At 37.7% G+C, this 60,948-nt stretch overlaps 2 protein-coding genes across 2 annotated transcripts in view; both read right to left on the bottom strand.

The window, feature by feature from the left end:
* Positions 1-12,189: 12,189 nt before the first annotated feature.
* Positions 12,190-45,965, bottom strand: GK5 (glycerol kinase 5). The gene is made up of 16 exons (XM_070945202.1): positions 45,768-45,965; positions 40,881-40,974; positions 40,025-40,100; positions 33,399-33,492; positions 29,753-29,884; positions 28,373-28,448; positions 26,717-26,778; positions 26,560-26,633; positions 25,768-25,828; positions 22,308-22,434; positions 20,943-21,047; positions 19,161-19,255; positions 18,342-18,445; positions 17,021-17,080; positions 15,522-15,655; positions 12,190-14,204 (listed from the first exon to the last, which is right to left on the bottom strand). Exons 1-16 carry the CDS (start codon positions 45,945-45,947, stop codon positions 14,053-14,055), a joined length of 1,626 nt encoding a protein of 541 aa, XP_070801303.1. The 5' UTR covers positions 45,948-45,965; the 3' UTR covers positions 12,190-14,052.
* Positions 45,966-56,366: 10,401 nt separating this feature from the next.
* The window catches only part of LOC139318383 (5'-3' exoribonuclease 1-like), a 46,219-nt gene continuing 41,637 nt past the window's right edge, over positions 56,367-60,948 (bottom strand). The window contains exons 26-32 of the mRNA XM_070945809.1: positions 60,442-60,561; positions 60,125-60,266; positions 59,047-59,225; positions 57,766-57,879; positions 57,535-57,670; positions 56,754-56,911; positions 56,367-56,669 (exon numbers count right to left, since the gene is read on the bottom strand). Coding sequence (XP_070801910.1) covers positions 56,367-56,669; positions 56,754-56,911; positions 57,535-57,670; positions 57,766-57,879; positions 59,047-59,225; positions 60,125-60,266; positions 60,442-60,561 — 1,152 coding nt within the window. The remainder of the gene's footprint in view (positions 56,670-56,753; positions 56,912-57,534; positions 57,671-57,765; positions 57,880-59,046; positions 59,226-60,124; positions 60,267-60,441; positions 60,562-60,948) is intronic.

Below are 60,948 nucleotides of genomic sequence, written 5' to 3'. Positions count from 1 at the left end.
TTCTGATTAACAAGCTCAATTGCTCTTCCCCAACAACTGCTGATTGGAATCAGTCATTCAGGTATGAATGGAACAACTCTGGATCATTGCCTCTACCCTCCTACCACCCCACCTCTGCTACTTTCAAAGTCAGCCCAGAAGGATTATTGTTGATAGCATTAAATGCTGTTGAGAGGTCCAATGGCTGCCTAAAAATTAAAACAAATTCTCTCTCTCTCTTTCTCCCCACACATATGCACACCCACCCACACCCACGCCCAGTGCTTATGCTTGCAATAAATGCTATACATTCACATTAACCATCTAAACGGATATATTGGATTGGGTAAGCACAAAATATCAGCTTTGGAATTTAATCAGTTTAACTGAAATTAAGTGAATCAAAATATTTTCAGTTTAAAAAAGGACTGTAGCAACCATTAGGATGATTTGAATGCAAGCAATCTCAAAGCATTATAAGCTCAAAATACAATATTCGTAAGATTACAGTATATTTTATAAAATCAGGGATTTGTCTAAAACCAACAATATTTAAGTCAAATTAGACTAGTTTAGCATTATCCATTCAAACCAGTAGAACCCTTTCACAGATGAACATAAGGAAAATCCTCTGGATTAAACCAAAGGTCTATTAGAGTAGGACCTAAACTTTCCATGAAATCGAATTCTTCATGGAGGCCCAATGGCTCTTTGTAATATCCCCTTCCCATACAATGCTACTGAATGGTACGTTGCTTCTGATAATAGTGTTTCCTTATGGTCTCAAGTAATTTTTGTTGTAGTTACATATACTAATACTAATTCAGAAAAGGCAGACCAGATCTTTAATATATATGCTCTTCAATCAAATAAAATACACTCCTTAAAAAACCCTTAGTTGAAAAAATGCTCACATCAGTTTTTGCACTATGCCCCTAGACTAGAACCAGTATGTAGAATTTTATACTTTATTATCAGCATTTTAATAAAGATGATATTAGCATTTTAGCATGGCAATCTGTGCCTCCTTTTGAAAATCAGGAAACCATATTTTTCCTTTGAGCCAAAGCCATTTCTTTTGATGTGCAAAACTCGCCTTTGCAGGGATCTTGTATCAGACAATAGGGCTGAAGTCCTCGATTAAAGATGCAAGTGTTAAAATACAAACCTGGGTGGGAAAGGAGATGTAACCTATTTTAAGTGTCTCTCTCTTTTCTCATGTCTAATGAAACAAAGCCTATTGCATATCAACGTCTATTATTGTTGATTTGTTGCTTTCTGATTCATCACAGATATCAAATATTATGTATCATTTGTTTTTTTATACCGAACAAGATAAATTGTCTAATGATGAATGCTAGTTTATTTTTAATTTTTAGAGACTGTTCATTAATGTATACATAGGACAAGTGATTAAAATTAAAATTAGCTGAAATTAGAATTTTTTTTTTAGAATTAGATTTCTTTTTTTTATTATTGGCCAAGTATAATAAGGACATAAGGAATTTGTCTTGGTGCATATATTCTCAGTGTACATAAAAGAACAATTACAGACAGAATGCCCAAAAGACCTGAATGTGTTTGACATAGTTATAAAGATCATTATTTAGGTTAGATAGCTTTATTGATTAGCCTATAGGCCATATCAAAGCACAAGGTTCAAACACATATTACCAATAAAATCCTATACAAACAATTTAAAATAACAGTAGGGTAAAATACAATAGTTATAGGATAAGATACAATATAATTTAATACATAAATATATAAAATAGAATAAAATGACATAAAATTATATTTCAGTGTCACCCTTATAATCTACCCCAATCAGTCCGACGTATGCAGATCTCAACCGAACCATTTTGTTTAAGTACTGTGCTGTGTTAAATGTTATTTTCAGGTTCTGGCCACACATAAAGTAAGTTGTTTTGATATGGAGATCCCAATGGGTCATTTTTTTGGTATATAGACCAAGGTACCTGTCTCTCACCCCTTTATACAAGCAACAATCAAATAGGATGTGAGCCAGGTCTTCTACCTCTGCCGCTCCGCAAATGCAGAGACGCTCATTGTAGGGTATAGAATGGAATCTCCCATATCTGACCATTGTGTCAAGCTGTTCGAATCTCACTCGCGTAAATATCTCCCTAAGATGTTTTGGCAGTTGTAATATAAAGATCTTTATCAGTATTTATTAATAATTGTTAAGAGAAAGCTATTTTGCCTCTGGATATGAAAAGAAATCTGAAGATTGTGTTACTTTTTTTTCTTACTTCTAGGTTTGGCATATACATAGAACATTTCTAATTGACTCTTACTAGAGAAAACTCTCATAATACGTTGTTAATATATTTTACAAGAAAAACATTGAACACTGACATGTATGTGAAAAAGAAAAGGGGAAACATGTATTATACAGATTTTAAGATTAAAAATAAGAATTACACCTTTGGGGCCTTCAACTATTTTATATTTAAATAATTCAAAATACTTCCAAACACAAGAGAGGTTGTGGGAATAACATAATTAAAACTTCTACTGTAAGCCGTCTTGTAGAGAACTTAAAAAGGCATACAGTAGAGTACAAGGAGAAAGAGACAAAGGAAGATACAGACAGCCCCCAGGTTAAGTTTATCTTTAATTCGAATTTGTATCTACAGTAAGTCAGGACCCATATTTACAAGCAGTCTGTCTAGTACTAAAAATGGAATGGTATTCTCCATCTTCCAGTTGACAAACAGCTGAAACTGTGCAGTATTTTTATGAAACATTGAAAGAAGGTTGCATATTCAGCGGTTTTTATGAAGCATAAAAACATTGCATGACTTCAGTGATTCATTGGCTCAAAGAAGAACACCGTACACCATTTTTAGTAGTAGGCAGCCCACTTGTAAGTACAAGTTGTTAAGTCAAACATTTTATAGGACTGCTTGTACCAAGGAAGAAGCAGAAATCTGATCACATGATATATATGTGCTCTAAGATAACCAGGAATGAATCTGAAGAAAACAACTTAAAATACATGCAACTTAAAGGAAAGTTGCCTTATTGTAAGTGTGAACAGGTTGCCAAGCACACCAGATTATGATCATGTGGCTGCAGAGATGGTGGCACAATGTTTTGCAATGGCTGGAAGTGCTTTATCTCCCATAAAATACCCTTTCTGAGGCCATTGTAATTTCAGACATTTATTAAACAAAAGGTCATAAATCGAGGACTACCTATAAAATGGATCATCATTTGACTACATTGCTTGATGACAGTAATCTCAGTGATCCTAGTTGCCATGGTTAACCAAATCCAACCCAATCATTAGGCAAGGACCCACTCCAAACCATACCATTCCTGATTTGGTTCTTCTCAAACCTGCATAAACTGTGACTGCTTCAATTCTCCCCACCCAACTCACTTGCCCCATCTCTGCCCTTTCTGTACCATTGTATTCCATTGTCATGTCTACCATCACTACCCCACCCTCTTTGGTGTGAGTGTCATGTTCTTGCAGCACCAGAGTGCTGGGCTTTGTGCTACTTCCCCCCCCCGCCCCATGGATCTTCCTCCTTTACTCTGCCTTACTCTGTCCTCTGGTGGGCTTGCCAACATCTCAAGCTTCATGAAATGGGGGCTCTGTCAGCATTGGGCTCAATTTATTCCTTGATTCCCTCACTTCCTGCTCTTCCTCCTCCTCCTTTTCCATACTGGGGCTACACTAGAGGCAGAAGGCCATGCGTGCCTGCAAAATAAGTAGAATGTGAATGATAGGGCCTCCAATTCCACTGCTACTATATTGGTGTTGGGTGCATTGAAGTGCTTCTGGGTTGAAAGAATGTGACATCCCTGTTGCTGGGAGGATGCCCAGTTGGGGAGGTCCTTTCATGTCCCCATGAAGTTGCCCACAAAAGCGATACCCATCCATACCCATCACCTACTTTTGAATTGCTGGGTCAGCAGAAGCAGGAGCATGTGATGGGAACTTACCCCATCCCACAGTAGCAACCAGATCTCGAATGTGAGCTGGCCGATCATCAGCCCAGCTGTCAACTTGCAAAGCTTTCAAGCCATGAGCAGGAGGAAGGGAGAACCGAAGTGAATTCCATACATTCTTTCTGACCGCAATAAGAAGGAGGGTGTTAGGTTTCACAGCCGGCCAAAGTGGTTAATTGGAGAATGTGATTTATGACATGGCCAGAGAGGAGGGGAGAGACAGGGTCATAGGGAACGTAAATCTACGTGGCATCAGTTCTAACTGCATCTGAGTATTGTCGGAATGGTGCTCCTAATAAATTACTATATTTCCTTTGAAGTTTGGCTCATGGCTCATGAATTAATTAGGGCATCTTTCGGAAACTTGACACCAGCATCTTAACCTCGAGAACCACTGTGCCTCTTCCAATTTCACAAAGGAAATGATATACTACACTCTACAGGTTTATGTGAATAATCTATTAAAACTCTATATTTAAATAAAAATTCTACATTTTTGTACCTTTATCTGAAGTAAAAAAGACTACAAAAAGAATCCTTACTGCCACCTTGAGAAACACTTTTGCAAGTGTTAAAAGAGCACAATGGGGGAATATCAGTCAAACAATTCAAATATATCTTGAAGCCAAAAGATTATCTTTGACCTAGTGCTCCGGAAACTGCATTCATTTCCCAGAACCACAATACGAATTTTAAAATAAACCCGTTTACTTACCAAAGATGGATTTTTTGAGGGGAATGATACAGGGAAAGTTTTTAAAATTCAAAAACAACTCTTACTGAAACAAAGATTTTAACATCTACTCATTTCAAAGCACTATCTATACCTATAACAATCTACAATTATTATAAATTTTCTTAAGAGACTTTCTCTCTTTTCCCTAATCTCCTTTATAGACAGGCATGAATTGTCCACACATGTGTAAATTAACTACATGTGTGTAAAGTAACCTATTCTTGGCTTCTTTCTCAGCTGTGGATTATGGAGAAAATTCAGCAACTGGAGTTATAGCTATTTCTTAGCCAACTTTTCCTTGAGTTTAGTGTACATTTTTACCCTAAAGTTTATCCTAAATTATGAGGACTGTAAATATGCTAATAAAAACTATAGCTATGATACATTTCCTGTACCAAAGATCTAGTAATAGCAACTTTAAAGCCTAACAGTGTTTTCACTCTCAGCCTCCCACACCAGAGATTTAAAGAAGGCTCATTTTTAGTTTCATTCTAGTATTCTATTGCTGTGCCACTGTGCCAAGTTTAAACCTTGTTTATCTAATTGCAACTGCAGTTATTCAAATCTGTAGTTGAGCACTGAAATTTCATGCTGCTTCCTTCACATCCACATTGTATAATACGATATAGTCCATAATGTTGTATGTTACTAATACTGAGCCGGACTAGAAACTTCATAAAATGGATCATTTGTGCTAAATTTCATTTCATTCATTCATTCATTCATTCATTCATTCATTCATTCATTCATTCATTCATTTATTTATCAAACTTCTATACCGCCCTACTCCCGAAGGACTCAGGGCGGTGAACAGCCAAGATAAAATACAGATAATACAAATATTAAAAATCCCTTAAAATTATTAAATATTTTGGCCGAAACACAGATTAAAACACCCAATTTATACAATCACGAATTAAAAGTTTAAAAGAGGAGAGTTTTAATAGAATAGATTTTAATAGAATAAATCACTGTTTGATGATAGACATCCAACTCTTCATCTCCAATCTATTGTTATTGGTTGCAGATATAAGCACTTTTCATGTGATATTTATCTGTATGCTTGGAACTGAGCATTTTAAGCAATACTAGTATTTTGTTTGCTGATGTCGCGTATCATATTGGCCTACCGGAAGACAAATATGATGCAGAAATGTTGATAGTGTTTTAATGTTATTTTCTTATACTAAAGGCTATAATTATGCAGAACTATATTCTTATTTAAATTTAACTTTTTTTGTGAATAAGATTTTATTTAGACTGAGAAAGCTGTGTTTTCTCTTGAATGCAGAACAGATGCTAGGTTTCATGCCGTTGCTTTTGCTCTACTGCCATCTGCTGTAAAGATAAAGAATACTGATTACAAGATGAATTCTTATAAAGAACTAGTTCAAAATACAGATCAAAATTATCTTGACACTTGTCCCAAAGGTGCTTTTTTCAAGAGGCAACTGGACTTTCTTGTTTTTCTTTGAAGACGTTTCGCTTCTCATCCAAGAATTTCATTTCTCAGAGCTGAAGAAGCTTCTTGGATGAGAAGTGAAACGTCTTCAAAGAAAAACAAGAAAGTCCAGTTGCCTCTTGAAAAAAGCACCTTTGGGACAATCATGACCTGGATGACTGAGAATCTCCATAGATATCTTGACCTTTTTCTTCCATTTTAGTTCAAGGAATGTTCACTTGCAACAAAACTTACTGTATAAAACATAATGCAGATGGAATACTCCCTAATTTCTGATTTGTTCAAATGTAAGAAGCCTGGTTGTATATCATATTTCAGAGTTCCTCCATTGTCTCAGTTAAAAAAGGACTTTTGTATACAAATGCCTTTGGGTTAGTCTTGTCTTCAGGCAAATACAGAAATGTGAGTCCATTGTCTTGGAACAGATTTGCCATAGCTTTTTTCTTAGGGGTAAGAGGAAGTGGTTGGCCAAGGTTACCCAATTGACTTTGTGCCTAAAACAGGACCACAATTCATAATATCTTCATTTCTAGCCCAGTGCCTTTAACCACTTCACCAAACTGGTTCTCAAAATATGGGCAATAGATGAGTACTATTCCCATGGGGTAGGATGAATTGGGAACGGGACTTCTATCTCACTGAGAATAAAATTGTGGAAGTGAAGTTTTTTCATTGAATGTTTTGATTACTACAAGAAATGGGTTTGTGATAATGCAGAGTTCAAAATGAATTGATGCAAAAACAGCAAGTGTCAAGTTTCATCTTAAATAACTGGCAGATAAAGTGGATTGGAATTAGGTGTTGGGCTATATTAGTATTTTGAAGAATGTTGGTTTGAATGCAGCATAATATAGATTATTAGATGATAACTTTAAAATTAAATATCTCCAGATAACCTTTGTAGAAATATTTATTTATTTATTTATTTTTATTTTATTTATTTTATTAAATTTCTATACCGCCCTTCTCCCGAAGGACTCAGGGCGGTGAACAGCCACGAGATAAAACACATAAATACAAAAAATTTAAAATGAATTAAAAACGAATTAAATAATTTGGCTGAATTTAAAATACCCCATAATTTAAAACAAATTAAAATTTACATTTAAAAAATTTACATTTAAAAAGAGGAGAAGATTTAGGCCAGGCCAGCTTGATGGAATAAAAAAGTCTTAAGCGCGCGACGGAAGGTGCACAGATCTGGGATCCTCCGTATCTCCGGGGAGAGCTCATTCCAGATCGTAGGTGCCCCCACAGAGAAGGCCCTCCCCCTAGGGGCCGTCAGTCGACATTGTTTGGCCGACGGCACCCAGAGGAGCCCCTCTCTATGGGAGCATACTGGCCGGTGGGAGGCTATTGGTGGTAGCAAGCGGTCCCGTAGATAACCAGGTCCTAAGCCATGGAGCGCTTTAAAGGTGATAACCAGAACCTTGAAGCACGCTCGTGTTTGAGAGTTCTTGAAATCAGGAAATAAAAAATACAATTCTGCATCACTACGGTGTCCAGAATTGAACTGACAGGAAACAGAGTCCAGACTGCTATGAAATTAATCATGCACTGTATGTAAATGAAAAATTGCCAAAAATGACTCATTTGATTTCAACAAAGGAAGTTACAGAGAATAGTTAAACAGAAACAATTAAAATAAGATTGATAAAAACAGAAATGGTCAAATGTTATTCCAACATCTACAATTATAAATTAAACGTTGAGTTAAAGGCTCTGGATAGGATTGTGCCCATGCGACCTCTCCTAACCCATAGACCTCTTTGTCCAACATGGTATATGGAGAAATTGAGAGGGATGAAATGGATGAAAAGATGCCAAGAGTGCTGCTGGCAGAAGACAAGGGACAAACTCAATCGAACATGGGTAAGACCTGCTATTAAGGTCTAACTCTTGGCGATTTTGGTGGTGAAGAATAAGTACTTCTCCACACTAATTGTGTCTACAGCTGATTACCCAATAAACCTCTTTATGGTGAGCTGTCTTCTCCTGGGGAAGGAGCATAGAGAGATCCACCTGAAGAGGTGAGTTGAGGAATTTGCTGATTTTCTGGAAGACAAAATTGCGCAGCTTCATTCCAAGTTAGATGCCGTGGTTGCTGGTTCAATGAAGGCCCTTGTGACAAGTTCTTACCCAGTTATCTGGGAATGGTTTGACCCTGTTGCTCTTGAGGAAGTGAACAGGATCCTAGGGAGTGTGAGCACAAGCACTGTGGTTTTAGATCCATGCCCTTTTAGCTTGTGAAAGCTTCCTGGGAGACGAAGTCTTCAGAAGCTGGAGGAAAGAGGAGTGGATGCTAAGGCAAAGAAAGACAGTCAAGGGTTTCTTCCATCTTCTTCTCCCCCTCCCTGCCAGGCCATTAGTGAAGGGACTGAGGTAAGACCTTCAGGAGTCCCATAATAGAGGCAAAATAGGAGCCGGTTTTAAGAAATCCTCTTGAACAGCAAGGACCGCATCTTTCTCACCAGTTTTGGGCCAGACCCCCAGCCTTGTCCCTTCCCCTGCCACCCAAATAGCAGCGGTTGCTGTCAAGCTACTTCTCCTTGTCTCTCCCCAGCACAAGTTTGGCAGTGTCTGCGAACAGAATTCCCCCATTGGCCGACATGCTGGAGTGAACTCACAAGCCTATTGGCGCATCTCCTGATGCATTCCCAACCTTCTCATGGGTCACTGGATAGCCAAAAGCTAAGGGGAATACCTGAATTCATCTTCCATATCTATGGGGAGGAAGGGGTCGAAGAGCTGTGTCACCTGTCAATCTATCTTTGCAAAATTATAATTTTTAAAAAGCAGGAAGGAGACCAGAGAGCAAATCTATTAAGAAAAATGTAAAAAAATTACAGGACAGATTTTTAGCCTAAAGCCTAATTTCTTTGTCAACAGAGCCAATAGGCTTATGATGCAGGCTTGCACTACTTTAAAGAGAAAAATCCAAGGAGTTGGCATCATGTTCTGGAAACAAGTTGTTCTTTGCAAGACATATTCATATGAGGCAGAGATGACTAGTAAAAATTCAGTAATAACCAGAGATTCAGCCTTTTCTATGTTTTTTTCAATTAACTCAATTGAGAGGGACTGCACAAAAATTGAAGAAAGAGCTAACTACATTGGCTTTTCATAACTAGGCCAAAATATGGTTGGTTAGTTTGAGGTTCAGCATAGTAACAAAGCCTTTTATAAAGGTCTAATTTGTCTCTTGCTGGAATAACTAAAATGGCAATTGAAAAGGGACAGAAAATCTGAACATACATATGTTTCATAAACTTCCAGATTGTACTTGTATATTTATGAATCAATATAAAATGTAGAGGAGTTTCCAAAATGTTTACTGTACTGATAAAAATTGATTCCATTGAAAGCAGGCTAGTAGAGGATCCGAAACCTAATTGCTCATTACTTTATTGCTAGATACTGTGTACTCTTAACCTGAAAAGGAGGTCAATACAAATAAATGTTTGATTTAAAAATATATCAAATTTCTCTCGATCTCAAGATCTTACACAACCATTATATTTTGTTAGTTTTTCTCTTCTAGTTAAGATTCTCCAGTTAACAGATGCATAGGGGCATCATAGAGCAGGGGTCTCCAACCTTGGCAACTTTAAGACTTGTGGACTTCAACTCCAGCTTTGCTGGCTGAGGAATTCTGGGAATTGAAGTCCACAAGTCTTCAAGTTGCCAAGGTTGGAGACCCCTGTCATAGAGCATACCTGGTTGGGTGGTAGTACTTGTGAGAAATATCTAGGCATCCTGATAAATGATGAGTTAAGTAGGAGCCAGGAGTGTGTTGCAGCTGCCAAAAGAACCCAGACCATCAAATTTTGCTACAACGAAGCGTTAAGATCACCGGAAAGTGATGATTCTGCTCTATGAAGCTATGTTTATTTTTACTTGTCATCTTTTTGTTTTGTTTTGCCTCAGAAGAAAGCAATGGGAGAGTACAGGATGTTACAATTGGAAGCACTATAGACTATATAAAATTCCACGACATGGAACCATTGTAAGATTAAAAATCTTGTGTGGAAACACTCTTGGATGCAAGTCATATATTATAGCTTCCTTTTCAGATATATAATTTCTATTTGATGCAGGTACTTGTCATTCTGTCTAAAGATAGTTTTCTGTGCTCCTTTGTATCATAGAGTTAATCAAAATCTCAGGATTCGTATTCACTAATGAAAGGACACAGAGAACTGTGATCTTATTTACTTTGTTTATAATGTGTACATTAAACAAGATTTATTCTTTACATTGGACTATGCCAAAAGATTGCAATAGGCCACTTATATTCATTCCACTATAGGGAAGTGGAGTACATGGCTTTAGAAACTACCTCCAAAAAGGCAGTTCAGATGTGAAAGTCATGAGAGAAATGCATGTTAAAAAGACTAATTGAGTATTTTCAAGAAAGGGCTTCAAACTTATTTATTTAACCTAGACTTGTTTTATAAATACCTCCCTGAAACATGTTGTTTTTGTTTCTTGGCTATGCTAATTATATGGGACTTGATAGCAATAAACCTTATTAACATCAAGGAAAATATGACAGGCTCAGAATGTATTGGTGTGGCATTGGAAGTTAAGCAAAGTTGCACTTCGTTTAATATTTGGATGGGAGATTTCACAGAAATTCCAAGTCCATGGATGATCTCTAAGGAATTGAAAATTATTGTTATTATTATTATTTTATTATTAATTATTATTAATTATTATTATTATTATTATTATTATTATTATTATTATTATTATTATTATTATTATTTATTAGATTTCTATACCGCCCTACTCCCGAAGGACTCAGGGCGGTGCACAGCCAAACAATAAAAACACATACAATACAAAATTTAAAAATAGAATAAAATCAAATTAAATAATTTTGGCCCCGACAAATTTAAAACCCCAAACTTTTAAAACCAATTTAAAATTGAATATATAAAATACTAAAAGATATTTAAAATTTTAAAAATCTTTTATAAAAGAGGGGGAAAATTAGGCCAGGCCGGCCTGGTGAAATAGTAAGGTCTTTAAGGCGCGGCGGAAGGTGCGCAGATCCGGGATCCTCCGTATCTCTGGGGGGAGCTCGTTCCAGACAGTAGGTGCCCCCACAGAGAAGGCTCTCCCCCTGGGGGCCGCCAGTCGGCATTGTTTGGCTGACGGCACCCGGAGGAGCCCCTCTCTATGGGAGCGTACCGGCCGGTGGGAGGCTATTGGTGGTAGTAGGCGGTCCCGCAAGTACCCGGGTCCTAAGCCATGGAGCGCTTTAAAGGCTTTGAAGCGCACCCGGAAGACCACCGGGAGCCAGTGCAGCTCGCGCAGGAGGGGTGTTCCATGGGAACGCCATGTCGCTCCCATTACCACCCGCGCGGCCGCACTCTGCGCCAGTTGGAGCCTCCGGGTGCTCCTCAAGGGGAGCCCCATGTAGAGAGCGTTGCAATAGTCCAGGCGGGAGGTGACAAGGGCATGAGTGACTGTGCGTAACGAGTCCCGATCCAGAAAGGGACGCAACTGGCGAATCAGGCGAACCTGATGAAAAATCCTCCCGGTCACGGCCGTCAAGTGCTCTTCTAAAGACAGCCGTGAATCCAGGAGGACGCCCAAGTTGCGAGCCCTCTCCGTGGGGGCCAATGATTCATCCCCAATAGTCAGTGATGGCGTCAACTGACTATATCGGGACGTCGGAAACCACAGCCACTCAGTCTTGGATGGGTTGAGCCTGAGCCTGTTCCTCCCCATCCAGATCCGTACGGCCTCCAGGCACCGGGACATCACTTCAAGGCCATCGTTGGGGTGATATACCCCAGAAGAAGCAACCACTTTTCTATTATTGCCTAGAAAATTATATAAGTGTATCCATTAAGTCACCTGAAATTAAGGCTCAGTTTAAGGAAGACATTACTTTTTATTGCAATTAAAGTTAAAAGTTTCATGCAGCAATTCTAGAACTCTTTGAGAATAAAATCCACTGAATTCAGTGGAATTGAATTCTTGAGCTGCACCCAAGTCAGAAGAAAACATAGCAGTGCCTTATTGATAAAATTGGAGACCAGGGGAATTCAGCTCAAAGTAATTAAGCAGAACAATTTTTTCTCATTTAGACCCAATTCCTTTCTGAATTACCATTTTCACAGCATAGGACAGCATTACGCACTGCAAGGGCGTAAAACTATTAGTAAGCAATGATTCATCTTAAATGCCATACTTCAATACATTAAGAATCAGTCTGTTATATTTATAGTTTCAAAATATTTTTGAGACTGGAACTTATATTTACAAATGAGTATTCAATATATACATCTGAAGTAATAGATCACAGTATAAATTAAAGCAGCCTTGATTTAGCACTTTGTAACAGCTAGTTTCAATTTACAAAACATATATTATGAAAATATAAGCACAAAATACAGTTCTTAGGTATATAATAGTGTACAGATTGCTTGAAAAGAGTAGTGATTCAAATTAATCAGTATCTTAATTCAGAACAATACAATGATCTTTATTACAGAAATAAAAATATATTAAATATATATTTTTAGAAATAGTTCTTTCAATTAAATAGCACATGATGAATATTCTATCAGAGGACTGGCCTATATATATTTGGGAGGCGGGGGGCCCTTTAAACCTTTCCGGCTCTTGTGACCAGACATAGATCAATCCTATAATTCACATAGAGTAATCCAGTTGCTATAATCTGTGGTAATGTATAAAATGCAGATGAAATATAATTGACTATCCTAATTATGTTCTGGCTCAAGAAACAGAGGAAGTACTAACATGCAGATTTTCAAAGAAAGCTCCCAGTTACTCCCATTCCTTCTTCTGGCACTTAGGCCTTTGCTACTGTGATATATAGCACCTTAAATCAGAATCTTGCAATAAAATTTCTGCCTAGAAAAAATGCATGGCAGTGACTTTCATACTTAATTGCTGTTGCATATTACTACTTGCAACAAACCTTTGTGTAAATTTTTTTGAGACCAGTCTACAAATGTTTAACTCACCTAACCTCATTTTTTCCTTTGTGTTATCCTTCTGTTAAATTCTGTTTTATCTCTGATGAATATATTGAGTCATCACAGAATAGGCGCGAACACCAGCTATTTTTTGCAGGCTCTGGAGCGCCGGAAAATGGCAAAAAAAAAAGCCCCAAAAACAGGCCGTTTTGGGGCCATTTTCAGGTCGTTTTTGAGGCTATTTTTCTGCTGTTTTCTGGACAAAAAAATGGCCTGAAAACTGCCAAAAACAGGCATGCACATGCCAGCCAGCTGGTCTTCGGGTTTCCGGTGCTCCGGTGTGCACAAAAGCAAGCTGGCCAGCACCCATGCATGTGCTGAAAACCCAAAGATCAGCTGGCTGGTGTATGCATGCGCACCGGCCAGCTGGTCTTTGGGTTTCCAGTGCTCTGGTGTGCACATATGCACGTACATGAATGTGCATTCCGGTTTGGCCACTCAATGCCGAAAAGGTTCGCCATCCCTGACCTATATGGATGCATCTGTGTCTCTTTCATTTGGGGATAGAATGGGAGGAGATCATTCCAATAAATATATTTCTATCAAAAGAAAATGATTTACAGTAGAAAACAGAAGCATGTGGTATGCTCCTATCTATGCGGAATAATTTTTGTTTTACAATCTTAATCTAGATTTTCCATATGAAATCTCTAAGGGTGGTATCTGAACATCCCCGCATACTGATCTCATCTCATGAATAAAATCAAATCTGTCCATTATAAATAAGCTTAGAACATGACACTCTTGACCACTACCTGGGGTTTACTACTATTCCAGGAGACTTTTTGTATTGCTTGAATATTGTCCGAGAACAATAACTGCTTAGTACAATTAATTAGTTATATTGTCCAACATATAAATAATATTAATTATTAAGATGCCTGGCTATACCAAGACAGAGAACGACGGACAGCTTTTATCCAGTTACTCATGGCAGGTTCATATTCTTTTGGTTCTCTTTGTGGCTTAAAAACCATGGCAGTTTGCCTCAATGTCTTCAGATGTTCTTTGTCAGTCCAATATCCTAAAAAAACAAACAAAAGATACAAAATAGTCATTCTCATGTTGACCATAATTCCTGTATTAAAACATGTGTAGGGGTATATATAAATCTAGCTTGAAGAATATAAACAAGACAATGTTTAAATATTTGGAATATTTTTCATATTACACAATTAACTTGCAGAATAAATCTGTTAAGTAATAATCTTTAGATTTTTCCGCAGAATTATATATTCTGTGGTTGTTTCTCTGTAGGTGCCCCTTGCCCTGTGGATCATCCTTCTCCCAGAAATCTACTAGGCCTCACCATCTTTGTCTTCCAGAAGTTTGGAGAGCCAACTCTTCCTACAAGTGTAGAGGTGGGATGGTTGGAAAAGAACATGGTGCAGGGATGTATAGGAAAGTGTTGCCATAAGGTGATATTTTTAATGGAGTTATACAATATTTTATGGAGTAATAGATGCGCCTTTCCTCCTAAAAGAAACTGAAAATGTTGGTGCATCTTATACTACAAATGTAGCTTTATCTTAGCTTTTTTCAGCCCTAACGAGGCACTAGCGAGTGAAGCGATCTTCCGCGCTTTGCCTGCTTTTTTCATTGCTTCTATCTCCAATGATCATCTGTGCTTTAGAAGCTTTTTTTATCCCCAACCCGGCATGTATGAGCGTGTGCTCAAAAGCAGCGAACTAATATGCTGAAGCTGACCAGACTAAGGACGCTAGCCAGATGAATACCGTGTTTCCCTGAAAATAAGACCCTGTCTTATATTTTTTTGAACCCTGAAATAAGCACTTGGCCTTATTGCCTTGCGTTCAAAAGCTCAATTGGGCTTATTATCAGGGGATGTCTTATTTTCGGGGAAACAGGGTACTTGGTAGGCAGAATTCCCCCCCCCATTTTCCTCCCCAAAAACTAAAGTGCATCTTATACTCCAAAAAATATGGTAATTGATTTTTATTTTATGGTTTGGAGCTTTCTGTTGATTTAATGTTTTGTGCACTATGTAACTGAAGTAATTTGTGAATTTATAGAGGTAATCCTCAACTCACAACCAGTCACTTAGCAACCATTCAAAGTTTTTGCTGATGCCCTCCAAAAGCTACGTCTGCCAGGTATGAAATTACGGTTCAGAATTCAGGGTAAATATGGAAATTACCCTGTGGTCATTCACCGTTACCCCCTGTCCCACCTATCAGGGTTGACTTGATGGACCATAACAAAAACTATATAGCATACTCTTGAAAAAATATCATTATTATTTGCCAATTGTGTACAACATGAAATAAATGACCATTTCTCTTGAAACAGATTCCCCCCAGATATTCAGACTAAAGCATACCAATAGCGAGGCCTGCTAGAAAAGCTGCTCCAAGACAAGACATATCTGTACTGTCAGGCTTGTTTATTGATTCATTGATTAAATCCGAAGTCATCTGCATCACAAAACTATTTTTACTGACGCCTCCATCAGCTCTATAGAGATGGGAGAGGGAAAAACAACAGTATTCAAATTCTTTAAAATATATATGGTTTAAATTGTATGCTCAAAAGACAGAACATAAACACTCCAGTATTGTCATCTGCAATATCAGAATGGTAGGCATAATGGGTATTCTACTATAATAGAAGTAGCAAATAGGTTGCTTCTTACGTTTTTTAAAAAATTCTAAATAAAACTGAATGTAATTATCAAGAGACTGAGATTTTCCATGTTTGGAAAATGTTTAGTTTTATATTTTATTTTCATCAGCTGTATCTGAGGTACTGGAGAATCTGATTTGGAACCTTTAATAATTGGATAAGATCCGGTTATGATAAAATTCACAAGTTTGCTGAAAACTAAGTAGTTCAATTGACCATTGCAGGAATATTCAACATCGTTTTGCCAGGATAATATTCTTTCTGAAGGATCCTATTTCCAGCTTGACAGTAATAATAAAGTCAGCATTACTATTGGTTGGATTTATTAGCATATCAAAAGGCATATCTCTGTCAATAGGTACAGTATTCTTGTACCTACAGTCGTAGAATACTGCAAACAGCAAATTCAGCCGGTTTGGACTGATTCGGGCGAACTGGTAGTTCCGATGATCAGCTGGCCCCGCCCACCCACCCCCTCCCTATCCTGTCCTTTATTTCCTTCTTTCCAACTTCTCTGAATCGCGTGTTACAGCTGATTTCTGCACCTCAGCTGTTCTACTTACCGGGGCTGACTTAGAAGTGCACAAGCACAGAAGCGCCCTAGGAACACACACATAGTGCATGCACAAAGCACGTGCTCACCAAACCAGTTGTTAAACAGGTTGCAGCCCACCACTGCTGCAAATATATAATGCTTCAAGGTGTAATATGGCAACATGGCAATGCTTTGAAGAATGTCTAGCTCAATCTAATTGAAAAACGGAAAGCTAAGTGAAATGGAAACAAAGGTGATGTATGTTGTAATATGTAGAAATGCTTCATGCAAGCCATGAATATATACTTTGTTCTGATAAAATGTACCATTCTTAAAGGTAATATTAACTACTTTCTATTTCATAGTTTGTACCTACAAGATTACCAAGCTAATATCTTAGATTTCCAAAGAATAAATTGGAAAACAGTGGTTTGACAAATACACAAATACTACTAAGAGACTAACAACAACTTTGCTAACAATTCTACAGGCTGCTAGAAATCTTTCGATCAGGAGCTTACACCAAGAGATTGCTCCAAAACAGAATTACACTGGCTCTAACTTAACCATTGGGCCCTAACATTCGTGCCCCAAACTTATTTATTATATATAAATCATATTAAATATTAATATTGAATATTTTGGATACAATATAAACATACCGAATGGACATAGATGGAATGTCCACCTCTGTTGTAATGATATCGTACAGCTGTTTGTTTCTTGAAAAAATAGATGGGGAAGGAGAAGTTCAAGAAAGTACAGTATACTAAGTAACAATTACATTAGAGGCATAAAGTGTCATAAGGAACATCAATCAATCAAAATTAGTAGATATTTAAACACGTTTATAATGGAGTTAAAATTAGCTCTAGTAAAATAAATTAAACTGCTTAATAAACTAAGAACTGTAGATTTTTCAGCTACAGATTTTTTTTTTTTTTACAACATTTTAGGTTATTTTTTTCCATAAGATTAAAGCAGTATACATCAGTTAATCAACAGAACCACAGGAAATAAACCATAAGCAGGAAAGGTACTAAAGGTCAACAAGTTAACAAATTAAATTGTTTTATATCACTTTAAAGACAGAAAAATTAATGAGAATTCCAATGATCCTAATATAGAAAGTGTTATTAGTACAAAAGTATAAAAAGTACTAGCAATATATTCCTAGTCTACCCAGTCATTTTATCAGATAATCACTGTTCTCAAATTAGAATATATGAATGGATTTTTTTGTCTTATGCTTTAGACGACAAAGGCAGAGGTGATAATTAAGATTTATTTAATATAACGTAGCTTTCTCAGTAATCAAAATACTGAAGCATTTTTTGCATCTCCTAACTGACAGCAGTGATCATGCATTTTGTTATTTGCCAACGAAAAGTAATATAAATAATGTAAAACCAATTTATAATATACATTTTAGTTGCTCCAGTTGAATTTAAAATTTAATTAGCAAGGAACAAAGCATTTATCTAATCTATTGTCTTAAATCTTGTAGAGAGCCAAAAATGAAATACAAATGGAGAAGTAGATTTGAACATGGGGAGAAAATACAGGGTACTGGAAAGAAATGTGCATAGAAAGCAACTGTCAAAAAAAGTCATTAGAATGAACAAGGGTTTGAGCTTATAGCTTGTATGCCCTGGGATATAATGATAGGGATTCATTTCCTTATAGGGATGTGCTTGTATTTTAAGAGAGTTGGATTGCCTTCCCTTAACAGCAGACAAGTTTATTCCAAGAAGAAATCCAAAAGGACAGAGGTATTACAATGGAAATTAATACATTATACATTTATCTCGGTAATTTTCTGAAAAACTATGAATTCTAAACAAAACATAAATTAAATGTGATTGGTTGTAATGACTGCTGGTAGGTACCGTAGCTAGTGTGGATGCACCTATGTACACAAATAGTACAAGGAGGGCATACTGAGAACAGGATCAACCATGCTGAGAGGGCGTGTCCACATACCTGAAAGCGATGGATTCCAACACAGCTCGAACAAGATGCTTTTTGCTAGTAGTAGGTGTGATCCCCATAAAAGAAGTACATGCATAAGGATCATTCACAGGTATCTGAAATAAAACAGATATTAAAATAAAATATATAGGAATATGTTCTATAGACAATTGTTCAAGAAAGGACTGAAATATTAGGGAAAAGAATAACTTACAGGTGACAATAAGAGGCAGCATAGTAAGAAGAAGAAAATTGAAAGAGCAGTAAGCAGTCTATAAGCAACTTATATGTGTGTGTATATGATGATTCAGAATGTAATTTTATTTACCTTGAAAACATTGTAGAACATACTGAAAGTTGAATAAAATATATACAGCTAGTCCTTGATATACGATCATAAGTGAGCCCAAAATTTCCATTGATAAACAAGGCAGTTGTTAAGTGAGTTGAGCCTCATTTTGCTAACTTTTTTGTCACAATTTTTAAGCAATTCTTAAATGAATCAGGTGGTCGTTAAGCGAATCTGGCTTTCCCCACTAACTTTGCTTGTTGGAAACTGGCTGGGAAGTTTACAAATGGTGATCACATGATCATGGGACACTGCAACTGTCATAAATACACGCCAGTTGCCAAACACCCAAGTTTTAATCACGTGACCATGGGGATGTTGCAATGTCAAAACTGAACATAAGTCACTTTTTCCAGTGCCATCATAACTTTGCACAGTCACTAATGAATGGTTGTAACTCAAGGACTACCTGTAATTTAGGACAATCATACTTGAACGAAAAACAGTTACTTAAGTAAATAAATCAAAGGCAGTATTTTTACCTGCAAACCACTAAAAGATGGAACGAAACAAACTCCTCCCGAATTTACTAGGCTATGTGCCATTTGTGATGTCTCTTCAACATTGTCAAAAAGTTCTGGGTAAGCACACAAGATATGAATTAATATGTATCAACAACTCTCAAACTTCTATACATAATTATCAATGAACTCCAGGAAAATGTATGTCCTTTCTGCTCCTTTAGTTACGATGATTACCAGAGTTATCTTTTCAGTACAGGTAGTCCTAGACTTAAAACCATTTAGTGATCGTTCAAAATTATAAGGGCACTGAAAAAAAGTGATTTATTTTATTTAATTTTAATTTAATTTTATTTTAATTTTATTAAATTTTTATACCGCCCTTCTCCTGCTGGACTCAGGGTGGTGCACAGCCTAGAATACAAAACATCCCAATACAAAATTTAAAATTTTAAAAGAATTAAACAAATTTTGGTCCAAAATTTAAAACCTCCCGACTAAAATCCATTTACAATTAAAAATATCTAAGGGGGGGGGGGGTTACGCTAGCCCAGCTTGATGAAGTAAAAAAGTTTTGAGGGCACGGCAAAAAGCATGGAGATCTGGTATCCTACGTAGGCTCCGGAGGCAGGTTGTTCCAGAGGGCAGGTGCTGCCACAGATAAGGCCCTCCCCCATTTTTCACATTTATGAGCGTTGTAGCATCCTCCATGGTCATCAGATCAAAGTTCGGGCATTTTGCAACTGGCATGCATTTATGACAGTTGCACTGTCTTGGAGTCATGTGATCACCAGCCAGCTTCCAACAAGCAAAGTCAGTGGGGAAAGTTAGATTTGCTTAATGACTGCATGATTCACTTAACAATTGAAGTGATTTGCTTAACAACTGTGGCAAAAAAAGGGGCAAAATTCACTTAAAACTGCCTTGCTTAGCAATGGAACTTTTGGGCTCAGTTGTGATTGTAAGATTGAGGACTACCTGTATTGGACAATATTCTAGCATTTCATGTATTGGGCACCTCTTTATGGCGAAGTAATCTAAATGCCATTTCTGTTTCACAAAAAAGTGAGTGATGTGCTCTTTCTTACTGTCCTGAGGAAGGAAAATGTTAAATGGTATTCCATCTTCTCACTATTGGCAGTGTTTGCATATTCAGCAGGAGTAGCTGAATGGAAAAAATGGAAATAAGGAAGAGCAGAAAAGCGCACTTCTTACGTCTGTGTCAGAGGAAATGGAATAATGAGTGTTTGTACAGCTATGGCTTAACAAGTTAGTATTACATTTATATATAAGTAGCATACAGCTAGACATGAACTTCTTTCAGTACAGAATGTCTGATACTGTGGAAGACATTATTCCTAAGCATGCAACCTGCCACTTGAAATGCAATACAGATGCAAATTGTGTGGTAAAATGTTGCAAATCTCTTACTGCATGGTGATAAAGTACACATCTTTTGGGGTCAGAGAGTTTCTAAATCTAAAATATATATTTCTGCTAGAATACAGGCAATATTACTAATAGCATAATTTTATTTTTCACAGTATGTAGTTTTAAAATATAAAGTGTTAACTTTTAAATACTGCATTCATATTTGCTTTACCTGGTGTTTCATTTGGCATTGGAGCATAAATAAAGTAAAAAAAAAACCTGCTATAATTTACATCTTCAGAATTATTGAAAGGAAAAAAAACAACAGTTTCCTCATCCACCCACATAAAAACCAATAACACATTGAGATGTAATGCTTTTTACTTTATCATCCATAGGCTTAAATAATTCAACTTCAATAATTAAACTCACCTAAGCTCTGAATCCATTTGATAGCATTTCCAGTATCAGAAGCATTACCTTCAGCTAAGTAGGTGGTCTCATTCCCAATTTTCCAACCAACCAATGGATACAAGCCTTGAAATATCAAAACGTATGTTTTCAAAGATATGCCACAATAGGCCCATTACATTAACAGAGAAGCTTTGGATTCAGACATTTTATTTTTTATTTATTTTGTCAAGCATGTATTAGATAACAGATATAAGTATAAACATGATTATGAATACATGAAATGGATACCTATAAAAGAGCACATTAGGACAGGGACGGTAGGCATGTTGGTGTGTATGTTAATAATGTTCACCAAATTCCCTTACAATCTCTGAAAATAAGAGCCTGAGTGGCATAGGAAGCTAATGCCTCCTACTAAGCAGCATTTAACATCCAGCTGCCTGCAATTACTGCGAGTTCAATTCTCACCAGGCTCAAGGTCGACTCAGCCTTCCATCCTTTCTAAGGTGGATAAAATGAGGACCCAGTTTGTGGGGGCAATAAGCTGACTTTGTATAAAATATACAAAAGTATGAAGGCTATTGATTAACGCATTGTAAGCCGCCCTGAGTCTCCGGAGAAGGGCGGCATATAAAAATAATTTGCTAAGCAACTGGCCAAGAATTATCTGTAGGTTACATTAATAGGGAAATTAGTGATTTATTATATAGCATAGCAATAAGCTACATTCAAATCTAAATTCTTTTCATAGTTATATGTTCTTCCATTGTTTGAATGAATGAATGAGGGGGCACATTTACATGAGGTCTCCTAAACATAGAAATCTTTTGAGAGACTTAGTCAAATTATATTTTAATAACATTTTGATAATCTTTATACTCCAGGTTGAGTTGGATCTTCTATATCCAATCTTTCCCATAAGGAAGTCTTTCTTACTTTGGTGTTGCTTTTCCCTTCTTATGACCTAGTGAAAGTGCACTTAATCTGTATCAGTTGGAACAAAAAAGTACTTCTAGGAATTATTAGAATTATATTTTGAGATTTATTTTTACCAGCATAAACAATGAAAAAATCCCTAATAAAATATGTAGTTGGAAATGGAGCTTTTCAGAAATGATTTCCCTTTCTAAAACTTTAGTTATCTATGTCCGACTAAAATAGATTTTTATTACTAATTGATAATTAATATAATTAATTATATTAATAATTTTAATTCTAATAAAATAAAATTTTATAAAATTAAAATAAATACATTTAACATTAAATTTAAATTAAGATTTAATTTAAAAAGCATTGGATTTATACAATAATTATTTTTATTTCATGGTAAAAACTTTGCTGTGTCCACAATTGTTCCTGCCAACCAGAAACATACAAACCTACCTTTCTTAGACACATGAATGTTGTTTCCAGTATTAATATCCCAAAAGGTACCAGTTCCCATGGTGACTTTTATGTCACCTGCATCAAAACAGCACTGTCCGAACATAGCTGCCTGCTGGTCTGCTGCCTACAAATAAAAATCAGACAGTGAGGTATCAACAGCTACTCTAGAAATTAAACATTTAGAAGTGCATCATAACTTTACTGTGTTGAAAAACTAATGTGTCACACTTAAAAAGAATGAAAAGCAATAGAATGGAAAGAAGACGTGTAGTTTTCCATTTCATTAGTCAGATAAATAATATTAATAGGTGTTTTGTCTGCCTATCTGTCTGCTTATGCTTGTTTTAAAAAGTTTTATTTAAGGTAGCATCAGAATTTGGTATCACCGTTGTGAGGAAAATTAATTCTTAGAGAAATAGGAGTGTGACAGCAAAATAGAAACATAAAAAGAAACAAAGGAAGAATGTGTGTTAATCAAATAGACACACAGAGAAAAGTAGCCTTGGATGTCTAGCTAACAAAAAGCTTTATCAAAAAATTTCGATGGCAATCTAATGACATGTTTCTTTTTTTAAAACAATGATTCTTTCTTGAACATAGTAACAATAGAAGCACGGGAAATAACTGAGAATTGTGAATTGTGAATATGTATGCTTACATCACCTATTACTTGATTATTTGCTTTGGATCCTGCATTTTGATTCCACACTGTACAGTCATCAAAGTGATAAAACTGGCAGAACTTCTTACAGATGTTGGCGCTGGGTTACATATACTTTATACTTCGTTTCCAATTTTCCATACATTCTTAGTAAACCAGCTATATTTTAGCTTTGCACAGGTTTGCTGGTGCACCAACTGCGACCCTACTTGGATCAGGAGGCTCTCCTCACAGTCACTCATGCCCTTGTCACCTCACGGTTAGATTATTGCAACGCGCTCTACATGGGGCTACCCTTGAAGAGTGTTTGGAGACTACAGTTGGTCCAGAATGCAGCTGCGCGAGCTATCGTGGGTGCACCTAGATGCACCCACATTACACCAATTCTCCGCGAGCTGCACTGGCTCCCTATTGGTCTCCGGGCACAATTCAAGGTGTTGGTTATTACCTTTAAAGTCCTACATGGCTCAGGGCCAGGCTATCTTCGAGACCGCCTAGCTCCCAGCGACCGGTAAGATCCCACAGAGTTGGTCTCCTCCGGGTCCCGTCAGCTAAACAATGCCGGCTGGCAGGCCCGCGGGGGAGGGACTTCTCTGTGGCTGCCCCAGCTCTCTGGAACCAGTTACCTCCTGAGGTCCGGACTACCCCCACCCTATTGACCTGCCGGAAAGCGGTGAAGACCTGGCTTTTCCGGCAGGCCTGGGGCTGTTGATCTCGCTGTTCAATCTTGCGAGATCCGGCCATGGATGGTGTGCATGTGTTTTTAATGCTTTTAAAATGCTTTTATAATGTTTTTTTAAAAAATTTTATGTTCATTGTTTGTATTATTTTTGTTGTAAGCCGCCCAGAGTCCCATGGGAGTTGGACGGCATAGAAATATGATTAATTAAATTAAATTAAATTAAATTAAATTCTCACAACGTCCTTATCTTAGCATTGCCTCTGGCACACTGTGGGGCAATTGAAACAATAATTAAATCCAGCTGGCTGCTGCAGGTAGGTAAGGCCATTGAGACAGGAGAGGATAGAGACAACAGCTTCTTCCAATCCATTGTATTATGGGACAAAGTTTACCACACTCAGGGAACAAAGAGGCTTTTTATTATTTGAGCTGTAATCCTAACAAGAATAGTATTATTATTATACATTTTGTAAAATAAGGTATGTGCGGTAGGAAAAGATACTGGATGTATTTAGAAAAACATAATCACAGTTAGGCTTTAATACTCTATTCATTTTAAAACAATTTAGGGACTAGGTAGTACATCAATACAGTGGTGAAATCCAAATTTTTTTACTACTGGTTCTGTGGGCGTGGCTTGGTGGGCATGGAAGATGAAAGATACTGCAAAATCTCCGTTCCCACCCCACTCCAGAAGGATACTGCAAAATCCCCATTCCCACCCCACTCTGGGGCCAGCCCGAGGTGGTGTTTGCCGGTTCTCTGAACTTCTCAAAATTTCCACTACTGGTTCTCCAGAACCTGTCAGAACCTGCTGGATTTCACCTCTGCATCAACAGCAATACTATTTATTTCTCTCTTCGCACAGAACTTAAGGAAGCTTTGCTAAAAAAGCAGCACTTGTTCATCTATATATGTTACATTGTAGATACAAACAGAAAAAGGAAGAAATAGTTGATAAAACCATAATCAGTAGCATTACATAGCTTATACTCATTTTTTTAATTTATAAAAGGCTTCAGTTTGTTCCCTTACCCATTTCCCTGACATATTAAACTTGAGATAGAGATGATAAACAAGTCAAAAATAGTTTGAGAAATATTTAGAGGTAATCCTTGTAATTGACTCCACAATTTCAGTTGTAAGTCATAATGATTCTAAAGCAGGTCATCAGTTGACCATACCTGATGTTGCAACCTTTTTTTATGGCAGTTGTTAAGCAAACATGGCAGTTGTAAAGCAAATACCATGGTTGGTAAGCAAACCCATTGTTCTCTAGGGCAGTTTTTAACTGAAATCTGAAATAAATAAGTTTCTGGGAAATCAGTCATTTACAACCTACATTTATGGCCATTTGTAGTGCCCTATGGTCACAGTCATGTGACCATAGAGCACTACAAATGGCTATAAATGTAGGCTGGTTAACAAATTCCCAAAATACAGTCACATGACTGCAGTGTGTCTGTGTATGTTCCTCAGATTTCAGAACTTTGAAACTGCATCCTAAGTAGCTTTTGGGAGGTTCATAAATTGAGCGCTACCTGTGTATTATGATGTAATGTCAGGATTAAGTTTTGGCTAGGCTCCAGTCCTAGAGCATAAACAAGCTTTGCCCGATGTATTGAATATAATTATTATCAAATACAGGTTCTGAATTATGGCCCTAGATAAATCCTGCCTAAATAATATATGTGAATCATATTTAGGCTTCTAAGTCTAGGTTAAGAATATGATTGTTTTATTAGTTTTGAAAGACTTCTAGATAATGCTGAATCTTAAACTTGGCTCGCAAAGCATCCAAGAGGTATAAATATTTAGAACATAATATTGTGCAATTTTAAGTTCTTTAAAAAGAACTTCTCATTAACAGTTAAGTCACTGAAATAGAAGATTTCAAAACTGGAATGCTTAGTTTTTAAGAAGGATTAAATAGCATGATCTTCAGAGTAAAAGGAGATTTACAAATGTAAATGCAGCTATTGTGCAAATCCATTTGTACATACTGATTCTTCCTCTCCCTTTCTTCCAATCAGCTTATCTTGAAATTTAAGAACTGAATTAATTCAATATAAAAGGTATTAAATACTGGTAAGTTAATTTGAATCTATACTTACCAAAGCTGCTATTGCAATAGGTACTCCAAATATTTCAGCATCAACTGATCCAAAAATGTGACTTAAAATAAAGATAAATAAAGTTAATACTTCCAACGTATTCAAAACATTTGCAGTAAATGAACTAACTAGAAAAAAAATGTCATTTCTATTCTAAATGGAACTTTGATATCATTTCATATTTATATTTCAACTATTTCGTATTTATATTTCAACTAGACAACTCATGACCCATTGGGTTATCATTTCAGAGCTATTTCTTTATCTAAACAGAAAAACAGAAAGACTATGGATGGGCAAAAAAATCAGTGGAGTGGGAGCAATATCCAATTTCTTTCTGGCTTTCCCAATGAGTTTCCTTGTGGAAAGATGGCAGTTAAGCATCAGAAATCTTCCTTCCTTCCTTTCCTTCCCTTCCCTTCTCAGCAGGTAGATAACCTGGCTGCCGCAGAGGGAAGAGAGGAAGCATGGTGCAAGTGCAGAGGAATTGCTGCTACAAGAGAACTGTGGGAAGCTGTCAGGGAAATTGAGGATTACATAACTGGGCTGATCGTAGCAATGCCGTGGTGACACTGAAGCAGGCAAATTTTCCCCCAATTTCAGGAGTCCCAGGTCCCAGCATTCTGTAAGTTGGCCTATTTGAGGTACCTTGGTTGAAAAAGGTTTTGCCCTGTGACATGCCATTTTGTCCAGTTAAAACTTACAGACATGAGAGCTTTAACAGTATATAATTATTTTGATATTTATGTCTTCATTTGGAAAAAGTAAAAATATGTGTTCATTAAAACTTACCTAGTGTCCTCTATTGGAGGGAAAAGCGATATTGGAATGGAAAGTAACTTGCTAAAAAGGTCGCTCCATTGTAGCTGAAATCACATGCATATTAAAAAAAGAATTAAAAACAATGCAAAGACAAACCATAAAACATGACAGAGGGAACTAATCATACCTTAAAAGGATCAAAAAATGCAGTGGTACTGGCATTTGAATAATCTGTAGCATACACTGCACCTAGAACAATCAGATATTGAAAAATAAAACAAAAAGCAATTATATTACAACATGGAAATTAAAATTTGGTGATTGATCTCCTGAACAATGTATCAGTCACATAATTCTTAATTATAAAACAATGATTGCCTCCTTCCAAGGGGTTATTTCAATTACCCGTATTTTTCGGAGTATAAGATGCACTCCCCCCCCCCCAAAAAAAAGTGGGTGGAAATGTCTATGTGTCTTATACAGCTAATGTTGCCGAAGTCCTGCCCACCTGCAGCCCCCACCCTTTGGCCGTTTTTGGCCTCGTGTCGCGTTTTTGGTAGGTTCCAGCCTAGGAGCTGGCTGAAAACACAACGCGCAGAGGCCAAAAACGCGACGTGTGGAGGCCAAAAACGCGACGCGTGGAGGTGGCGATGGGCTGTGGCAATCCCCGCAGCCTGGAACAGCTGATTGACAGTATTCTGGGAGGCCGATCTTACTGCCAATCAGCTGGTTGAGCTGAATCAGGCTGCGATAACATACTGAAGCTGACCAGGCTGTGTGGTGCAATGACGCTAGCCAGATGAATACCGATGGATGCTGGTAGGTAGAGGCAGAATTTTTTTTTCTTGTTTTCCTCTCCAAAAACTAATGTGCATCTTATACTTGAGAGTGTCTTATACTCCGAAAAATACGGTGTCTTGTAATATAGAACTGAGCAGTTCATTTAAACTAATGTTGCTCTATTAACACTATTATCACTTCCCTTTATTGGTGCACTTGATCCTCTACACAATGCACAATTATAAAAGTAACCAATCTCACATGCACTATAGAGACTGTAAAATTGTGCGTGTAAGAGACTTTTCCTACCTCCAAGTGTAAAGACTTGCAGGGCAAAAAGTTCTATAAGTAGCTATTATGGTCTCTTTGCATATGTCCTTGTCAGAGGATGACTGAGAATCAGATAGCACAAATTCTATGAGACATCTATTGTCTCTAAGATACGATCTGAGCATAGAATTAAAACTATCAACTCTGATTCTTAACCCTAAAAATACCTCACAATCCTTAAGTCTATGAGAATGGTAGTACCTTCAAATTTTGGTGCAAGGTATAAAATGGTGAAAAAGGGCAAGATTTTAAAGCTGAGTTTCCAGAGAAAAATGAATATTTTCTAAGTGGATTACTATGACAAAGACATGAATTAGAAAATGTGGGGTTCCAGTAGAATTCTTTGCTGCCTTGAGATAAATCTTCGAGAAATAATGTATTTTGCAATTCCCCTTTTATATTATGCACCTTATTTCAGCTTGTTCATCCAAATTCCTGAACTTTGTTCTGCCTCTTGACTATGCTTTATGCCTGCACCTTTGAAACTTTGGTATTATCTGTTTTTGATCGTGGATTAGGTTTGGACAAAACATGTTATTGCTCTTTCACTGCAAACGTCTTTTGAATTTTTGACCTTGGTTAGACAGACAAAGTTTTTTATTTCCAGACAATTGATCTTTTCTATTTCACAAGTGCTGCTGTGTGAAGGATGTCAGAATAAGGTTCACTTGCAGAATTTTATAGGTGATATGTGAGTATATTACTTCCCCCCACATTTAATCACTGTACTCACCTTTAGTGAGTTTATAAAGTAACCATGTGTCAACTGTTCCAAAACAGCAATTGTCATCTTTAGCAGCTTGTTCTACCTGCAAATGAACACACAGGTCATATTTTTTTTGCAGGAAGGCAAATGTAATCCATTCACATCAGTGCACTTACAATAGCTCTAGACAGCTAGTCTGCTACTCAGTCAAGTCTAAGGGGTTGATAGTAGTATCAAAACCCTAAACAATCCAGAAGGTTGACTTAATTAAGATAATTAATTATATCAGCCTTCTAGGCTCTTATGATGTTTAAAGGAAAACCTTTTCTTTATGCCATAATGTGGAAATTGCTGTTTGGTAAATGTTCAGAAGATAAATCAGATAGTTTTATGAAATGTACAACTCCATGCATCATGGCTGATCCCAAAGCTAATATTTTTTAGATATCTTTCAAAAACGCACTATATTATATTTTGGGGGAGGAGGGGGAGGAAAACAACAGTCTGGACCCTCTGCTAGCTACTGACTAAAACTGCTACATGAGAAGAACAGATTACCACTGTAAATTGGCTATGACAATGGATGTGTATATTCATATAGCATGCAGCTGGATGATAATCCTGAGAGGAAAGGAAATGTGCTTAATCTTTTACAAAATGAGTATTTTGTCACTGGCCACATTCTGTAAAAGTTATTTTATCTCAATGCTTACAACATATTATTGCTGTTGTTATTTTTCATAAAATAATTAAGATTTCCTGTATTGGTCTATCGATGTTAAAAATTGTACTGCTACATCAGAAACTATTTTTTTATATTCCCATATAAAATGACCCTCAGATAATATTAACTATGGTGTTTTGGTTTTTTTTTCCTTTTTTGTGCTTTCAAGTCAGTTTTTGACTCCTGGTAACTGTGTAAACAGATCTCTGTAGTTTTCCTGTCACTATTTTCAGAAGTGGTTTGCCCTTGCCTCCTTCCTAGGGCTGAGAGAGAAAGTGACTGGATCAAGCTGGATCAGCGGACTTTGTGCCTCACAGGACTAGAAGTCCCAGTTTTTAGCCTGATGTTTTAACCATTGTCTCAAACTGGTTCTCAATAATAACTATGTAGAGCTCAGAAAATAAATTAGTATGAATCACCAGTTTGGAACATTTTGGATCATGGATCTTCTCCAACTGCATGGTAACCAGATATATTGGCCTCTAAAACCCAATATTCTAGTCAGTCTAGGATCATATGTTGAGATCAGTACACTGAAAAAAACTAGAATAGTTACCAAGTTCATCTTCAATTGGAAATTTGATAAAACAAATAAATGAACACTTAGAACACTTAGATACTATTGCCAGTAACCCCCTAGCCAACAGGAAATCCCACACAAAGAATTTTAACATGAGGGTTACCTCAAATAAATGCTGTAATATCCAAACCAGTCTTAAAGAGACATGCTGTGTAGTAAAACTAAAACAACGGGCTAGCAGAAGTCTATTAATCCGAGTGAAAAAGTGCAGCAAAGAAGAAATACCATGGACTGCCTGTTTGAAAAGAAGATTCGTAAGATAAACATTTGAGCTGCTGTCCAATTAGATTTAAGTCAAGTTGTATTTATTTAGCACTATACAGAAAATGAAATACATATTTTGAATTGAACCCAGAATAAACAGTGCAGTCTGGAATGTTTGCAAAATTGGCTTCAGTTTAACAGAAAATACATAGTTTTTTTTTTGTTGTTGTTGTTGTTCTGCATTTAGCAAAAACAAAATCCAGAGGATCCCTTACCTGGCCTTTGCACTGACCCATCCAGTTCCCCATCTTCCCAGTATTTTCCATTCTCTCATTCTATTGAAAATGTATTTGCCTAAGTACCTGCCTCCCTACTACAGTAGTCTCAGCAGTGATGGGTTGCGTCCGGGTTCTATAGAACCAGTAGTAAAACCGGCAGGAGGCTCCACCCACTGACCCGGATGTCATCATAAGTGATCTGCGCATGCAGAGAAGCTTCTGCACATGCGTAGAAGAGCGCATGCATAAGCGAAGAAATAGCACGCGTGCGGACACAATGCAAACCGGTAGTAAAGGTAAGTAGAATCCAACCCTGGGTCTCAGCGGTTCAAAATACCATCTTTGACTGACCTAGCTGCTTGCAATCTTCTGGACCATTTCTTTGCAACCTTCCCTCAGCTGCTATTGATATATACTGGATGCGTATCTTGCATCAGTTATCTCAGCAGTAAGAAGCAGGTTTTATTGGCATGTCCCACCAGCATGCTCATTCCAATCACCCCAAAGTTAAATAACTGGAACAAAACAACTCTGTTTTCTTCTACATTTGGATCTCAACATTCAAAGCATTTTGAATTTTGATTTGGATGCTGATTGCTCAAAATCAGCCGCACGTTTTGTACATTCTTAATATTATTAGTAGGATATGCCTACAGCTTAGTGCACTGTGTTCAGATACAAAGCCAAAAAATGATTTATTTATGCCTTAGCTTGTTGCTTATTGCTTGTTTTATGAGTTCAAGACAATGTGATTTGTAAACTAATTTGTTTGAACCCAGCAATTTGTGGGTTTTTTTCAATAAATCATGGATAAGCAAATAAGACTTACTATGTTCTATGAACATAGCCAGTTTCTATGAATACAAAACTACTCAACTGTTTGGTGAAGTGGTGGTTATCTGGACCTGTATTTAACATATTCTGTTATGCCAGTCCAAAATAAGTTTTGTTGTTCAAAATTCCAACAAGAAGCAAGTTGGACAGAAATTTTTTAGGTGAGTAGGACTAGATCAGAGCCTGACTGTTACTAGTCTTTGTGTGCGGAGAGTTAAAAGAAAACACTCAAAGGCAAGAATCTATTTCACTTCTGATTGCTAATAAGGAAATCCATTTTGAATACTGCTCATATTATAAACTTGCCACATACAGAATTCAGCAGAGCAGAAAAAGGTTATACCCCAAGAATTTGCCAGGTGTGCTGTTTTTCCACGTGCAGGTAATTTTTATAAATGCCACTTTTAAATTTTAAAAAAAACTTTATTTCAGTATTTCAAAACCAATCTGAGTTTGTAAGAAACAGTCCTAGAACCCTTTTACTGCAGAAGTAAAAATTCATCTGCACCCCCTCACTAATACAGGCAGTCCTCGACTTACGACCACAATTGAGACCAAAATTTCCATTGCTAAGCAAGACAGTTGTTAAATAAGTTTTGTCCCATTTTATGACCTTTCATGCCACAGTTGTTAAATGAATCACTGCAGTTGTTAAATTAGTAGCACTGTTGTTAAGAGAATATGGCTTCTCCATTAACTTTGCTTGTCAGATGGTTGCCAAAGGTAATCACATGACCCAGGGACACTGCAAGAGTCATATATACATGCCAGTTGCGCAGTCTGTGTTGGCAGGGGGGAAGAGGTCGACCTTGAGGCGCCTTGTTTGTGGGGTGCACAAGGGTCGGTCCTCTCGCCACTCCTGTTCAACATTTATGTGAAGCCGCTGGGTGAGATCCGTGGATTTGGGGTGCGATGCCATCTGTACGCTGATGACACTCAGCTGTACATCTCCACCCCAAACCACCCCAATGATGCCCTTGAAGTGATGTCCCAGTGTCTGGAGGCCGTGCGGATCTGGATGGGGAGGAACAGGCTTCGACTCAACCCTTCCAAGACCGAGTGGCTGTGGATGCCGGCATCCCAATATAGCCAGCTGGCGTCATCGCTGGCTATTGGGGGCGAGTCATTGACCCCCCCAGAGGGGGCTCGCAACTTGGGCATCCTCCTGGACACACAGCTGTCTTTAGAAGAGCATATGACGACCGTGGCCAGGGGGGCTTTTTATCAGGTTCGCTTGATATGCCAGTTGCGCCCCTTTCTGAGTCGGGATTCCTTATGCACAGTCACTCATGCTCTCGTCACTTCTCGCCTGGACTACGCTAACACTCTCTACATGGGGCTCCCCTTGAGGAGCACCCGGAGGCTCCAACTGGTCCAGAATGTGGCCGCGTGGGTGATCACGGGAGCGACATGGCGCTCCCATATAACACCTCTCCTGCGCGAGCTGCACTGGCTCCCGGTGGTCTTCCGGGTGCGCTTCAAGGTGTTGGTTCTCACCTTTAAAGCGCTCCATGGCTTAGGGCCAGGGTATTTACGAGACCGCCTGCTGCTACCGATAACCTCTATTGGCTCTGTGAGAGCCAATACGCTCTCACAGAGAGGGCCTCCTCAGGGTGCCGTCGGTCAAGCAATGTCGGCTGGCGGCCCCCAGGGGGAGGGCCTTCTCTGTGGGAGCACCCGCCCTCTGGAACGAGCTACCTCCCAGAATACGGCTGATTCCGGATCTCCGCACTTTCCGTAAGGCCCTGAAGAAGTTTTTATTTCAGCAAGCCGGCCTGGCCTGAATAGGTTTTAGGGGTTTTTAATTGTATTGCTAGGGGTTTTAAATTGGGGCAGCCGTTTAATTTAATTTATTTTTAATTATTTTAACTTTTATATTGCATGTTATTTTAATTCTCGGCTGTTCACCGCCCTGAGTCCCTTTGGGGAGAAGGGCGGGATATAAATTTAATAAATAAAATAAAATAAATAAATAAATGTCTGAATTTTGATCACATGACCACGAAGATGCTGCAACAGTTTTAAGTCCCTTTTTTTTAGTGCTATTGTTAAGTCAAAGACTACCTGTACCAACATTTTTATTTAATTGCCATAAGCTTATTTTACAAAATCTGCGTAGTTCTAGATCTAATAATAAAAACCAAGCTATATAATATGCTGGGAGATTCATGTCTAATTCTGCCTTCTAATCTTGTAGTTTACAAAATTCAGCTTTGGAAGAGAGAATCTATTTGCCATTTAGAAAAGGAGAATTGAAAGAAAAATTCAAACATCCTCACCTATGATATTGTTTCTTTCATAAAAATACAGGTAGTTTAAAGAAGTAACAACAAATACCAGCCTTCTCTACAGTAAGGGCATACATATTCGCACCCATGCAAAGTTCCTTCCACCCTTCATCCAACTTACTTTCAACACAAAGAAGTATCTTACCTTCATTAAAAAAGATCTGTTCCAGGATTTAACAAGGTTAGCAGCTCTCACATCTTGCCAACTTATGAAATTATGAAAAGGTTTCCCTGTCTTTCTGGAAGAGCAAAAAGGAATAATTGACTTTCCAATTGCTTCACTAATATTAACTTATAGTTCAGTAACAGAGTTTAGATATCAGCTCTAAACAGATTACAGATTTTGTCTTTTAAATGCATGTGGACTGCTGAATCTTGTCCTGATGGGAAGAAAAACCAGAAAGTCCAGTTGCCTCTTGAAAAAGCACCTTGGGACAACCATGACCTGGATGACTGAGAATCTCCATGGATTTCTAACTTGTACCAATTATTTCTTGTCCTCATTTCTGTGGCAATAGAACAGTTCCTGACAATCATCTCAGTGTACTTCAATACTGATATAATCTCTACTTTCAATCTTCTGTTCTCCAGATTTATCATGCCAAGTTCCTTTGGCTTGAACTCAAGACCTTGTTTCATCTCTTTTGCTTCCACCCAATCTGTTCTAGTTAATGTCCTTTTGGAAATGGTGCCCAGAATCTTCTCATAGTCCTAAGGCATGGTCTCCACAGTGCGCTGAGAATGTTTCTTCTAATGCTGCACAGAACTCTTTTAACGTAAGTCTCACTTGTTTGTCTCGTGTTCAGTCATCAATGACCATACCCTCAGTGTAATGGTTCTAAGCCCCTGTATTTTCTCTCTCTAAATACAGTATTTTACATTTCTCCCTGTTGAAGGATATCTTGCTCTTCTTAGCCCTGTTTTCCAAACTGAGCAGTTTAGAATGCAATATTTTAAGATCCTGGTTACTGGCCAGATTTCCTAATTGTGTTTCGACTGCAAACAGGATGAGCTTTTATCCATTTTAAATTGTTGACTAATATTGGGCCAACACAGAGACCATTACGTGTCTCCAACTCACTATGAAACTATTAATGTTGACTGAAGTGTGGTTAACTAGTTAATTATGGAGCCATTCTATTGCAGCACTATCCACCCATACCAGTATAGTTTTTTTTATCTTGTCAAAGAGATAAGATTTGTCTCACCTATTTTTGCAAAACTGCTGACTTTTAGAAGGATAGCACAGTCTTCGTTTTGGCTACAAAATGGCCTACTTTATTATCTACTCTTCAATATATTACAGATATTGATTTTAGACTTACTGTCAATTATTATGTTAACTTTATTTTTCTTTTCTTAATGCCGGGTACTCTATTTACTCTTCCCCTATCCTGTAACACTTTTTCCCTCCACGATTCCTCAAAGGAATCCTCAAAGTTATTATGTCCTATAACTGACATAAGTTCAAGTTCTAATAATTCTTCAGCCAGATCCTTCAGTATTTTAAGTGTATTTCCTTAGGACATGGGGACCTGTCCCAATTAGTTGAAGTGCTGGATTTCAGGGAAGTGTTGGGCTTTAGTGACTTTGCTCTACACAACAGCTTTTCTGTTATGACATGAAAGCGTAACTAATAGATCCAAAGTAGCTGACTGGAGCCTTCTGTTGTTTGTCCCTAATCTACGCTACTCAAATCATCATTTCCTTTGGAGAGAAAGAGCCAAAAACTCATGCTTTCTCTTAATCATGTTAGGATCTCTCAGTCTGAACTAAGCCATAATTTTACATCTTCTTTGATTCCCTCTTGCTACTGACATGTATGAAGAAATTCTTCTTATTGGATTTTGCCTCAGTGAAAAGCTTTAGCTTTCCACCTTTGCCTTCCTGACCTTATAACTAATTTCTGAGGTAAACATGGGAAAACTTCTTTGAACGTTAATGCTTTCTTCCACTTCAAATAAGCACTCTTCTTTAATCTCAAACTCCTTTGTGAGCTGCCATGGGCTCCTTTGAGATTAAACCACCTTTTTGTTTCCAAGTAAACTCAACTAGTGACAAAATCTTTAAGGTTTTGTTCCTATGCATTTTCTTTACTATTTTATTTATTAAAAATAGTCTTTCTAAAATCGATACTTTTATTTGACCTGTTTAAACTGAATTTTTGTTAAGATCAACTCTAGGAAATCGTAATCAGTTCAGCTTCAACATTTCATTTTTTAATATATTCAATCAATGACTTCCTGTTAATAAGGAACAAATCTAAGGAACAAATTTCCTTTTGTCTAATCATTTGAAAGACATAATTATCACCAACACAGAACAAAATTAATCTGACATCTCCTGTTTGACAAAATTAACTTTCCAACATGTCTAGGTAGTTGAATTCTCCACCAATCAAGCCTCATTTGTCTGAGGCTTGTTATTTATTTCAATAAATAATCTATCTGTTCTATGGCATCAGATTTCTAGCAAAACATCAATTCTCGCCCTTTATTCTAGCCTAGATACTTTTATCTTCTCGTTTTCCTTTGTCTAGATTCCTTCATTCCTGAAATGCAGTATTGTATTACTTCCTGTCTTGCATTTCCTGTTTCTTTGAAGCAAGCTATACTCATTAAGCCCAATATTTATCCTATGTATTTCTGCTAATCCTTACTTGCCCTTACATTTTGTTAAAAAAGAGACCCAGTGGTTAAGGTGCCATGCTAGAAACCAGGAGACTCTGAGTTCTAGTCCTATCTTAGCGATGAAAACCAGCTGGGTGACTCTTTCTCAGACCAACTCACCTCACAGTTGTTGTAGGAAAATAGGGGGAGGAAGGAGTATTAAATGTGTTCGCCACCTTGAGTTACTTATAAAAATAAAGAGATTTCTGAGAACCTCTGAAAAACAGTAATTGATGCTCACCAGGCTGGAAATGGTAACAAATATATCCAAAGGGTTTGGATTCCACTGGTCTACTATCAAGAAGCTCAAGTACAAATGGAGGCAATTCAACATCAACGTTACCCTTCCCAGGAATGGTCAAACAACTAAGATCACACCAGGAGCAAGGCATAAATTCTCCAAGAGGGGTTCAAAGAATCCCAGGGTAAGATATCAGAAAGTAAAGAATTATCTTACACTGATGAATATCAGTGTTCATCAAACCACCACCAAAAAAAGAAAATTGCTGCCCATTTACTATTTGTGAAAAAGTATGTGGGTAAACTAGAAAGCTTCTGGAAGAATGTTCTGTGGAAGTAACAGAACTTTTTGGCTTAAAGTTGAAGTGTTATATTTGACAAGAAGCAAACACTGCATTCCAGTATAAGAACAGTGTCCCATCTGTGAAAATGGTGGTGGCAGAATAATGGTTTGGAGTTGCTTTGTTGCCTCTGGATCAGGACAGCTTGCCATCATTGATGGAACTATGAAATCTGAATTATGACTGCAAAATTCTACAGGAAAATGTCAGCATGTCTGTGCATGAACTGAAAATCAAGAGAAAGAAGTCAAGCTGTAAGACAACAATCCAAAACACACAAGCCATACAACCAAAGAATAGTTAAAGCAGAAGAAATTTAATGTTATGGAATGGTCAAATCAAAGTCCTGAGCTTAATCTTAGAAAAACATTGTGAAAGGACAGGAAACGGATAATTTGTGCAAGGAAGCCCACCAGTACCCTGAACTGAAGCTGTTCTGTAAGGAATAAACTAAAGTTTCTCCAAGCCAACATACAGGACTGATCAACACCTATTGGAAAGGTTTAGTCGCAGTTATTTCTGCCCAAGAGAAGCAATTACTAAAAGCAAAAGTTCACATATTTTTGCCACATACAAATACAGACCTTTGATCATTTTCCTCAATGTACAAATGAACAATAGTTCAATAAACTTATTTAATTGGGTTTTTAAAATCTAGTTTTAGAAGTTGTGTGGAGAATAGATCACATTTTAGATAATATGTATGCAGAAATATTAAATTCAAAAGGGTTTACCAACTTTTAAGGACTGTTGTATATTTAAAAAGCAAATTTCAAAGCATAATTTTTCAATCAGTTATTGAAATAACTACAGGGAATTCTATGTCAAAAGCAAAACTGCTCTTAAACTCTAGGGCAAGAAGACTTAAAACATAAACCAAATAATTTATGATAACATTAATTATTGGATTCTATCTCTTCACATAACAAATTGGATGCACCATGCTTGAAAGTAAAATGAAATCCTGTGTGTAAAGAAAAGTGATATTGTACAACCAACAATTTTAACACAAATTTCTCCCTAACTCAAGGTACAGGTAAGGTCTTTGTTGCAGTTAAATATTTCATAAGTAGGTCTTTATGTTCATTACATATAAAGACACATACATTACACATGTAAATTAGTTTGAAAATTAATTTAACTAATCCTCAATTGATGACCAATTGTTTAGCAACTGTTTGAAGTTACAATGGTGCTGAACAAGTGTGTTTACAATAGGTCCTTGAAATTCTGGCTGTCCCAACATTAATTAATAATTTATTATTATTATTATTATTATTATTATTATTATTATTATTATTATTATTATTATTATTATTATTATATTTCTATACCGCCTTTTTCCCGTAGGACTCAAGGCGGTGTACAGTCAAGAAAAATATAGACACACAAACATCATAAAATTGCTAATTAAAATTATTGCTTAGTTTGGTCAATTAAATAAAACCCAGAATTAGATAACATTTAAAAAATCATTCACATGTTTGTATGTTTAGCCCTGCCTGTTGGAACATCAGGGTCTTGAGGGCACGGCGGAAAGCATGGAGATCAGGGATATTCCGTATCTCCGGGGGCAGTTCATTCCAAAGGGTTGGAGCCCCACAGAGAAGGCCCTCCCCCTGGGAGTCGCCAGTCGACATAATTTGACTGACGGTACCCTGAGTAGTCCCTCCCTGTGAGAACGAACTGGTCGGTGGGAGGCTATTGGTGGCAAAAGACGGTCTTGTAGGTACCCAGGTCCTAAGCCATGGAGCGCTTTAAAGGTGATAACACCTTGAATCGCACCCGGAAGACCACCGGGAGCCAGTGCAGCTCACGTAGGAGAGGTGTTACATGGGCGTAACGAGCTGCGCCCATAATCACCCGTGCGGCTACGTTCTGGACCAGTTGGAGCCTCCGGGTGCTTTTCAAGGGGAGCCCCATGTAGAGAGCATTACAGTAGTCCATACGGGAGGTAACTAGGGCATGAGTGACTGTGCGCAAGGATTAGATTAGATTACATGATTGAAATCTGGGCACTTGATGACTAGCTGGCACTTATGATGGATGCACTGCCTCATGTGATTGTCATTCGTGACCTTACCTGACAACTTCACACATGCAAAGTCAATGGGGAAACCGCAGGGAAGCTCATAAGTTATCTCTGCCACCCAGTAGTAGTCACTGCCAGCTCATTAGTTACCTGTGCACCTTTCCTCCACCCGTTACTGCTACCCCTGGCCCCTCCATATGCAGATGCCTAACTGGCCACCTGCGCACCTTCCCCACCCAGTAGATCACTGTCATAATAGAACTGAAAACTATTCAAAAACATCAGCCTTAATGTCATTGTCCTTATCTACAGGACGTGAATTAGTAAGAATTAAGCTTAGGCTGTTTATTACTTTTTTCTATTCTTTGTATCTTAACTAGGACAACTTAATACCTTAACTAAAGAATTCAAAACAATCAGAACTATTTCTACATAAGAACATTTTAGTAGAATAACTGGTTTTGCAATGGTGAGATTTATGTCGTGGAAGAGATTTAAAAACCCACCTGTTTTTATATTCCTTTCTCCCTATTCAAAATGTTGAAATGACCAGTAGTACTTTGTTTAAAATTTTTGAAAGAGATTGTTTTCTACCCCGCCCTACTTCTCAATTTACAGTTTATTGTTGTAATTCTTCCTAGGATATATAGTATTTCTTTAATTTATTCACATATGGAAGAATTCTAACTGAATAGTTGAGATAATTATTGAACTAATTTTACTTATCAAATGTATAAAACTGTCCACAGAACAAGAATTTAGGAAAGAAATCTCAATATTCATATTATTCATAGAAATTTATTCCTGCAACTTGTGTAAATACATACCCTCTTAATTATACATTATACATTTTTTAATTTCATCAGAAAGTATTTTATATAAAGACAGTAATTATGATATACAGATTCCCAAATATTTGACAGAATTTACATTAAGCTGTGTTCTTTCTGCCCTCTAAGCTGTTAATATATTAACTAGTTTAATGGAATCAATGATAAGACTATTTTGGGCAGGCGAGACAGATTTGACAACTACCCTAGTCAAGCGCTATTGATGTAAGACTAATATTCAACACATTATATTGGAAAAAAAACAATTTGAAAGAAACTGAAAAAGACAGGTTGCTGTTAATATTCAACAGTACTAAAATTTATCAATAGGCAATGCAGGAAGGAGAAAAGAGGTTGAAATAGTAATAACTTAACATCCTAGATTGAAAACTTTACAGCAATGATGGCTATAGTTATGAATTAAAAGGTCTTAATTCATTAAGAGGTCTCTAATTCTAGGCTGATAATATTATGATACAAATCCAGTTTTACATACAGACATCCACAATTTTAATTAATAGGATTAGTTATGGACACCTCTAGCAGATATTATGTTATATGTTTGGTCACTGCCTGTCCCCATCCGCCACTACATATGTCTCCTAATTGAGGGAAAGATATCAGAGATCTGTGGTATCAGTTATAACCTTTATACATACTTGTTCCATGTAATGAAAGTTGCACGTTGTGTTGAAAGTCCAAGAGCAGAGATTTGATTCATTTTAAGTCCTGCAACTAAAAGATATATTTATTTATTTTATAAGATTTGTATGGTTATCCATACAAATCTTCGGGCGGGTCATAGGAATAAAACTACAAACCCCACAAAAAACCTATGCTTGCATCAACCAATTGTCTCCAAGCTTCACCAATCTATCTCAGTGTCTAAGTAAAGAGACAGGTTTAGATGCCCTTAATTTAAACAAGAATAGCTGAATAATTATGGTGGTGTTGATTGAGTTTAATAATTAATCCACATGCATAAATGTTTCAATAAATATAAGTTTTTTCATTAAAATAAACTTAACTAATAATCACAATTATTTAATTCGGTTTCTAAAAGGTGATGTGAATGTAAAATAGGCTTTCCAAAGAAAAGTAGCTCCCATATGTTGTGAGCTCTTTTGTGAAGGCCTTAGCTTTAATCTAGGTATTGTGATAGAATGTGCACCTAGAAAATTAGTGGGTACGAGTTTTGCCACTACAGACCTTTCCAAGGACGAGGCAGTAATTTCTACTGGGTTAGAAGGTTATAGCTTTAGTTTCACAAGATTCTGTCCATTAGATGAAAGCAAATAAAGGACTGAATTTGATTTTACTGTGTCATTTTTGAGCTTGAACCTAACCTTGAATGTGTCTCATCTTTGAGCATGAACCTGACCTTGAATATCTGAGCTTGAACCTGAGCTTGAACAAGTCTCATCTTTGAGCTTGAACCTGAACCGCAACATATAATAAATTTAATATGGCAGTATTAAGTTTTGAAAGAGGAAATTAATATGGTTGCATGATTACCTTGAACTGCTTCTTTAATCACATCAATGAACTGGGTCCACAGACTTTCAGGGTCTAATTCAACCCAACCGGGCTGAGGATGAAGAGCCTCTACCTATTAAGGGAAACACAAGTTTACCAAGATCATAGATGTTAATGATTTTGATGAAGATTACAAAAAAGTATCTTCCCATATTAAAAGAATTAAAGTTGTTCAGCTTATTTCTCACATACTTATAACTCACATTCTCTTTTTAAAAAATAGGCAAACGTAATTACAGCACAGCCATTAGAAATCAATATACAGTTGCAAGAAAAAGTATGTGAACCCCTTGGGATTACGTGGAGTTTTGCATGAATTGGTCATAAAATGTGCTCTGAACTTCATCTAAGTCACAACAATAGAAAAACACAGTCTGCTTAAAATAATACTACACAAACATTAGATGTTGCCATGGTTTAATGGAACATAACATGTAAACATTCACAGTGCAGGGAGGAAAAAGTATGTGAATCTTTGGACTTAATAACTGGTTGACCCTCCTTTGGCAGCAGTTTCCTGTAGCTTCCTGTAGAAGGCAACTGAGGGGCGGTGGGTAGGCGGAGCGATGTGGACGGGCAGCCTGGTGGTCCCACACGGGCCAGATTAATGGCTTCAGTGGGCTGTATCCGGCCCGCGGGCTGTAGTTTCTACGTAGAAGCTACTTAACAGCTGCATGATTCACTTAATAACTGCAATGATTTGCTTAATGTGGCAAAGGTTGTACGGTGAGTCAAAACTCACTTAACCCTAACCCTTGCTTAGCAATGAAACTTTTCGACTCAATTATAGTCAAGGACTATCTGCATTAGCTTTCTGTGGTAAGCACATCTTGTGCATGGTATATTATGTATTTGAACATACCAAGAATGAGAAAGATTGAGAAAAAGCTGAACTATTATTACAGATAGTCATTGACATATGACCACAACTGAGCTCAGCTTTTGTTGCTAAGTGAAACATTTGTTAAGTGAATTTTGGCCCATTTTACGACCATTCTTGCCACAGTTAAGTGAATGACTACAGTTGTTAAATTAGTAGTACTGTTGTTAAGGGAATATAGCTTCTCCATTGCCTTTGCTTGTCAGATAGTTACCAAAGGGGATCATATGATACTGTGACATTGCAACCATCATGAGTCAGTTGCCAAGCATCTGAATTTGATCACTGACAATGGGGATACTGCAATGGTCCCCTGATAATAAGCTCAATCGGGCTTTTAAGCGCATGTGCTAAAATAAGACCCCCCCAAACATAAGTCCTCCCCAAAAATAAGCCCTCCCCAAAAATATTTAATTGCATGCATAGCCGGTCCCTGCCATTTCCTCTGGTTAGGGTTAGAAAGACAGAGCTGGAAATCAGGTAAGATGGCACACTCCATGCGCCCCAAAAGAATAAGACCTCCCCAAAAATAAGGCCAAGCGCTTATTTCGGGGTTCAAAAAAATATAAGACAGGGTCTTATTTTCGGGGAAACATGATAACAAGCAGCATAGCTACTAAACGTATTTTTAAAAATATTTCACAGGATTATTGCATTAATAGTTGGAAGAGATAATGAAGACGTATAGTAGTTCAGTTCACAACCCAAAGCAAGAATCCTCTACTCCAGCGTCCCAACAAAATCTATTTATTAGATTATTAAATTTCTATGTGGCCCATCTCACTAATACAGCACCTCTAGGCAGTTTACAATATATATAAAAAGTTAAAAGGTCCTAAAACAATTAAAAAACAATTAAAATAAAACAGTTAAAAGTTAAGAACCAAGATGATAGGCAACCTGAGAATCTTCTCTAGCCTATCAGTCAAATTTAGCAAGTCCCTATTGACCAAGTTTTTGAGCTCTTCCAGAAGGCCAGGAGTATGGGGGTGGATCTCATCTGTGATGAGAGAATATTCCAAAGGGTGGGGGCCACAGCAGAAGATGTTCATTTCAATCTGCTTAAACACAATAGACAGTTGGGAAGATCTCTTTGAAAGAAATATGCAATAACTATTACTGTACTTAAGCAAAATAACTGAGTAGTAGGTACGAAGTAAAAACATTTTTAAGCCCAATTTTGAAGTGGCTCAGGTAGATTCCTATCTGATTCACAGAGTATATGGAAGGAAAAGAGAAATGGAACAATCAGAATTGCAAAGTTCTTTTATTTTAGCCAATCTTAATAAAAATAGCTTGTCTTCTTGTGGCTTCATTTCCTGGTCTGGTCTATCCAGTGGGGCTGACAAAGACTTTTAGTATATTTATTTATTGATTGGGGCATATATGTCATTCCAATTCAAACAGGATATCCATTAGCTTAAGTGATAGACAAATCTCACCTACACAAAGACAAATTGTTCTCACTGAATAACTCTTAGTATTAGAAATTTTTCCCTAGTGCCAAAATATACTTCCTTGTAATTAAAACTTATTTTCTTGACTTGTTTTCTGGATCAGTTCTGCCCCACTTCCCATATAAGAGCCTTTCGGATATTGGAAGACAGCTATTATTACTACCTATAGTCTTCACTAGGCTAAATATACTTACAAAGTTTTTCTTTCTAGGCTGCTTATAACCATGGTTTGGTTTTACAGGTGGTCCTCAGGTTACAACCACTCATTTAGCAACTGTTTGAAATTTGTGACAGCACTAAATGAGAAGGATGTATGACCAGTCCCCAGAGTTTCAGCCTCCCGCAGTCACATGATGTTGATCTGGGTGTTTGGCTTGCAATTACAATGCCATGTGATCAGTTTCCGATATTCCCTATTGGTTTCCCGAAAGCAAAGTCAATAAAGAAACAGACAGGAAGCCAGAAGTTGCTATTGCATAAAGTCCTCATTTAATAATGACAACCAGGACTACCATTAAGTGACGTAGTCACACGATCTTGCTAGTCATAAAGTGCGATATCGTGTGACTGTGTCACTTAGTGGTCCCAAATGCCATAATAAACTAAGGACTTTATTTATATCCCACTACAAGCTACAATCTTAAGGGACTCTTGGCAATTTATGGAAAGTTGGTTAACTCTGGTCAGTTTGTCAATGGCATTTTTAAATTCCAGCCTTAATAACTGGAAACAATGAGTTAATGCAGTCAGGTACTAAATAGAGAGGAAGAATGACTTTTTAACATTGCATATCTGTTGAAGTAGCCTAGAACTGCATTTGTTTTTTTTTTTACTATTGCATCACATTCCTGACTCATATTCAGTTTGTGATTTAGCGCAATATCCAGATTCTTTTTGCATTTAGCACCGCCCAACATGATCCCCTCCCCCATTCTATCTTTTCTTAGTCAATCTAAGAAAAACCCATTTTGCTCTGCATGTCTTCCTGTAAATTTATATTCCTGGTTTCTGCCTATTATTTCAGTTTATAAAATCTTCCAGAATCTTCATACTTTGCACTATTATCCTTCATCTTTATGCAAATTTCACTGCCATATTTTTAGTAGGTTATCTAATCCATTTAAAAATATGTTGAATAGCACAAGGAGAATAACTAGAATTCAGCCGTGTGGTATGCCACGCAAACACTTCCTTTCAGTTTGATATGGGTTCCCCCTCCCAATAAACTTTATGTCTTTTTCAATAAGCTTTATATCCAGACACTGGTAGCATCATGGTCAAGATTGCATTTTGCTACTCTTTCTATTCGCATTTCATGGGAGATCTGTGCACTATCACTGTACTTTCGAACATTTATTTGTATCCCACTTTGTTATTTTTACAAGCAACTCAAGGCGATGAATGCTTTTAATACTCCTTCCTCTTATTTTCCCCATAACAACCACCCTGTGAGACGAGTTGTGCCTGGCCCAAGGTCACCCAGCTGGTTTTTATGGCTAAGGCAAGACTTGAATTGGAAATGTTATTGCTTTCAAAAGTACTAACACCTACATTTTTATATTATTTATCTTCAACTTTGAAAAATGTTCAAAGGTAACATGGATAGTATCTATGGTGTGATTATTAAGGTTAAATACTGAAATTTTAAAACAGTATTTAAGCATTACATAGAGTAGGATATCTGTAAATGCTGCAATAAGAGGTCAGCATATCATGCAGTCCATGCGTTAATCATGGACTTTTGTTATTCACATTCCTACTGCATAAACAGTTCAGAATCAGTGCCACATAGGAAACCAAAGCAAAATCCAATTTCTATATAACCATTATAGGTCAATGTGCAACTTATTTTTACTACTTATACTACTAAACAAGAACAAAAAGACAAGCAAGTTGTATATCTATATTTTAATGATGACAGAAGTTGCAATGTACATTACAGAAAAACTACAAAGCCCAATGTGATCACTAAATCAGAGGCTAGGGCAAAAACAAAACAAAACAAAACCCCCAGTTCTTTCTTCATTCATAAAACAGTGGAAAAAAACATACTGCCCAGAAATAGTAAAAGACTAAGAAGAAACCAGCTTGGATTACAGGAGGCAACTGTTTATAAAATATACACCAAGGAAAAACTTAATAATTATATATAATTTATGGAAAGGCAGCAAGTGCCACTGAATTTAAACAGTAACTCTCTCCCTACAATTTAGGAATACGAGTCTCTGAGTTTATTTGTAAGTAAACTATGAAGTTGGCACAACCATGATTTACTGAATCAATTATACTGAGCCGAATTATTTACTGAACACACGAGCTGAGTACACACATTTTGGACTAACATATGTTTGGATGGTTCATGATTCAGTGTCTTGTGTGCTCACAATTTTTGGATTAGGACCGCGTTGTACTGAGTTGCAATCTTAGGGAATAGCATAAAACAATCCCCAAAGAACTCGGTGAGTAAAACGGAGTTAAAGGAACCTCATTATGTCGGGCCTTCTTCCCCGAGGCCCGCACAATTCTCACCTGTTTGCTACTGAATCCTTTGAGGACCGCCGCCTTGTCGTACACATGGCACCGTATCACCGTGCTGCCCACGTCTATCCCCAAGATATACTTCACCTCCGGGGCAAGAGCGCAGGCCGTGGCACCGCTGGCGGTGGAGGCATCGGTGGCCGCTGCTGCGCCACTATCGATCAGTTTCATCCGCGCTGCGCCTCTTCAAAGCCCAGGCAAGCAACTTTCCGCAGAATCTAACGCAAGTCTTCCCGCAATGGCTCCGGCGGAAAGTGTCAACCGACTCTTTGGGGGGCCGGCATAGAGCCGCCCTTACTTCAGGGGCGGGTTTTATGAGGCGACAAAAAGGGGGCGGAGGCTGTTCGCAGAAAAGCTGGTAGGGAAACGAAAGAATCGCGCGGGGAAGCCGGAGCCAACCAGGGGAAGGAAATAGGATGAGAGAACTGGGCAGAGTCGCTGCCTTTGTCGGATTTGATTTCCCAGGCGGCTCCCGTGAATCCTTTATTCTAATGTAACTCCAGAGACGTGTAGGAAGTTAGCACCCAGCCCTTTCCTAGACGAATGAAATATTGCAACTTTTGCTTGTTCCCGTAGGCAGGGTGTCTCGGGGAAATATTTAACCGAGCGGGGCGAGGACAAGAGCAGAAGGCGGCGAGCAATTTTCCACGAAGTTGCTTGTGTAGGCAATCATAGGTTCTCCAGAGGCCGCCTGAGAGTTTAAAACACAAAAACTTGTTTTGGTTTTCTAGTATAATTTGCATTCTAGGAATTGAAGCCCAAAACCAGGTGGTTTCTTTTTGTTTCTAGGATGATGATGCAACAAATAAGTTATTACCATTAAAAGATAGGTGCTGCGATTTTTATTTATTTATTTATTTATTTATTTATTTATTTATTAAATTTTTATACCGCCCCCTCTCCCGAAGGACTTGGGGCGGTGAACAGCCAGAATTAAAAACACACAATACGAATATTAAAATACATTAAAACAAAATTAAATTATCTTAGGCTTCTCCAATTTAAAACCCTGTTACCCATAAAATTCACCCAATTAAAAATGTTTAACCCAGCCCGGCTTGCTGAAATAAAAAAGTCTTCAGGGCCCGGCGGAAGGTCCGGAGGTCCGGGATTAGTCGTATCCCTGGGGGTAGCTCATTCCAGAGGGCGGGTGCCCCCACAGAGAAGGCTCTTCCCCGGGGGGTCGCCAGCCGACATTGCCTGACAGACGGCACCCTGAGGAGACCCTCTCTGTGGGAGCGTGTTGGCCGGTGGGAGGTTATCGGAGGCAGAAGGTGGTCTCGTAAATAGCTGGGTCCTAAGCCATGGAGCGCTTTGAAGATGAGAACCAACACCTTGAAGATTTTAATCTTTCCCTGGGCACTATTGGCACTATTGTGTCAATATTTAGTCTTTAGTCGGTTTTTCCACCCTCTTAAATTACTTTGGAGTCATTAAAAACAACACTGCCTCTACTCACAGATCAGCAGTGTAAAAGGACCCAGGAGGAGGCGGGAACGGAAAACGAACCACCTCTCAGGGTTCCCTTCTTTCCCTGGGCACTATTGGGGAGAGAATTTGCCAGAAATGAAAAGATAAAAGATTATATCCACTTTTCTCACTGGAGAAGATTCTGGGAGTAGGACAGGAAGGAGAGGAGGAGGGTGGTCTCCTCTCTCAGCTGTTTTTTCCTTAGGTGTCAGGACAAGGGATGGGTGGGGAGATGGAGCATGACTCCTTTGGATACGGTTCTCCAATCTCAGTAGTGAGAATGGAGAAATGCCTCCATTCTCATTTCTTACCCTCTCCCTTTCCACTTGCTTCAAGTGAGGACAAGCTCTGAGGATGAACAGGGGTAGGAAGTTCCCTCAGGACTTCCTTAAGGTGGCAGAATTTTCTGCGGGTTCTAACCTTAGATAACGACTTGAGGACGAAGGGCGCCTCCAAAATAACTAAAATTCTACCCCAAGAAAGAAGCTGAGTTTGCACAAAGTCACGGAAAAGGTTTTACTAGTTTGTGCATTGGTGATGGGCAGGTTGTATACAGTAATCTTCGCATCAACTCTCAGGCAAATAGGGTTGTTCTTTTCCAATACTAGAAAAGGATAAAGGAACGAACAACAAACTTCTCTCAGAAAATTTATCAAGAGAAATAAAGGCTGTGATGGACTGAAAGGGAAAAATTGGTTAAGTTGAAGATAATTTAGGGAAGTGGGTGGTGGGTGTATGGTTGAACCAAATGAATTCTAGACAGCTGTTGGTTTCCTGAAGACTTTCTTCCAGAGGAACTGGAATGAGACTGTTGATGTAATCCCTCCCAGAACTGGTCTGTTTATGGCAAGGGATTTGTCTTTGTTACTGATGGCCTTGGGGAGAAATAACTGAGTCTTGCCAGCCTAAGGGACAATGCCAGCCAGTGTAATTGTTCAGTCATCTCCAAATTGGGAGAGGAAGATAAGAAAAGGCTTACTGGCACAAGTAGAAATAAATCACTACTGAATTTTTTTTTGTATTATTGAGGCAGAGATGAAAGATGGGGGGGGGAAGAGAAATTATGCTTAGTTAAAGTGTTTTAATGAAATACTGCATAAATTGCTTTACATGCCTGGAAATAAAAAACATGCTTATCACTATTAATAAATGGTGAAATCACAAGTTCTGTTGTATGTTGTATTATTTCTGAGAATCTATAATAAACTATATTTACAGACCATTCAAAAGGGATAACCAAAAAGCTAAGAAGAAAACAAAAAGACCAGAACATATCCTTTCCAGCAACCAAGACACAGCTAAGCAGAAAAACAAGCAAAAGTAATACCCTAATCAACTACTAAGGAGACAACCATACCCCACAGAGCAGGGCAATCTATACTATACAGAGGGAACAAACTCAACATTCACTAGTAGTGATGATATTAACTAATTGGGTAGACAGGTCTGCAAACAAATGACCACACTGAGAGCAACAAGGACTCTATAATACTTTCTAGTTCTTCTTTCAAAATGTTTTCTTTCGAAGCAGTAAAAAAATGATTTTTTTCTCATGCTGTTTTAATACTATAGCTTTTATATTATTAATCTGATTGCATGTGACTACTCGACAAACAGGGTAATGAGAGGCCACAGGAATGTTCCATCATGTTCACAAGATTTGATGAATGACTATGAGGGCAGCTCCATTAATCCCTTTATTAAACATTAAAGAAGCATGTAGAATAACATGTCTTGGCCATACTTGACCAACTAATTGAATTACTTTTTAAATTATTCCCTCCACCCAAGCTTTAGTTGGCAAGTGACTTAAAATGCAAAACACAAGGTGAAAATAATTTTAAGGACACACATTTGCAGGTCATGCATGTTTAACTTATGTTTAATTTCCTTCTAATGCTACCTATTTAAAGTTAACAAAGGGTTTACAGATTAGTAGCATTTTCTCTCTCTCTTAGACTGGCAGCAGACTTTTTTTCAAGTAGTAAAACTTCCCTTTTTAATCCCTGGAGATCATATGTGCAGAGTAGATTATATCTACTCCTGCCTCCCATCCATCCATTCATCCCCCTCGGTTGCAAACTCCCACCCTGCTCCTGCCTCTCCGCTGGATGACCCCTGACAGCCCCAGATGCCCAAAGCCTGTGCCCACCCAGCTCCCTTTTCCATAACACCCAGCTCTATTGAGCAGGGTGGCATGTAGGGTAGGGGATAAGCAAGACGTGTGGAGACGGGGCTCACTCCTCTTGCCATCTCTTCTCCCCCACTTGCCAGGGGCAGGGGAGATGTGAGACATGCATCTTACCAGCCTTGCAGCTCTGTTGCGTGTCTCACCGTTGTCTGCAGGCAAACATGTAGGGTAAAAAAAAACTTCTCGCGAGTTCAATCAAACTTCTCAAACTCACAAGATTTTTTTTTACCCCACAATGTGTTTGCCTGCAGACAACGGCGAGACACGCAACGGAGCTGCAAGGCAGATAAGACACATCTCACATCTCCCCAGCCCCACCCCTCCTCACCTGCCACTCCCAAATTGCATCCAATTTGAGCAGGGGCAGGAAGCCCTGCCATGCCCGGCGAGAGGGGGAGGAGTGTGCCTTGTCTCCACGTGTCTCACTTCTCTCCCACCCTGCTACCCCCTTCAATAGAGCCGGGTGGGCACGGGCTTTGGGTGTCTGGGGCTGTCGGGGGTCACCCGGTGGAGAGGCAGGAGTGGGGCAGGAGTTTGTAAGCGATCACTTGCCTTCTCTCCCAAAAGCGCTCCTCAGGCGCAGCGACTTCTGCAGCAGGAGACTCGCGCCTTCCAAAGGGTTCTGTAGCAGCAGCTATCCACAATTTTTTAACCCTTATTTTGTCCTGACCCACGTGGCCCAATACGGTCGGAACAAAATAAGGGTAAAAGAATTGTGGATAGCTGCTGCTACAGTACCCTTCGGAAGGCCGGTGCAAGGCACATGGGGCGCATCACTTGGCCTCCTGCTGCAAAAGTGGCCGCAATCAATGGCAAAAGCTTGCTGGAGGTGCTGGCCAGAGGGGCACCCATGAGGCAGCTGTTCCGTGGATGGAATTGCTTGCTGTGACTGTCACCATTAGGTAAGGAGGGTGTGAGGCATGTGGGGTGCGTTGCTTGGCCTCTGGCTCCTTTTGCAGCCGCAATTGGCTGCAAAAGTGGCTGCACTTGCTGGTGGCCAGAGTGGCACCTGCGAATCAGCCACTTTGTGAATGGCGGCCAGAGCAGCTCAGCTGATCCGATTAAGGGGCCGAGAAGCCCTGAGATGACAGGGGAAAAGAAGGGCTGCCTCCTGTACTGGCCATGCCCACCCCTTCACTAGGTCTTATTTGGGGGGGGAGGGTGTATATTTACGGCCACCCCAAAAATCAGGATTGGCCTTATTTTGGGGGAAATACAGTATAGTTGACATATTGCATTATTTTAATGTGCTGTATCTATTGTATATTTCCTGTAAGCCACTATGTTATTCAAACAGCATAGAAGCATTGGTAATAAATAGTCTAAACCAATTTAGGTTTACTAGTCTACTTTTTTAATTAAAATTGTATTTGTAAAAGCTAGAATTGTCTATGCCCATCTTAATTGCTCTTACCTCCAGTCCTTCTTCTTTTCTTGTTCCTAGAGTCCTCTTAGATGACTTAAAAACCACTTAGGTAAAATCATTTATAGCCCTTTCTTCCCTCTCCAGTAAGCTTTCCTAACAGAACCAAACAACCTGTACTATCCTTATTAGGAGTATTTGTATTTCTGCAGGGAAGCCTAAATGTGATCAATAGGAAGACTCTATGGTTACATGCAGGCTTCTTTGTCAGAGAAAGATTTTTCAGGATTTTCTATGGTAGTTTGTTACCCGTCCTTTTTAACCATGGTGGAGAAATATATTAAGAATTTGGAAGAGGGACTTTCTAGAAGGAAAGATAATAGCAAGGATAACAAGGATTTTTGTTTCTGAAATGGGGAATAGCTCTGCCAGTCTCCCCTCCTTTACCTTACTTTTCCCTTGGGTGCCAACTGCTGAAGGGCTTAGAGATGTAATAAAGCTTTACCAATGCCTTCCTGGAACAAGAGCTTCTGAAATATAAGTCACTTGGAGAAAGTGAATGTGGACTCTTTATTCCCCAGAAACCATCATAGGTTTTTGTAGGCATGATTGATTAATATTTGGACTTAAAACAGAAATTGAATATTCCCCATATTTTAAACAGTTGCTATAGGAGCTAGAGCTTTGAGCTTTTTGTTAAAGGTGAGTTAATTGGCTGAAAGATTAGTCCTTCTATCCAGACCAAATGATGAATGTTTTCACGCTTAGCAGGAAGAAGCAAGCACTTAATTGCTTTTTAATGTTAGTTTTAAATTGTTGATGCATTATACTATTTGTAGATGATTCAACAGATTGTTAGTAGATGGGTAGCTACAGATATCTACAACTTGTAAATCAAAAGTATCTAACTGGAAAAATATTTTAATGTTTTATGGCAAAACTAATTTAACAAAAAAGCAGCTTTTAGACTTTCATAGTTTGGTTTTATATAGCCATAGACTAAACAGAATAGGGAAGTACCAGACCATTTTACCTGTCTCCTGACAAATCTGTATGCAGGTCAAGAGCAATAGTTAGAATCAGATATGGAACAAACTATTGGTTCAAAATAGGTTAAGGAATACGACAAGGGTGTATATTGTTACCTTGCTTATTTAATTTATATGCAGAGTACATCATGTGAAATGCTGGGCTTTATGAATCACAAACTAGAATTATAATTGCTGGGAGAAATCTCAACCACCTCAGATATGCAGACAATACCATGTGAATGGCAGAAAGTGAAGAGGAACTAAATAACTTTTTGATAGAGGAGAGTGCAAAAGTTGGTTTGAAACTCAACATTAAAAAACTAAGATCATGGCATCTGGTCCCACCTCTTCCTGGCAAATAGAAAGGAAAGAAATGGAAGCAGTGACAGATTTTATTTTATTGGGTTCCAACTTCACTGCAAACAGTAACTGCAGCCATCAAAAGATGCTTGCTCCTTGGGAGGAAACATATGGCAAACCTAAGCAGCATATTAAAAAGCAGAGACATTAACCTGCCAACAAAGGTCTGTACAGTCAAAGCTATGGTTTTCCCAGTAGTAATGTATGGCTGTGAGAACTGGACCATAAGGAAGGCTGAACACCGAAGAATTGATGCTTTCGAACTGTGGTGCTAGAGAAGACTCTTGAGAGTCCCTTGGACTATAAACAGATCACATCAGTCAATCCTAAAGGAAATCAACCCTAACTGTTCTTTGGAAGATATTGAAGCTGATTGTTTTTTGGAAAATACTGAAGCTTAAATACTTTGGCCACCTAAGGAGAAGAGAGGACTCACTAGAAAATACCCTATGTCAGGGTTCCAAATAATAGTAAATGTTGGGAAAGTTTGAAGACAAAAGAAGGGGGCAGCAGAGGATGACAGGGTTAGTTAGTGTCATTGACACAATGAACATGAATTTGGGGAAACTCCAGGAGACTGTGGAGGACAGGGGAGCCTGGTGAGCTGTAGTCCGTGAGGTCATGAAGAGTCAGCCACGAGTTAGTGATTGAACATAAAAAAACAGAATTAAAGCGTTTTCCAAATTAGTAAATCAAATGAATAAAGAGTTGTTTCTATGCAAAATCATTTAATACTAAGAATCTTTTATATCTTCTTTGTACCATCATAAGCAAGGTGATGCACTGAACAACTAGAAATGCAATTGCAATACAAATTTGAATCAACTGGTATATCTACAATTTGGGTAGCAAATTATTCATATATAAATGTGAATACAGCTCATCAGATTTGACTCTTTTGGGGCTGATTCAAACTTAATTTATTTGAAATTAGGATTTAATATTAATTGTATTTTGATTAAGAATGTAATTTAAATTATAGATACTTTTATTCTTCTTTATTCCATATTTACCCTGAATTCAGAACTGGATTATAACTGCCTATATTAATTTTTATAGTTCAATTTTGATGATCCTGATGTCAACATATGTAAAAAAATACTTAAATTAAATACATGTTATCATTTGGCTACCAAAACCTCTACCCAAATCATTACATTATTACATTTTAATACAAGAAGACAAAGCCAAGTCTTATATAAAATTATTGTATTAAATTTCTCCATGGTATTTCAACCATACATGTTAATCCTTCATTGTACATTGTAAATTTGCATTTTAAAATACCTTTGCACAATATTTTATATATGATAGAATTCTGACATAAACGCACTATACACAAAAATACACTTGATATTCATGCCGATTGATGACATCTCACTTGTTACGTAGACAAAGCATTTTCTTGAAAGGAAATTATAAAATCTGCACATTTTCCCTTTGAGATTTTAATAAAATACTGTTTTGTACAAGATTTGTGAAAAAATCCAGCATTTATAAAATACACTCTGAGAGGCCTTAAGCCAATTATTTATGTCTTACAACATAAAAAAAAACCCAGGGTACCTTATATGGAAACTAATACTGATTTGGCTGATTCATAAGAAAAATAAAAATGGAACAGATGTAATGTACAGATATGAATGAAATCATTGAAAGTAAGTGGCAATTTGGATTAAAAAATAAATAAAAATCTAATAGGAAAAAATGCATATTTTTGCTGGTTCTAAGTCAACTTTTTCTTTAGTGGCTAACACAGAGTTTACAGATTTTGACACAGAAAAAAAACATTCCAGGGCCTAGAGTATGGATGTATATATTCCTAATCAATCCAGCCTTCAGTCACACTGGCAAATAAAAGTGGTTGTCATCCATGGAAATCTGTAACCAGACCATACCTATTACCAAAACCCAAATTAACAGACAGCCTAATTTACTTAAACTCAGAAAAATAATAGGCTGATTCCTAAACTACTGTGGATTTAAAACCAAATGCCAGCATTAAGAAAGTATTCTCTGTTAAACATGATTCAAGGCAAAGTATAAGTAAAGTACTGTTTGGTGGCGAGTATGGCCACTTCCCATGCTGTGATGTAACAATGTACTAGTTTTGCATGAAATTGTTAAATTTCATGTTAAAAGGAGTTTGTCTTGGATCAACATGGACTCGGCTTGGATGCAAGTATGTGGAGATAATATATTGACAGCATTATTTGGGTATTTTCCTATAGTGAAATTACTCTAGCATGAAAAATGTGTTATTTGAAAGTAATCGTATCATTCATATAATGCTACTGCTGCTTCCAGTAAAAAAAAACCCATTCTGAATGTTTCAAAAGTTAGTAATAAAACAGTATCCTGCTGATTTGTGTTTTATTTCTCCCAAAAGACACTGAAGGTGAACAATGAAACAAAAATAAAAAGACTTGTGGGGTGTCCAAGAATGAGTTAAGACTGTCAATTATTTTTTTAGGAAATCATATAAAATTTTTATCCTATAAAAAAACAACTGTTCCAAATTGTAAAGAGTTCATTTTCATAAATAAGGATAGGTTCAGAGCTCATGTTGTATGCCACGTCTAAGTGTATGGGATTACTGAGCAATGTGCAGAGATAATTTTTGTGTTCAGGATAAAACCAGATCAATAAATTGTGTACCTTATTTGCTGCAACATGGTGCCATTTAGTTAAAGACATTTAGAGGTAGTCCTTGACCACCATTCATGACTGTTCAAAGATATGATGGCGCTGAATAGACTTACAACCCATGCCTGAATTACAGCTGTTGCAGCACCCCTATGGTTGCCTGATCAAATTTTGAGTGCTTGGCAGCCTGCCTACATTTATGACCCCAGGGGCACTTCAATTCCTCCCCACCTATGCCTTTTTGGAACCCTGACACCCAGTGCTCCACTGCCTCGGCTAACTTTCACTGTCTTCATCCTCCCAGTGCTGATGAGGTATGCCCAGCCTGGTTGGTAGACTTGGCTTCAGCTGTGGAAAAATAAAACCCGAAGCAGACCTTTTGTAACCAGCTTCTGAGTGGGGGTAAGCTTTCTGTTACTAAAAGGGGGGAGGAAACTCTCAAAGCAACCCCTTGTAAAGAGCTTCTGGAAGGGATTAGTTTACTGTTCCAATCCTCCCCTCCTTGAGACTGCTTTTAGTTTTTTTATTTTGGGAACATAAAGCTCAGCTTTGCTGAGAAACTTTTTGCAAAGGAACTGCCTTGAATTCCTCCCCTCCCCCCCAGCGGAAGTGCTGCCCAGCCCAAAAGCCAGATTAGGCATACCTCATTGGCAGTGGAAGCAAGGAAATGGTGATTGGGGGAGGGGGGTGTTTGTAGAGCACAGGGTGGCAGGGATCTCCTAGTGCAGGGTAGTAAGGTTAACTAGGACTAGGCTGAGCTTCCCATGCCGTGTCACACAGCCTCACAGTCATGCTGTTCTGGGGGTTGCTTGCTGTTCCACACGGCAAAGTGCAGGGCGGTCAAAGGGCAGGGATTGGGTATGAGATAGATGAGTGGGGGGAACTGGAGGCAGTCCCTTACCTTATTGAGACTTTGGCTGGGAGGGACAAAGAATGAGGACTGCTGGAATTGCAGTCATTAAGCAATGTAGTCAATAACATCTTACTTTATGACTACATCACTTAGTGACAGAAATTCTGGTCCTAATTGTCTTAAATTGCTTTGGTATAATTCCTAGATATAATTTTATGTAAAGTTGGCAGTGCCACAATAGTTAAAATCTATTCACACCGTATCAGATTATAAGAATCTGAAATATAGAAATAAAATAATGGTTACATATAAATAGTTTGTAGAAGTTATGTAATCTTTAAAAAGGAGACAAATCATCAAGAATAATTCTTTCAGACTCACTTCCAGTTTTAAAAAAGCAATTCTAGCACTATCAATATTATTGCTGCTGTCTTGCACTAATATTTAAAAGCCATTTAAAAAAAAATTAGGTAAGATGGCTAGTGTAACTACCTTAATTCAAAAGTTTCTGGATTTTATCAACTAAATAACATTCTTTAATGAGCATAATTAGTTTTAAAAATAATGCGACTGGAAGAAAATATTAATTAAAAGCATAATTTGGATTTGAATTAAAATTTAAAATTGAATTTATTCGTATAATACAATAGAAAGGTAAGTATTCTGTGTACCATACTTATTCTGAAGATTTTGATGCACCAAAATTAACAGCCAATTTTCTGGATTTTCGTTTGGTAGAAACATTTGGTGTTGACTTTTTACGAGGTACCCTTGAATTTGGAGATGCCATTTTTTCTTGAAAAGATGCTGCAGATTGAACAGTGTGAGAAGGTCTTAAAGGATCTAAGGAAGTATCTGGTGAATTCAGTTTTGTGGTGTCAGATATTGATTGATTGTTCTTTAACTGTGCATCCTGAAGAGAAGCTTGGAACTCCTTAGACTCAAAATTTATTTTGTTTGCAGCTGTTTTTTTAGTTACCTAAAAACAAAACAATAAACTGAATTACTTTTCTAAAATCAGATAATGTACTTATATATACATTCTATCTGCTGTCAAACTTACCTGCAAAGGTATAAATTGGTTATGTGTGCCAACTGGTATAGTTGCAGGATATGCAGTTCCAGGATATGAACCTGTATAATAAGATTTGCTGGGAACTGGCATTGGTGCTCCCCATTGCACTGAACCAAAGGCAGGAAATGATGAAGGAAATATATTAGCTGTGGAAAGAATTGAATATAGCTATATTAAATAAAAACTGTTTTTTTATTTAAACTGTTTTTAGTGGGTCGGTTTTCAATAATACCCACTAAATAAATTTGGTAACTGCAAGGTCTAAACTGATGTTACTGCAGCAGAGCCCCTATAGTCTCTTATTTTACTCTATAAAATTAGAGAGCAAGAGGCACAATTCAAGGAACATAGTGAGTTTTTTAATATAGTAATCAATTGATTACTTTTTATTATACAATTTGTCTCCCTACAATTAACTTTTTTCAAGCAATACACCTATTTCATCAATATTTTCACTTGTTCTTATTAAAAAGAGTGCAAAATAACTGTTTTTCTTATCAAGGGCTCCATTCAATTAAGTATAACCAGTTAATGGCATGAGAAGAGCTACTACTGCTTTTCTCCTTTTCTGATGCCCCCGTCTTAAATAAAAAGTATAAATAAATTCTTGCCAGAGCACTTGCAAAAGACTAGACTATGTGATACTTGAATCATTTGGAGAGCAAGTGTCTAGAGAAGGAAATAGATTCTATATTTAAATTTTGTATGGAAAAGATTTCATATCCTGAACATTTCTGAAGAAATAAAAGATAACATTTAGCAAATTTACCAGTCTGCTGTTGACTGAAAACCGGAGGGATAGTTCTAGGTGCCATAAGATTTCCCAGTGGCTGATAATTTGGAAATATTGGTGGGGGTGGCAATGGTTGCTGCGGTGGCAAGGGAAAATTCATCCCAATAGAGCTCTGTATGAAAAAGATAATGTTTTCAGCATTAGAAAATAGAAGCATTATATGTTAAAAATTCAATGCAATGCAATAGTTTTAGAACATGGTCTCACCAACTGTTGTAAAGCAAAAAATGCTGCTTTCTCCTTGGCCTCATTTTGAGAATGGCACTGAGGTCCATGCACTAATAAGCCATTGGATAACTTCACTTGACAAACTGTCATTGTCTATGGAATAGAAGCAGATAATGTGAATAAATACCTTTTTTTTGCAAACAAAAATAGTAAAGAGCTTATATTTTAGTCTTGTGATAGGCTCCTAAATTCTCCTAAATAAAAGCAGGATGCAATATACTATTAGATCTAGCAAAGAAGGCATGTACCATCTGCGAGGGACTTACATTTTAGTGGATCCCAGGAGGCAAGCCTTTTCTGCTGTGATGCTGCCTTAGGGAACATTCGCCCTTACCCCATCCCACCCTCCAGTCATGTTAGTTCCATCCCTATTAATGTTATGTCACCAGGCCTTTGGGAGTGGGGGGGGGGTGTGTCCCAGAAATGAGATATGCTCCTATGGCTCCACTATTGTGATTATTATAGTCATTCTCTACATGCCTTAAGGCTTATATAGTTTTAATTTAATAATATTTTAATTTTAACAATGATTTTTATGTTTTTATGATTGTTTTTATATATTTGTTGTTTTATAACAGAATAACAGAGTTGGAAGGGACCTTGGAGGTCATCTAGTCCAACTCTCTACATGAGCAAAGTCTCCCTTCATTTGCATTCCCTCCTACATAATCTAAATTTTATCTTGTAAACCTTCTGAATTCACTGACAGTGAGTTGGGCAGCCATATATGTTTTCTTAAATAAATAAATAAATAAAATCTAAATTTGCTTTGGAGAAATTTCTAGCAAATTATTTAGGTTCCTGCTTGTACCTCCAGAACTGTTTACCATTATATCCACTGCTATTTGTTCCTTAATTACATGATTTAGATTTTCCTTGATGGAAGAGAGTGAATAAAGGAATGTCTTTATTTATGCTTTTTTATACTATGCCATGCTTTTATTGTAAACTGACCAAAGTCACTTAAGTGAGGATTGGAGGGGGGGAGGGGATGTAGAAATGTGATGATAGATAGACAGACAGACATAGACAGACAGATCCACTCCCTCTATGACTAAGCACCACTGAAAACAATTTTGATATTAGAAGAAACTTTTTGTTGAGTATATATGAAGTTTACCAGATGCCTACACAATCCAAATGCAATGGCAAATCCTTGATTTATGCAAGTAGAAAGAGGATGTTAAAAGCAGTATTTCCTTCAATTTTAAATAAGTAATAATTAACTTACTCAGCCAATTTATTTAATTCCAAGGTTACCTGTGGGGTTCTAAGGAATGAGAAATCTGGTTGCAACATTCCAACAAGGGAACAGATACGAGAAAGTTCAGACACAGCAGTAGATACTGTATTTGGTGTTCCAAGGGGAGGATGGCTTCCTTTTCCCATGGCTTGAATGTTCTGTGACCCTCCAATATTAGATTTATTCATGAAGTCCACTATCAATGAAACATAATATAAAAATGAGTATGTAACACCAATGTTTTGAATAAGTCAAAATATTTAGCTTTACTTGCTTCAATGTAACATATTCACAACTGATCTGCTACAGGCAGACACTCATCCTCCCTCTATTTTAGATGGCCCCTTCAAAAGGTACATAGATGGCTAGAAATGTATTTGAATAGACCAGCTTCTGCAGCAAGAGAATAACAGATCCTAGAGTAGTGATGGCCAACCTTTTTGCCATCGCGTGCCAGGAAGGGGGGAGGGGGGGAGGTTCGTGCGCTCCTAGACTCCTGGAGAGGCTCTAGAGGCTGGGGACAACAAAAAACGTCACTTCCTGTCCAACCAGGAATTGGGAAATGGGCCATTTCAGGCCTCTGAGAGGTGGGGGGGAGGGAGGCTGTTTTCGCCCTCCCCAGATGCATAGAGAGGATCTGGAGCCAGGTTTGAAAGAAAAATGGGCATTCCCGACCCCCCCAGGCCCTCCGGAGGCAGGAAACAGCCTGTTTTCCTACTTCTGGTGGTCCCAGAAGGCCCGAAAAGCAGCTGGCTGGTGTGCGCATGCACGCCAGAGCTAAGCTGGCATACCCACTGATATGACTACATGTGCCACCTGTGGCATGCATGCGATATATTCACCATCATGGTCCTAGAGTATCAAAAAGTCTGCACATAATTATGGTTCCATGTTCTTTTGAAGGTGTATTTCTTTACAAGCAAACCAGTAAAAACAAATTTCCCTATCCTCCCTACTCTTAATAGTATTTTTAATAAGTTAAAGAGTTTGTTCTAGGTAAAGAAGAAAATTCTAATTTGAAGTGCTCATAAGTAATTATAATTAATTTTATAATGTGCTACAACTATTCAAATTACTAAAATAAACCAGACATACCTATCTTTTGGGGGTGTCTACATTGTGATGCAGGTTCAAAAGAGTCCTGTTTACAAGTGGAAGGTGAAATTTCATTAATCTTTCCTTCTGGAGTGGCAGAAGCATCTATCTTCAAAATTTCTTTGAGCATCTGTGTTCCTTTCTTTAAAAAAATGAAGTTAAATAGCAATATATTATAAACATATATATGTGTATATGTGTATGTATATAAATATAGAATAACTTGAAATTTTAGCATACATTCTGCATCTTCATTTAAAAAACAGAATTCCAAATGAAATTCCAATCTGACAAGTAACACAATCCAATATACAAACCATGGCAAACGACTGGGGAGATAAATGATCTTCATTTGTTGGCTCCTTGGAATCAGGTGATTTTTCCCTTTCCTTGAAAATTTTTAAAGATGCCAAAATATCTCCAAGTTCAGACCCATTCTAAGTAGATAAAGAAATAGTTAAAAGCATACAGTGTGTAAAAATAACGAGATTAAAATATTATGCAGAAGGTTCTTACTAAGTATGTTCAAACACTTAGAATGTGTTTTAAAAATAATATTTTACCAATTTTTCTGCCATGTTACCTACTTATACAACTTAGTATAGTTACTACCCACTCTGCTATTACAGATTTATAGTGAAAAAGAAAAGAATAAATGGCTTATTCTGGACTCTGAGAAAACTCAGCTAATTTGAAACAGGATTTTTCTTCAAATTAAAAACTAAACACATTTTGATTCTGAGATACCTGTTGTTTGCACTATTCATTACAATTTTGTCATCTCCTTCAATAGAATAGTGAAGAAAGATGCTGTACTTGGAAGG

The sequence above is a fragment of the Pituophis catenifer genome, unplaced genomic scaffold (genome assembly GCF_029215685.1).
Source record: "Pituophis catenifer annectens isolate HBS135680 unplaced genomic scaffold, rPitCat1.0.hap2 SCAF_6, whole genome shotgun sequence".
NCBI lineage: Eukaryota > Metazoa > Chordata > Lepidosauria > Squamata > Colubridae > Pituophis > Pituophis catenifer.
The sequence above is the reverse complement of the archived record's forward strand: the minus strand, read 5'-3'. Positions and strand labels throughout refer to the sequence as shown.

What these genes read in the sequence shown, in the direction of transcription:
- GK5 (XM_070945202.1), bottom strand. Translation starts at nt 45,947, where the DNA reads ATGAAACTGATCGATAGTGGCGCAGCAGCGGCCACCGATGCCTCCACC. An exon ending in TATTACAGCATTTATTTGAG is followed by an intron (nt 28,449 to 29,752) that starts GTAACCCTCATG and finishes GTTCATTTGCAG; the next exon opens with GTAGAACAAGCTGCTAAAGA. An exon ending in CAAATGGATTCAGAGCTTAG is followed by an intron (nt 19,256 to 20,942) that starts GTGAGTTTAATT and finishes GTGCTTACCCAG; the next exon opens with AACTTTTTGACAATGTTGAA.